General features: G+C 39.9%; 1 protein-coding gene and 1 pseudogene across 1 annotated transcript; both read left to right on the forward strand.

The window, feature by feature from the left end:
• The first annotated feature begins 455 nt into the window (after nucleotides 1-455).
• Nucleotides 456-12,170, forward strand: LOC124416217 (annotated as a pseudogene).
• A 20-nt stretch (nucleotides 12,171-12,190) lies between these two features.
• Nucleotides 12,191-33,306, forward strand: LOC124413997. The gene is made up of 4 exons (XM_046894846.1): nucleotides 12,191-13,134; nucleotides 22,944-24,164; nucleotides 30,516-31,262; nucleotides 31,654-33,306. The coding sequence occupies exons 1-4, from the start codon at nucleotides 12,967-12,969 to the stop codon at nucleotides 32,473-32,475; spliced, it is 2,958 nt and encodes a 985-aa protein (XP_046750802.1). The 5' UTR covers nucleotides 12,191-12,966; the 3' UTR covers nucleotides 32,476-33,306.
• Nucleotides 33,307-52,984: the final 19,678 nt, after the last annotated feature.

Genomic DNA, 52,984 nt, shown 5'->3' on the forward strand with positions numbered 1-52,984 from the left:
AGTCTTTTTGTACAGGCTGCTTTGAAGAACGGTAAAAAACGAAGTAATTGTTCAAACTATTCGAATCAATCGGAGCATCTATCGATTTCTTTTATTGGAACTTGATCGTTTGATCTGACAGTTGAAGGCTTCACAATGAAGATAGCCACTGGTGAATGATACGAGAGTTATACCGCTTTGTTTTCTTTTTTCCCGTCTCTTCTTTTCACGTACGGTATTAAACGCACGTTTCATGAGTTGTCAAAAATCTCAAGTTCTCATCGTAAATGTTGCTTAAATTTCCATTGGAATTTAATTTCTCACGGTATATAGATGAGCTACAGTGATTGAAACTTTCGATATTTTTCTAATAATTACGCTGTCGTAAAATTAATTTTACGCTTATTGCATTATTGACGTTCACGAGACTCGTTCCACGTGGATTTATCGAGGTGCAACATCTACACGTGACCAGAATGACAACGACAAAAGATTTCAGTTGCATTGGTGGCATGGAAAATCAGATAGAGACTTTAAAAGAAACAGTTTTATTCCCGCTGATGTATGGAGAAGTTTACTCCAGGTTTAACATAAAACCACCACGTGGACTTCTGTTCTACGGACCTCCGGATAATTTCAGCTATTGTCAAGTGCACTTATCATTCTTCCATTAAACCGAAGCAATTTCTGCAAATGCGGAACAGCAAGAACTACAGGAGCAATTAATAATCCAACTGTAAGGTCTGTCACTGTCACTCATTTTGATGAAAGACCGGCGGAACTTGTAGATTAATGGAGATTCAAGATTAGGTCGGTATCTCATAACTGTTGCTTGATTTATTAATTCCAAGGTTAACCGCGTTTTGCGTAGGAACTGGAAAAACTCTCATGGCCGGTGCTCTGGCCCTGGAGTGCAGTAGTGCCGGGCGGAAGGTTTCCTTCATCTCAAGAAAGGGTTCGGATTGTCTAAGCAAGTGAATTGGCGAGAGCGAAAAAAAGCTGCAGGATATTTTTCTTCGGGTAACAAAAGTTCGTTTTTTCGGGATTTGAAAATGAGTCAAACAGCTGTTGCGAACAGAATATTGTGAAAACACCGTACAAGTTCGGGTGATCAGCTATAGCGCATCAAAAAAACAAAAATATACGCATAGCAGCATCCGGATCAATGGTAAATGTGTGATTTTGGATGTATCTGATATAAATCTTGATACTTGCATTATTTAGATTCTTTTTGGTCCGGTGGCAACCAAGCGGATCTTAGTGAGTACCACTGGTATAAAAGAACCTAGTAGTGTTTAGACTTGTGAATTTTGAAGCTGTCGAGCAACACTTGAAACATTTATTATGGTCGGGGAAAAAAGAAAAAAAAAAGAAATGGTGGTTACAATAATAAAGTGTTAGCTGTATAATTTATTCATCGTTGAATGAACCGTTCGGTTCGTATGGTTTACGTTTTCAAATGGCGACATTTGAATTATCGTTACGAGATTTCTGTAGGCTTCTGGGTATGAGCGGGCTACTCTTTCCGACTTTGTCTACAGCAACGAGGTGTCCTTAACTATTTGGGATGTATTGAGGTGGGAATACTGGTGTTGGTGTATTGAAAGGTACTAAAATACGAACGGGCACACGTTCTTCGTTACACGTTTAAATGATTGAGCGACAGAGTCGAAGAGCGATGACAGTAGAGTATGATAGAGGTACAACTTAGTTCGTCTGCCTATTCATTTTTTGCAACATTGAGTCGGCACGCCTTTCGGGACTCGGCACATCGGTTGTCTCGTCGACGACTGGCACCTGACAACCCGGGGTCATCGCGCGAGATTGATAACCGAGAGATTGAAATAGTTATTTTAATAGGCAGGATAGGGACGCCTCTTTCCCGATGACCAATTACCTTTAATTAAACAACGACTTTCCCTCGTCTATCGTTCGACCTATCTGATTCGCGTCATGTAATTTACCAGGCAAAACAAACGAAACCCTGTATCATATTCTTCGACGAGATTGATGGATTGGCCCCGGTCAGATCCAGTCGTCAGGACTTCGTTCATACAAGCGTTGTGTGTACCCTCCTCGCCTTGATGGACGGACTGGATAACAACTCGGAGGTCATTGTTATCGGAGCTACCAACAGAATCAAAGATATAGATCGAGCTCTTCGTAGACCAGGAAGATTCGACAAGGAATTGTGCTTTCCATTGCCGTGTTTCAACACTAGGAAACAAATACTGTCGGTATGAATTTTCTTTCTCCCAACAATGCTTGATTTCACGTCCTTGTTCAATTCTAACAGATTCTATTTTACCTCCATGTGTAGTTTGGTCTTAAGATAAGATTCAGAATGATGTCAATTTTCACTGAAACCCTAGAAGACCAGATAGGACGAAAACGTACCTTACCATCCTTTGTTAGTATTACCAAAAGTGATACTTCTTATTTTTGTTTTTACCGTATAGAAATAAAGCCAGTAGATTTATTTCAGCGATGAAAAACGGTATTTATAGATAAATGGACATTCAAAAACCGTGGAAGGTAGGTCAAGATTCGACGATTTTATCCGGTTGGTTGCGGTAAAAACTGCTTCGCGATATCCGGGGTCGAATGTTCTAGGGTCACAGGCGTTTTGGATATATTCTGAGGATTCACGGGTGTCCAAGTGTTAGTCAATGACTAACCTGATGTTAGACTAGCCAACCATAACGAGGATATCGAGGGAAAGTGATAGGAAATTGAATTAGCAAGGAAGCGTTCTCGCAGCAGAACCTCCGTAACACACCGGCCAATCAATGTTGAAAGTTTCTTGCAGCGATGACGTAACGCAGCGCGCAATGCAAAATTCACGTATAATACTGCAACTTCGCGGATATTCGTTTCTGAAATGTAAGCTATGTTATCACAAGCAATCAGAAACGACCTATCGTGAATCTTGCACAACACAATTTTTCAATTACTATAGCATATTGGTCAGTGTAAAGCCGTAGAAATGATCACAAGTTTACATGTAAAGAGACAGATCGATTGACACGATTCCCAAATAAGGTCCTCCCCGTTATGTTGCTAAGTGTGGTTGAAGGAAGACTCGAAGAAGAAGAAAGTTAAAGAAGCCTTGACCATGATTATCAATAACGTTTATTAATTGTAGGTCCATGTCAACAGTTGGAAACAGAAATCAGCCAAGAGATTCCTATCGTGCCTAGCCTCGAAGACAATTGGATTCTGCGGTAGCGATCTTCAAGCTCTATGCGCTGAGGCAGTTATGTGCTGCGTCAGAAGAAATTATCCACAAATTTATACATCGAAAAAAAAATACCGTATAAACGGCAGGTTTCTCGAAGTAAGATTATCATACAAACGAGTGAGTCTTTCATTAATTGACAGTGCGCAGGCAAAGCAAATGCCATCGGGTAGCCGAAGTTAACTCGAAAAGTCTCATGTTACGCGTTGAGAGTCGAGAGTTAAATGAACCAGCCAAACTGATCGCTCGATCCTCAACGCTGCATCTCCCAAACCTGTCTCATACACATGTGTCCTGTCTAACCGTTAGCATAATTAACTTTGGCTTTACTGTACGCCACGATCACAAATATGTTTAATACCATCATATTGTACCTATCTATCGAGCACCTTTTCACATCGCGTGATCAAACCACACATAGAATTCGTACGTACGGGTATCAAAGGTGTGAAACGTGTTGATGAAACGAATTATAAACATGCGTAAAAAAATATTATGTTCCTGATGGAACGTGAATTGGTGAACAAGCAAGACTTTTTGACAGCACATCAGAAAATCATTCCGGCTTCCAATCGGATCGTTGTATCTCCGATGAAATACTTACCTACCAAAAAAAGACCGACCTTTGCTAGAGCAAACACTCTCACTCGTGATGGCTAGACTTAGAGTTCTCTGTCCTTGGGGAATGCTATTTTCCAGTAAAATGTAAGCCATCAATACGACGTACCTACCTAGGCTTGTGTGTAAGCATGTTGTGCTAACGACCCCATTAATCAGCGTCTACGCTCGACTCATCGCAGTCTTCAATCAATTCAATTTAAAAATGGTTTTTTGGGTGATTGTACTCAACTCTTTTTCGTACTTCAGTTACTTTCGCACCACTTTACGGTTAGATAGTACCTCACATACGCATTTGAAGCAGGGAGAAAGTCACCTCGAAGTCTTCCCCTTGTCCAAGACTACTAATCACTGGAAATGGTCATTGTTACACGCAATATCTTGCTCCAGCGATTTTCCACACGTTGGAGCACCTGCCCTATCACGTTCTCGACATTACTACCCTCTACGAGGTGACTGGAAGGGCAGTAGAGGAAGCCATAGTCCGGGTATTTTCTCTCTTCGGACGTTAGTGTGTTATTCTGTTGACATTTGTCAGCCATCAGCTGATTCTTCTCAGTCTTTACTTTTTTTTTCATTCATCTCGTTTTACTTTCAACGTTCACGTTCACGTCGTCTATAAAGCGGATTAAGGAGGCGCGACGCACTCTTCCTTCGTTGCTATACGTCCCAGACATCACGGCGTGGTGGAAACTGGTAGACGAACGAGCACGCGTCGTCTTCACATCTCTTATGCAGGGACTTGACAGAACCGTGACTATACTGATTCTGACAACCGCCAATTGTCCACACGTCGAGCTTCCCGAGAAGGTTAGTAATTATAGTATATCGTAAGACTAGACCCTCTATTACGATCTTCTCAGGATACCAGAGGTTACCGAATTTTTTTCTTTCTCCAGCTGCCACATTAGCCAGTCACGCTGTGTCAAACGCGGGAAATGAAAAAAAAAACATTTATTGTAACAAACGTCATTAATCAATATTCGACGAAAAAGCTCTACCATGAACCTTGACACCATGTAGAATATCTGCTAAAAAAAATTTTCTTCATTTTGTTACACATGGACATTGTAACAGTCGACTTCGTTTACACAAGAACTGCAGTCTCACTCGATTGCAAACAGATTGTTGCTATTTTTTGTTCTTATCGTGATGTAGCCGAAGTTAGCAGCGTTCAGACTATAGCTACTCAACTTCATTATTTTATTCTGGGTCACGAATAACGTTCATAGCTCCACGTGAGCGTAAATTTTTTTCATTCATCCTACAATTAGGGACCAAGGAAGTCCTGAATGAAGTTAAATTGTGTCAAACTTGTAGAGATAGTTGCAGCAAATTGCTTTGGTCATTACACGAGATGATGTTTGGCAGATACAGCAACTGTACAATGAGCACCAAGGCGAAGTGTACGAGGTATCTACGCCGGAAATCACGGAACGAGAAACATTTTTTGAACAACTGTTTTTTTCCTCCGTATCAACAACATCAATCACCGAAAATCAATCAGAGGAGTCGTCTTCCAGCGGTATATATAACATTTTTATCATGTACAGTTCCCCAAAATGTCATCAAGCAAATCACGCTGTCATAGAGAACTATAATACACGGTTCTCCAATTACGCCCATAACCGCCTGAATGAATGCGTTGCATTCTGGGCTTTCAGCGCATAATATTTTATGACGCAGCGATGGGGAGAAAAAAGATAAACACGAACCTGACCCTGCACAGATGTGATTGACCGTGAAGTACGTCGAAGACGGTACCATTTCATGACTCACGATCAGCTATATTTCGAACCTACATCTCTGTGACCGCAATCGATTGCTTTTCATGTACGTTTTGTGATTTTCTGTCTGTTCCTTTCATCCGCTATTGGAAGCAGATGTGATTGAAATAGCACCGGGCAAGAGTGTTTCTGCTGATTGTGAGATCAACTCGAGGGAAAAGCCCAGCAGGGTTCAGTCTGTCCAGTCAACATCACATTCTGGTAAGTCAGTCAAAGGCAAATCATAGTAATCGAAGCTACTGATAAGACACCGTCAACTTACTCGCTGTATTTGTCAGTTGAGAGTAATATAAAAGTGTAGATCTCAAACACTCGCCAAAGGATGAATGTGTTCCATTACTCATGGTCAGTTACACCAGCTCTACCCGGACCGCAGTCACCTGATGGAACATCTACACTCACATTACGCATGTGTACTTGTCTATACGCACTTGACGACATACCACACCCAGACACCAGATCAAATTACAGATCACTAATAACTACACTTTATCATATGGCACCCAGAGACCATTTCGCAGGTCTTCCATCTTGTTTACCATGAGCATAGAAACGACCTAGGAATCAGGATTTCCTGATTGGACAACTGATTTATACCGAAGCTCGGAATCAATGATTTCAATCTTAGAAATTCTAAACAAAACAACGAGTCAAGGCATTCTTTTTGAACTCGACTTACACCAACTTTCAGGAACAGCTTTGAAACGTGAATGCAGTGCAGCCGGTGAGGCTTGCAGAGCATCGAAACGAGCCAGGATAAAATCTGAACCCAGAAGTGTGGATGAAAAAGTGAAGCCAAATGAAGTTTCGGCGAACATGCCGAGCAAACGAACGCTGGAATTATTGCGTAGGACGGTAGCCGTGACTGCGAGATCTAATAGCCAGCAACTCGAAAGCCTCTACGCGCTTCTTGAAAGGGCTATTCAGAATCATAAGAGAGATGTATACACAACCTTCATTGAATGTTTGGACAAGTACAACGGGAGGAGAAAGTTGAAGCGAAGAACCCTCAAGAAAAACGATTACCCTGGGGGTAAATACAGTAAAAAGTTGGCTTCAAATTGACGTGTGCAGTGTAACGCTGATCGTGGAATCTTGTAAGAGACCGGGCATTTCATTGACCAATAAAGCGTATCGAGTTTAACCGTGTATGTATATCTTGCACACGCTGCTTTCAATACTTGTACGTAACACGTCACGAGAAGTTCCTGCGGACAGAGCTGCAGAGGTTCAACTGATATTGACACCGGCTTTGGAGTGTTAAATTCAAGAGTCACCTTTCATTGACTGCGGCAAGTGGCATGGCCAAGTGGGCTGAGTTTTTGTTTGTTGTTATAACAATAATAGTGATTCTCTGCTCCTACGAAGGAATTGACGGTAGTCTATGACAAAGCCAAGCACCCTGCAGGTTTCCGAACGGTCCTTGATAATTATTCGTTTTCCCCACATTTACTAACTTTTAGTTTCATCGTCTAATTTTGTTTTGTTCATATAACTGATTACAGAATATGCGCGATAACAAACAAGAATGAAAACAACGTATAAATTCAAATAATTTATTATTTTTTCACATTTGGTTCATATATATCCTTAATTGTCCATTGACGCTTGAGTTGGAGAACAGAGATGTAGCTGCGTAATGCGAGTGTGAGAAACTTTCGAGCGAAACTCTTCCTTTCTGTCCACTAGTATTGTTAATTCGCCAGTTTTATTACCTTGCTTTATGGATTATGATTCGTGACGAGTCGGCTTGAGTGTTTACTGAAACAGGTGAGTTTAAACAACGATTTATTCTGTCGTAACAGGTTGCTGCAGTGTTGCAACGGTACCGGAGAGTTCAAGCTCGCGAACAATTGACAATGGCTGCTCGATGTCTTCAAGTCTAACTGCCCATTTTGTACCCCTTTGTACTGCATTAAATTTAAAGCCCCGCTTACAGCTATGTGTGAAAGTAAAGAAAAATTAATAATAAATAAAACAGCAGACAGTGACCAAAATCGTGATCATCAAGTTTACTTCCAATTTGTTCGCCTAGGAGCAAACCACATGGGTTACGATGCGGTTTATAATGGCCCCACTATGTCAGAAAATGGAAACGGCGTGGACTGGTGATGCGGTATAACGGGATTAGCTCAACAATGAAATTTCAATTAAATTTTTAACCGCTAACTCTCATGCCGTTCCGGCACCTACGTGTAGCATACAATCAGTTCAAATTAGTATTTGAATTAAAACTGCTCAATTAAACTATCAAAAATTGGATAGCGAAATTTCGGTTAACACAATTCCTTAGTCAATTTACATTTCAAAATGTAAATACGTGTAAATAAGTAATTGTGGTAGTTTTGCCTTGTTGAAGTAAGGAAAAATAAGTTCCTTTTCATTTGTTTGCAATTTCCCGACGACCGATTGAAAATGGGTTGCGTAACCAACGCGTAGTTAATTGATTTTCGAATGATCAAAGGAAAAGTTGTTCGTTAAATTATTCCTTCGCGTAACTACCTCAAAGGTGACCCGAAGTCAAGTAGGAATACAAAGTTTCAAACTTGGTAAGTGGCTTGGTTGGAATGAGAAATAAAGCACTCAAAGGAGAAGAGATGTAAGAAACTGGTTTTCTCAAACTGGTCAGGCTTATGTCGTCAGCTACTTTTAATCACTGCCAAATAAGCTGTATCGTTCTCCGCTAGGAGTGCAGACTTGAAGGTTCGATTGTTTAAACATTAGCGTGCTATTCGCTCTCCCTAACACAGATGGTGTACATGCCGCAAAACTCGGACAATAAGTAAGGCGCGAGTTTGAAAGGTGCGTAAAACGGTACTGGCATGAACCACGCTTGAAATAACATCGCACCGATAACCAGATCGGAAAACGCAAGGACGACTTGCTAACAAACTAACAGTGCCTCAACCAGCGCTACTTTGACATGGTACAGTACGTTTGGCACGCGATAAAAGTAACCGGCGAACACGTAAATACGGTCATTGATTTGCACATTTTGGTATAACATAATGAATGGACGAAACCAGGTACTTAACTCTTCATGAAATTCAGATTCAATCTATTCTAATAGTACACATTTTCTTGCAAGAATTTTTCAAACATTTAGCCACACGTTTTCAAGAACTCCACGCGTACGTGTGTCACGATAATTATGTTTCCTGGAATCAGACTTTTTTGGTACTTTCTGAAATATATTATCAACATGCCTGCAGATTAAACAGATAGTAAATATTTCATAAATCGATAAATCGAAGAATCGATAATCTTCATCATCATAAGATAGGTTGTGATGTAATTATCTTGAATTAGACATGTAAATCTGAAGAACAATTTAAGAATTTGAGTCTGAAATCTAAAAAGGAAATGAACGAGAAGACAAAACACGGTAATAGCAATGAGTCTGTATGTTAAATTCGGAAATTAATTTAATGGACCAATTCTGAGGGAAAAGAGAAATCATTATTTATCATTATCAATTTAATTATTGCTACGATTGAATATCTATTTGACGTTCATTATTCATATTTCCTCAGGACATATCTCATATTATTTGTCAATCAACACGATATATTAGGAATATTCGGTATCAATTATATCATCTTACAAGTGACTATTTCGTTAACTCAATCATTGAAATTCGATACAGTTGAAATTCTATAATTAAAAATTCATTCCTCCCACAATCATACACATTCCAAATGCGCTGGAGTTGAATACAGTTTATCACAGGTCACATAATAAATAATGAAATTCGGAAGATGCTGCAAAAACACACGTCGAGATATCAGATTGTCGTTGATGAAATTATTGAAATTGAAGACACGAGAATAAATAAAAAAGAACTCATCCAGATGGTTAGACTGTAGCAGCAGTTCTGTAATGTAATTTACTTGATGTAGATAGCTTTACAATGAGTCCAATGGATGAGAATGTCTTTATCGAAGGCTCCAGATCTGTTCAGCCGTCGTGCACGTTTGGTTCAACGATGCATCAGGTTAATCGCTTCAATTTGACGTAACTAGTCAAATTGACACTTTGAACCACCGGGGTCAGACAATATTTTTGCGCAAACTATTTAAATTAGGTTGTATCGTCACAATGTATGCAACGCTTGAAATGCATTTTTAAACGATACCGTTAGACTCTTATAGCATAAACATAACGCTGTCCGTTTATAGTTTATAGCCTCTTTGACTGGAATAAACCGTATCCGCGGTTAAACTTGACCAGTCGCCGATGTATTCGTGGAAATTACCTCACTCGAATTACAGGTAGAATAAGCTCAATACCTACAGTTGGTTTTTTTGATAATCGAATCACGATTTTTTGTGGCACAGTTTAGTTTCAGAAGACGTTTAACGCTTCTGATGAATCATGATTTCGCGCCTGAAATTCAGCTCGAGACTACAGACCCATAATTATACACTTCATGAACGATCGTGAATCGATAAACGCTTTACGACACCAAGATTATCTAACGCCTTCGACGAATGTGTAAAGGTACAAATAAGTAATGCCCCCGTTAACTTGCGGCTCAACGTAGGTAAAAGGCACCGTCTATCTGTAAGACAGTTATAAATAAACAAAATCGATGCGGCCAAAAGAAGTGGTCAACGAAAGACCGCAACGAAATCGAAAGTACCATGTAACGCTTTTTGAAGTTGATTCAGTCACCCAATCCCAGCCTAAAGTACTTCTACGTTTCGTTCAACAAACAAAAGCGGCGTATCGTGCATCGAAGTTCGAATTTAAGTTGACGAACGGGAGGATAAAGAAGATTGAACAAAAAGAAAACAATTCCTGTCGTCGACTAAACCAGAATAATCATTCGATTTCTCTTCACGATCAATTGCGGCAACGTGACTTCCACTCCACAGGTTACACGATTCGAACGTTCGTTCTTATACGTTACACTGTCTTCTGCGAGGATCACGAGAAATTTAAGATTCACGACAGTTACAACGGCGACAGAGGCACCACGCTACATTTTACGGTACACGGGAATCGTCTACACGCATCAAAAAAATTCCTTTCAGTCATCGACACGGTTCTAAAGTTTGCGCTGAATTCTTTATCGAATTTCAATATTCTAATCTGGAGAATGGGATGAGACCGATAGACACTTAAGAAGATCTAAGGTACTGAACTTATAAAGCGTACACATTTTCAATGCTTCATTGCACTCGTCGTCCTCATTCAAAGGCAGTCTTATAGAAGTAGCACAGCTTTAAGGGGTTCCTTGGTCGACGTCGACGTTGACATCTCCAGATAAGTCCACGTATCTCAAATCGCGAAAAAGGGCTTAACAGCCTTATTCTACATGCAATCCTGAAGACAAAAACTACAATTATGCATTTTTGTTTAACGCAGGAATAAAGAAATCGCACGGATTCTACAAAATCGCAATAGTAAATTCGTAGAATTCATGCCATTTTTTTATTTCTTCGGCAAATGGAAATGCATTATTGTAGTCTTTTTGTTGAGAATTGCGTATAGAGTAAGGCTGTTTAGCTGTTTTCCGCATTCGAGATGTGTGGACTTCGATATTTAGAGTTATATACGTCAATATCGAAATCGACCAGGGCACCCCCTTAAGTGGTGCTCAACTGACTTCACTGATGGATATCAAGTTAGGAAAGAATGAAAACATAAGTTAAAATATAGCCAATTTGTATTTTTGCACAAAAATGATACACAGTTCGTAAAAATAAGTTCTATACTGTTAATACAAAATTGCGTAACTAAACTGAAAATGTTGAGTTTTCCAAAATGTCGTATATACACTTTGTGGAGAAGTGATACAAACGGTAACTGCAGAATCTGTGCAGTTACATATATCTTCGGAACGTTTCTGTGTCACGCAATAATAGTCGAAGACTTTTTTCTTGCTTCGTATTTTCTCCCGAAGCAAATTCGTATAACACTCCTCGTCTTGATATAGCGCACCTATATGGTTAGCGAACATCTATAAAAGGATAAAAAAAAGCAATAAGTTGACTGTTAGGAAATATTCAAGTTTATCAAGTCACGAGAATTGAGGAAATAAGAGTAAAAATCAATCGCGAAAAAGGTACTCGGAGAGAAAGTACTTGGCTGGGATAACTGTTACTTATTTCTCTTAGTAAAATTTCGAAATAAAATAGGTCAAAGCGAGTATATCTCATCACGTCGAAAAAATGTCATCTAATTATAAAATAAGCAAACAGATAAATAACTTCCGTAGATATAGAGTGTCGCGTGATTCTACTAAATTCAGCCGTAAATTAGTATTCGGTGAGTTCAACAAGTCCTTGTTCCGCATGTATGTATTGTCATGGCGAGAAAACGGGCAGATACTATCGCGGATGAAGTGTGGAGGGGATACCAAACGAGCTTCGAAACTTCACAAGTGGTGTGATAGCTCGGTAGAGGAGGAGTTGAAATCAAGCGACACAGGGAAACAGCCAAACCAAAGGTCCGGTTCTGCTTTCCGTATGTGGCGGCCGCGATGCGGCATCGAGAAAGAGGCACCGGGCATAGAGAACAACAACAAATCACCGTGGAGGTAATAGGTACGTATCGCACGTGAGATACACCAACTCCAGTAGTGGTGAGTGGCGGTGGAGAGGGGGCCCGATATGGGAGGAGTTCTTTTTGTGTTTCCGAGAGAGGCTGCAAAGAGTAGAGGAGGACTGCTGCTCACCTGAGGTAGGTACACTCAGGTGGCAGTTGCCCTGTCGCGAGGCATACCGTGTTGGCGGCTCTTCGGGACTTCAATCCCCAGCTCACCGCTCCGTTCTGAACACTCCTCTCTACCCGATGTGTGTGTACCACGTGCGCGATGTCCTTTTCAAGTGCCGCAACCCTTATGGCTGGACGAGTTACTGTCCATAGATTAACGTGAAGGGACGACTGAACCGGAAAGTAGAATAACTTAAACTGTATCGAGGAATGACAAGCGATTCTTTACATTTGTCAAAATACCACTGCGGCTCGATTGAACTTTTCAGATTAGCTATAGTGATGGTGTTGTCTATGTTGATACTGTAATCGAAGTCAACTTGACAGTGGCTGTGTTAATGGGAACTAGAAGCAGTGCTCAGCTGTGTATTTAGTTTTTTTGTTTTTTTATTTTATCATCCTCAGCTTCTGGAAGTTACTGTTTTTTCAAAGTGAGCTATATACATCACAATTAGAAATTACAGTCTGGAACGTTCGAACCGAAGAACGGATTTAAAATGACTTTGAACCGGCCACCGTCTGGCCTCATCCACGATACCCAGCCACCTTCACTCATCGACAGATTCCTGTCAGCTGGATTAAATCATAACTAGTGTTCAAGCGTTGTACACGACCCGTGTAACAATGATGGGGGAACTAATTCGCGTGTCCGGAAGAGCTCCAGACGTCGCTGAATTCCTTCGGGAAGCTATGGTGTCCCAAAGATTTGCCGATGTTGCCCTCTGCTGTCCGGGTGGTCAGAGATTTCTAGCCCACCGCCTTGTACTTTCGGCTGCCAGCCCCTACCTTCAAGTGAGTTCTTCGTTCACAACATCTTACACATACCACCATGGTGCCATAGTTACAACGTTTTTATCATACGCTGCGCCAAATATAGTTTTTCTACTCCAATTTCAACGATCCTCAATCAAATTACACACGGAGAAATTCGTGAGTTGCGCCGATGGTTTGAGAAGAAGGTTTTGAACATGTGTAACTTATGTAAACCGGGAAGTCAGTTAAGCTGGTCACGTTTTTTTATTTACGCCGAATCTTTCCTGAGATGTCACCAAATCAAGTAGCTTGACTGATATACCAAACATTTTAGACGCGCAGCAACGTGGAACGAATAAGTTGACTCAACTCATTTGGTATTCGAGTACAACATTTTGCATAATTCAGGGCGTTCGACTGCTGCTGCAAGTATATCGGGTGATTGGACACATCTCGTTGAGCAGCAAATCAGTTTGAGACAAGTACAAGCTGTTTTGAATTCACATCAATCAATTCTGGATACCATCAGTTTCATGTGAGTGCTGAGGGTCCACCTTCTTCCAAACTCTAAATGCCACTGCGTTTGGACTTGTAGTTCTCCAAGACTCTCCATCGCTCTTTTTCTTTCTCTTTCATTACCCGTTCTGGCCAGTACACCACCTGATAGAATCTAGTTCCCTGAGGTGTCTAGTTATTGATACGTGACGTCTTCGCCAAACGTTATAGAAATTCGTTAGAAATCAATGTCAAGAGCTTGTAAGAATTCCGCATACATGACCACAGTGATTAAATTTCGATATTAACACTTCATCTGACGTCTAGTCAGAATATGAACCTACACATTTGACAGATCGATCATTTCACCTTCGTGTAAGAGATTAGCTTATACAACCGGTATCCAAGAGATCCGGAATAAAACAGTAAAAAATAGTGTTGAACATATCTGAACATCAGATATGTTCTTTCACTTCACCGCTTCTCGACTCGTTTTCCGGACCAATGTGCAAAGTCCAACGAAAAATCTTAGCACCTGACAGCAGCTTGGGATCTGATGACCTTAGGATTATCCGAAACAATACTCACTATTAGCCACACCTTAGTTCACCGCCAAAGGTGACGAACATTCCGTTCATATCAATTGCGCAGAACACTCTTATTGTTAGACGTCGACCGCATGAACCGGCTGTAAAACGGTTAATCGATGGATGACCACCGGGCCCCCATAAAGCGGTCCGTTTTATGGGGACGCAGCTTGACTCGACCACGTGCGACTTCATTCTTCACTGGTACTGACAATGAGCCCACAGTGGTCATCTCCATTCTGCACAGTTTTGACATTCAAGCCCATCACTCTATAGATTTTCACTATCATTTTCACTATACTCTGGCTATCAATGAAAATTGATAAGCGGTAATATATCGCGTGCTAAGTCTAAAAGGCGTATAAACCCTTTACTAGCTCAGCGATATCTTAATTCATCACCAGCTACCTCGCGTTTGAATACTGAATGAAAAAGTGCCAGTCACGTAGAGATGAGACTGCAGGTATAAAGCCGTGTTGATCCAAGCAATCATCTCATTCGCAACCGAATTTACGCACAGGCCTACAATCTGTGTATCAGTTTGAAAGAGCATAAAGTTCAGGAATGAATACTCCAACAGTACTATATTTATGTCAATTTGATAACTGGTTACAACCACCAATTAATACTTGCGTTCAATCGTCTGATTTGTTAGGCATTCTGTCAAACAGTCGTAACGGTAATTCTATCTGGAGAAAACTCTCTTCGCCCACTCAGAGTACAAATTATTATACACCTGCGTCATAGGTATAATAATATAAGGCGTATGCTTCACTTATCAGATGGGTCGAAACTTAAACAAAACTTGTGTTTAATAATCAGATACGAATATTTTTCACACTGTTTGTCACATGCTTCGTTCATTTTCATTCTTCTTTTTTTTCTAAATCTTATACACGGAGAAAATTTTACAGGGAAGTTTTCCGTACTGTATAGTAGTCATACGGTATACCTGCACTACGAGGATCTATACTTTGCCTGTACTCAGTGCGTGTAAAAAGTGTGATAGAAAAAATCTCCACAGTTCAGGTATAATATTTCGCGACTGCTATGAAGCATATATGATCCTCCCGTGTAAATGAATTTTCTCTGTGTATTAAGGCAATCGATAACCTGTCAGAAAACTATTCAAGTTCAGCAGTTAAAAATGGAAGATATTTTTTAATTAACAAGAATGTTCTACTCGCAATGGCTGCACCTCGTGCGGTCGTTAAATCGTTTTCCGATCGAGGAGTTCGATTTGGACGCCGATAAATTGAGTGAAGTTTCATTTATAGGCACGTTCTGTACACATACGGGTCTCACCTTTTGGAAGGATTAGTGTAACCGTTAATCGTGCTTCGAAATATTTCCAACCGAAGACCGAACAAAAAAGTGAGATCGATAGCATAAATCTTCCATACGTGGCTCACATTGTGATCGGTTGCTAAATGAACGCGGAACACAGTGAGCATGTGATGTGCCTATCGCATATTCGTGCAAGTCTCTCTCCAAAACTCGCAAGTCATTAGAACGCCTCTCCAGTTTTGGGGTCAGGTTGGGCAGTGGATATTGCTAGTTCGACATTGATGGGCTATGACTTACGAGGTACGTTACGAGACAGCATTTCAAAATTAATCACCAATAAATGGTACCCGAGTCTCAAATCAAGTTGCGGACGTTAGCGGTCAATTCGCCTAGACTTAGCCGATACCTAATTAACTGTAATCGTATTCATCAAACATTCATATGATACAATTAGGACAGCTTATGGTACAATTTTATTTTCATTCAGTCATAATTTGAATAATACATCATGCATGTGACTCGAAGTGTTGTTTGGGACTGTGCAGGTGTGCTCGAGCTAGAAGTCAATGAATGGACACGAAAGATTAGGATAGAAAGAAAAGAGAAATGATTGATTCGTTTATAGTCAAGATACAATGAAGTTCAAGTTGATATCATTCACCAACGAACCGTCTACTGAGAAAAAAAACATTAATTTGCATATTTGCAATAAATTTGAAGATACTTAATCGCTGAAATTTGGGCAATGGTTTCATCACAGTGTACTGAATTTCATATAATCGTAAATTTTTCATACCATGGATTTAACCAGGTGTGAAACAGTACTTGTCATCTGATGTCAATGACCACTCAATAACCTGTAGACGATAGCCAGCGCGGGATATTTATACGTATATTACTATACGTAGGCAAAGGATAAAAAGACAACAAAAAACCAATGCCAATGAAACTGGACAGAGCACCGTTAAACGGTCATATGTGCAATAACTTATCGTTCGAAATCAGCTACCAGCATCGAACTGTTCGCCACAGTCCATGTAACATTGACGGTCGTGCAAGGTTCAATGAACTTTATCAAAGAAAAGATCACGCGTGATATCTGGATACTTTCATTGTCAGCACGATATTGCCAATGACATATTTATATCTGCTTCAAAAGAGGGGATGATACCGCAAAATATAAATACTCGTGAAAGGCTGGTTAATTTATAGAGATCGTGTGACATATTCAATTAATGCAAATGCTAATTTTCGTCATGTGAAAGTAAAATCGACGAAGACCCAGCTGAAACGGTAAAAAATTGCAAATCACATGGTTAGTGAACACGTGTGTATTTATTCATAAACAAGGTCAGCATTTAACATTGTTTGTGTTTCGTGCAAAGTTGACAATAGGCTAAGAAACAGCTGTAAAAAATTTCACAGTCCACTGACACTTGATGTCACCGCGCATCACGATGGAATCGCCAATGTATAATTTACACTTCAAATCAAAACGATTATCCCGGTTTGTTGGGACACTTGGTTGCGTCTTCGTCGTAGAGGCCAGAAAAACGCCTGCAAACGATGACTGTGATTCATATTTATCTTATTCACCACGGAAAATTGTGAAAGTCAACAGAATAAAAAGCTTATGCCATATGCGTGATTCGATACGATGACTAATTAATTTTGGTGTCTACCGCACCTTATTTCATCAGATATAAATTGATTGCTTCCGTTTACCAAATACGCTATGCGTTTGTATGTGCAGTGAAAAAAAAAAATGCTTTCTATAATTACATGTCATTTTACTTGATTTCCCTAATTTTTTTAGTTGATTTATTATTTAATAATTTTACTATAATCAATGCAATGGTTGTTTGGTTTCCGAAATCCCGAAAATATTTAATTGGTTCAAATAATAACTTTTGAATTTGGGTAAATTTTAGTCGAACCAAGTGATTATTTCAGCGATTCAAAATACCTAAAATTATGTGAATACTCCTTAGAAGATATTTACGTGGTGTTAGAAAAGAAAAATCGAATCAAACAAACTTTGCATTGATCTTGGTAAATTTATTACATTTAGTCAGTCTTGTTTGAACTCAGAATTCGTTTTCCAGTGTATAATTCAAGCTAGACCACCAAGCTTGTGTCACCGAACGCCATTAATTATCCTCGCGTCGCTTATCGTGCACCTCTTTGTTATGCTCCGATGCATCCATACGGTAGTACTCGAGGGTGTTCGTTATTAAAGTAATTATTGTATCCTTGGACGGCTATCCCAAAGTCTGCGTGATACGGAATCAGAACAATGTTTGGCCAGTGCAGGTCGTTGCTATTATAGTGATGGCGATACCGTTTCAAAAACGATGCTTTGAACATCACGATATTCAATATCCAAATAATATTCAGGGCACAGTTTGATGTCCCATTTTAGAACTCATCGATCGAATCTAAGGTTGATTAATAGTCAATACGACGGACCCTGCGGCAAGAAACAAGATGAGCTTATTCAATGAAGACACGACGGTTATAGTAAAGAGCAGTTAAACGGTAATGAACTATGTGGTTTTATCAAACCATTTCAATAAGCCCATGCAATTTGCTACAGAGTGATTGAAAAAAGAATATTGTTTATAGACCGCTATTTAACTTACACGAACAGCTTTGGTGTGTTCACCTAGTATCATATACATATACATATATACCGAAACGTAGTCATCTTATTCAGATGGTGAGTTGTACAGGTACTCAAGTCTCACTCCAAATGTTTTAAAAACCCAAAATTTTCACTAACTTGATCAAATCTCATCTCATTTATATCAATTTTAACTTGAATACATGTCCGAGCGTCGATTACTAATCGAAAATTTTTATGGAGTAGTTTGACATTGGAGGTAATATCGAGCCGCTCAAGGGCTCGAAAGTATGTAATTTCGAAGTGATGATAAGAAGGTGAAAATTTACTGCACTCGTACTTACGATCTACTGTTCCAAAATTGTAGGTTATCATGCAACAGAAATCAGATTGAAAAAAAACGAAGTCGAGACTTTTATTTTAGAAATCTATCAGGCACACTAGCACCAAACCGAATGGTTTTCAATTTGCCAAGGTCAGGAATGACCGATAATTTATCTATACGCAGACGTTTGGTGGCTGCTTTCGAAATCAACGAACTTGTCCTTCAAGTTCGGACCGTCTGTTCTGGACGTTAGAGCAAAAACGGAGCACCTGAGAATCTCCCGCTGGGCTACCTTATGTTTTCAAATGGCTTCGGGGTGTTGCGTGAAATTATCCAATTTCAATTCACAGTTGGTTCTGGAACGTAGCGCACACATATTGGTCGAACCTATGAGGAATCGGTTTCATTTTAATGGGCGAACTGACAATGAGAATAAATATGGCATCTCCCCGCCTCTCGTGTCTAACATAACGTAACGTAAGCAAGTAAAGAATTGGTGTAACGGTTCCCTTTTCTCTGCGCTATTACAGCTATGTCACGTGGAGTGACGGGCGCGTTTAGTTGCCTTCGCCTATGATCACGCGAATAAAATTGATGAATGCAGAGGTTAACCGTACGAGCATTACGTAGGTATGGTTCCTAACCTACAGAAGGAAAAATACTTTCTACGGAAGTTTATTAAGAGCGCTGATTTTGTTTAATTTCTCGTTGTATATTTTACTGAGTTATCGTATGTGCGCATCGCTGACATTTGCTGGATCGTAAAAGTAGATTCGGATGAATACTAGCCTTTTGTATTCGAGTAACCCTTCGCCCCTGCTTTCGGATCCAGAGACCCCTGACCTCCATTTAGAAAGAATTCGATGGGAATAACGAAGCTGAGTTGCTGTAGTTTTGCCGACACGAAGGCAAGCCTAATATATCCGTCAAGCCAGTTTCCTCTGTAAAAGAAATACAGCAAAGAATAAAAATAAAAATACGATGAGACGACGATGAGAGAGAAGAAAAGAAACACCATGAGAAGTAAATACCCTGCTGTGAGCTACTTCATTATGATCGTGTAGCATGGTCCAAAGGCACGTACTATTGATGTGTATAATTAAATCGCCATATTTCTGTGCAGCGTTCGAATGCTTGCTCAGACACACTTGGTTCGCTTCTTTTTATTTTCTCATTGTTTATTTGTTGCTCTGTCGGTTAGCGCCTATACAAACTTGTATAAAAGGTGTAAAGTTACGCAACAAATGGCCGATGATCATGTACTGGGCTTTGCACATCACGGGCATGGATCCATACACTGTAGTAAGTATCATCGTACGTACGTACGTATGCACGTCAATAGACGTAAAACGCCACATCGTGACCGGACTATCATGCCCGTTGCTCTACGCAGAAGTCAGGTCTCAATAATATAATCTCCTGCATAATTCAGGAAAGTTGCAGCAATACGGTTATATCTCAGTCCCAGCATCTTTCCCACACGAGAATCTCTGCTCTCCGGTTCACCGTCTACAAGAACTATAACTGTATCCAGGCAATTCAGCGCGTTATTGACGTCGTTGTTAATGTGCCATTACTATGTTAGAACTCGGACGTTCGCCCAGCTATCACGATTCGAGTTTTCTTTCTTGCCTTTTTTTTCATCAAGTTGTCACATTTTACCACCACCAAATTTAACCCAGACCTCTTTAACGTCTCTACAACGCCGTAGTCTAAGATGGTATAAGCATGTGAGCAAAAAATGGTGTTATCCAAATATTTCGATGGTGGGCATAAAAAAATACGCAACCAAAAACGCATTAGTGTATGCTCAGGACGTCGTTAGGATCCATAAATCTTTCAAAGGCAAAACCCGCATCGTTACGTAGCGATTTCACAGTTTTTATGATGACCTTATTTCGTTTTTTCCTTTCCTCTTCCTTTTTTTCGCGGATTGACAATGAGAACCACGCGTTAGTGGCGAGCAGCGAGCTTATTAATGCATAGACACGCAATGCCAGATTGGTAAAAGTAAACATTAGGAGTAAGGTGAAGCATAACTAATCTGACTGTAATGTTTGCGTTATTTCACTACTCACATAAACTTGCATTTATTATTGGGGACTTACTCATGTTCTAATATCACCGTATACATTTCTGAAAGTTCGAAAATGCAAAATACTGTGTCCAAGGAATGACGATAACATTGCCGGCAGGATATGGTGAACGGTGACTTTTTACAAACGAATGATTGATAGATCAGGTTCATAAATCTCGGCTAAAGGATAGGGTCAAACCCTACCACCGTGGCAAACATGTAATCATCCACCATATCTAGCCTTAAGATTCGTGAAAAATTTGACAAACATCATGATATATACGGATTACAGGTAGGTGTAACGTGAGATTAAAATGGGTGTAACAAAAATAATCGCTGGGAGATAAATTAGAAGCTTGTCTGACATGCTGGCTTCAATTATAATACAGCTATAAGTTCCAGCAAAGACTGAGATGTCGTACTTCCTCGGGGCAAGTACTACAGCACATGGCACAAAACGCTAGCCAGATTTCAAGAGATCTATCAGTTTCACATTTAATGAGTTTAATAAGCATCCAAGAAGGAGAACGCCGGTCGGGGAAACGCAACCATTGAGCTTTGCGATTTACGGTAACTTATGGTCACCGTGGCAATGACCTGGCCTTTTACGATCATCGTCTCCCAACGGCAGTCTCGCTGATCTTCCGCAAGAAATTTGCTGCTCACAGAAGTTATTTATACATCGAAGATCGCTCATGATCATGTCGCTTCTTCATTGATCTAAAAGGCGAGATTTTCCGTATTTCTTACGGACATTTTCGAAAAGTAATTCTGCTCTCAGACCTGGCTTGTGGAAGAAATAAAACGAATTCCGTTTAGATCATTACTTTTTAACATCCCAAGACTGTGATTCTGATAAAACGTATGAAACGCTATATTAAAACATGAAATCGATCTCCATTTTTTTATATGCCGGTTGCTAGAGTTATATGATGATGAATGAATTCTTCCCGTACATTTCAATGCATGTTAAAACTGAGGACATCACTCGACCAGTTTCTGACGATTTATCTAAGGTAACGAAAGGTTTTTGACTGACAATTTAACTCGTGTTCTGTACAGGTAACCAAGTCTTTCAACGTGGGTTGAAGAACTAATAAATTGCCAACACCAATTGAATAAATCTTTGGTTAGATCGTGGTAGCCAGAATCTTTTGGCCCAATTTGTGGAAGTGTAAATGATGCCAGAAGAGCGTGGTATCCCCTAATTGAGCAGCCTGCAGTAGAGTTTACAGCGTCATATCGTTTCTATCAGGCTCTTTTTCCCGCATAAACAACACTCTTAATTATTTGAACCGTTGATTACCGTACGCGCACTTCCGTATATCATTAGGGTTCAAATCTCACCTTCAATAGCGGTCTTGGAACGAGTCACGCTCTGAACGATACACTATCTACAAATATATTACAATGTGGGACTTGTGTTTCTCTCTGGTGAAAATGATCTCTGTTTCTACTCTTTGACGACGGAACATCGATAACTAACAGAAATATCTCCTCAGTCCTCGCAGCTGGGGACACGGAAACTTTTGTCCCACATTTCCACGCTCACTTGGGTTGAGTAATCAGTACCTTCAGAGATGTTGTTCTCATTTGACAACAAAGTGCAAAGAATCAACCTAACTTGCATTTTTTCGTTCACACTACGTCTAGAGCCTCATCTTCTGCGGCGACAGCAAATTATCCTTTTTTTCGGAGTGAAGCAACGACATTATTGAATCATCCTTCAGAGCCTCCATGTATTGGCAGATGTAACCGATTTGTAAATGTACCGGTCCAGACCTAGCGTAACCGAATTCGATTTAACGGATCCCTGATCCTCGTAATACGAAAAAGGAATGTCCATTGCCTGGACTCAAGGGTTCTTTATCCTTAACTCTTCAACAGGCCAGCATGGAACCACAGTACAAAAGCCGTTGGGTATGCCAAAAGCGAAACGAGAAAACGATATACATGTAAGTTTGTCGTGTCCTCGGATTTATAGTTCGAGATATAATCTGTGAGCATGCGGTGACTGCATCGCATACAGATGTTAAATCTAGTACATTTTTCTCACGAGAAATGTACATGCGCATCTGAGAAGATGGAAACAAAAACAATAACTGAAAGATAAAAAATTATAATTCAACATCAAAGACGGTAGCGTTTGCTGCAAGAACGACGCACCTCCCGCCGCGCCGATCTATTCGCAGACTCTAATTGTAAATAGCTCGAGACATTTCTTCCCGGAACAATTTTTCATTCTTTCGAGCACCTTCCGCTGCTTTATTAGATTAAAGACTGTAGACTATATCGTGCCAAAAAATCGGTCGCTACTTTTTTATTACCATAAACCATGCAGCAATGCAATATGCATGCTTGTATGTTGTTCGTTCGATCGATCGGCAACATCGGGCTGATTTATAATGCATTAAAAAAACGATGTGTGATTTAACATCGCATTCTCTGTTTCAGGAGGTCTTGCTAGCGCACAGCAAATCGGCAGGATTGTGCGAGCCAATAACAGTAATACTGGCCGAAGTGGAAGGACCTGAATTGGCGGCAATTTTGGGTCTGATCTACACGGGAAACGCGGCCATAGCGAGACCGAGATTAGACGCGTTTTTGAGGGCGGCGCAAACGCTTCGCGTCAACCTCCCTCCGCTGCCGGAAATGATGACGTGCACGGATGACTGTAAACCGGAAGATATAAAAGACGTGAAGTTGAACACGACTTATCTTCAATGTCATCAATACCCTCTGCTTTCGTACAGAGACTGGTTTCAGCAACACGAAACGAATATCCACTCGTACAACTCCTTATACGATGCGGGGCGTCACCGCTACGTCAAGTCCCACGAGGTTTCGGAAAACCCGAAAATCTACCCTCCTCAAGATTCCAAGATAGAAACAAACCACCCAAAAAGTCCAGACGTTCGCAGTGAAAACTTCGCATCGAAACGACCGGACAAACCAGACGCGCAACTCGATACGAGATACGGCTTGGACCCGAAGCTCGACCTTGAGTCAATTCAGAAAAGGAACGGGCAATCCGAAGTAGAGAAGATGTCACCCGCCATGACAGGCTCGCCGAAAGGACATCCGGAAGCCGTTGTCAGGCCGGCGGACGGCTGTCCAGCAGAAGCGACTGCCATGAACCTGTGCAAGATATCGAGGAACACTGATGTGCACCAAGTCCTAACTGAAGTTGACGATAATGTCCGAGCTTCCAGGTTTGGAGAACGACTTACGGGTGTTGAAAACGTGGCGAATTGTTCGACCAATTATACGACGGCAAAAGGATCCTTCACGACAACTGACCGGCAGGTGACACGCTCAACGCAATTGACTGACACGAGGAGAGTTTCGTTGCACGGTGAAAAAGATAGACCATCGTTCCCGATGTCAGGTGAAAAAAGTCACGGATCTCCGAGTAAAAATTTGGAGAGCTTGTTCGATCTCAGGGTCCCTTCGTTGCATGAATCCGGACATGCGGAGTCTCCGACCATCGGGAAGTTTGGCTACGTTCCAGGTGAACAAGGCACCGTATGCAGAGATGCCTGTTGCAAGTGGAGACCACCCAGGAAACACGTGGCTAATCACGTCACGGCTTCCCCGTGGCGGCAACTGACAAGACCCCATCATTCCCCGAAGATACAACCGATAGTGATGGTTCAGAATCATACTGGCAATTGTGTAAGTTTATATTACATGCTTTCTTTGTATATGCTATTCAATTTTTCATGCTTCAGGCATTTCTATGCTCGTAAATCCATGGAAGCGTTCAACGTAATTTTAGCAATTTTCAGTAAAATTGAATATCCCTGCACGAGGTAATAAACTTTGCCAATGTTGTTTTTTACTGCTCTTGAAAAGTTCGTTTCTTTTGTTAACTGTTTGCGATGGGGAGATACATAGCTAGTATAGATCGTTAGATACTGGTGAGAACAGACGCTCTACGTAGTAGGTACTACTGGTACAATTCATTGTGAAGTTTAGGGACACGCTAAAGGTTTCCCATGCCTGAAATAATGATGCAGGGACGCAAGACGAAAGGATTCATCGGCGTTATCTGAGACGATCCCTACATTCGTTTCTATTTTGTTATAATTAACTTATTTTGTAGGTACTGTAGTTTCACATATTTCGTTTGACACGCAGGTCTCGAATTAATCCCTTATAACCTTAGCTAACCAATTTCGATACTTCCATAGTTGTCGTACACACTTAATTCTCATGTATTCATCGGCTTCGGATTTCAATATCGTGATGTGAAAAAGTCAAACGGTCGGTAAACCACTGTGTGTTTCTTGAAAAGGTATCCAAGGAGCTCAAATTGGAAACAAGCGTAAAATCGGTTCCAGCCATACGATAAAATTATCAATTATCTATTAGCCACGGCCTTTGCTCTGACCAATGAAATTCACGATAGAAATAAGAGACTGCAAGTTAAAACTTATAAGAGACATCATCAAAGTTCATCTCGCAGTTTCCTTCAACAAAAAAGTAGGTATACAATCGTTCAGCACGAAATCTGTAATTCTTAGTGCGATCGTACGAATGTTGAAATCTATTCTTGCTGATGTTTCTAGGCGGTGAGCGCGAGGTTAACCAAAAAACGATAATCCGCCACTGTAAAACCAAACATGAATGTGTATGGAATATTAATAAGTATTAAATACTGTGCCCATTGTATCATTGTCGTTCGAGAAATAATTGGAATTCAGTAGCTAATATAAAAAGAAGTAGTAGGAAAAAGAAGAAGAAAAAAACACATTGATCAATGACAATGAAATGGTGGCTACTAAATTCGTTTGAATAATAACCATTTGTCATATGCTAGATTGTATATAACTCTGTTCGCGAAAGACAGAGAATCGCCGCGTGACTCGTACGCATGCATCACTCGGTGTGCGAGTACCGACCATGATGAAGTGCACAGCCAGTCAGCTATTGTGTGCCATGGGCAATGAATAAATTACAATAATTCATGCGAGTCAATTAAGTGCGCACAGAGCCAAGCGTCTGGTGCAACAAGATATGACGTATACCCACACAGTGCGTTGCGTTCTTCCGTTTTTACTTGTTAGGAATTACACTACCAGACCGTATAACGTTATATGTGACTTCAGGGATAATTTGTTGGAATGAGCATTAAAATTACGTGAGATTGATTTGCGTTAACGAGGCGGAGATATGTAATACCTTAATTCTTGGTAATCAGTTATAATCCGTACAAACGGCTTTCCTTTTATTACTTTCGCCAAGGCAATAATTTTCAAAGACTCCAAAAAGTAGTCAATTCACTGGAAGGGAATCCATCAACCGAAATACTGAATCCTGGCTTGTTATGAGGTTTTTTTTTATCAACGATGGTGAATTCACGTCGATGGTTAATGGAGTAATTACATCACTCTTGCTGGTTTGTCGCCATACCTTTAGACTACTTGGCATTTCCCTTATGAAATGCGCATGCAAACTACAATAATTTTCAGTAGCTCGACTGATCGCGTATAAGCAGTAAAATACACAGACGTAAGGTTTGTGGTAAATTAATGTGCAAATTTGGAAAATTTGCTAAACTTCACACATAAATTTTATTCGAATCGTTAAAATCACATCATTATTCATACAAGTTAACGATGTAATCTCTTAACCCGATTTAATAATTGGGTTAAACATATACTTGCACTAGAAATGTGTGCAGTAATTTGAGCAACGTTTTCTACGGTTCACGTTTAAAACATCATTTTGCAAGCGGTAGTAATTTCTGTTGTTTCCAGTTATATTGATAAATCAAGGCGTGTTTGTCTTTCTCTCTAATAGTAACTATTCCCACGTGTAAAAGTATTAAACTAAATGCGGTCACAGGCATTTAAAAACTATGTATATATGGTTTCTGCACTTGTACAAAACGTTTGAAAATTGACGATTTAAATACGCTTATACCTGCGGGTATTTTATCGGTTTTGGAAATGACGTGATAGATTGACTTGTAAGTACTTTCTGTGTAAAAAAAAAAAATTGGGCTCTCACAGAACCATATTTGCGATCAATTCGCATCGGCTAAAGTGAATAATAATCCTTTCTGGAAAGATGGCCATAAAAAAATGGAATAGAACTTTTAAAAAAGCATTAAACCAATATAATCCGAAGCTGAAAACTATTCTAGACACTTTTGAATCATGTCAGGCTGTCTATATACCTTTACAACTTTGCAAGCACTGACTATCATTTTTGTAACTTCAGTGCGGCTGTAGTGTGTATTTATGGGGGTTTTCTCACTTTCGAATTATGAAACGCTTGCGGTTACCGAAAAACTTGGTTACTCTACGATTATCGGTTTGCAACCAGAGAAGCGTGGCTACAAGTTTTTACAGCTTCATCGTCAACACCTCTTCAGCTGTTATACACGACCATTTCAAGTAGTCGATGGTAAACAAACGTCTTGTCAGATTCCTTATTGAACGCGAAATTGTAAAATGCAAATTTAAACATGCGATGAAGAGAGTGGTTATCAGTTGTAAATGAAATTGATACGGCTTGAAGAGTCGGTGGCATGAAGTCTTCTCACAGAATATATGGCACTGGTACAACCATCAAACTTATGCTGCGTTATAGACATGTTCTTTTACATAAAAATCCATGCGAGCATTATACACATCGTGTTATTCATACCGAAGTACAAGACAAAATGAAAGTCGTGTATTAAATACAGCATAAATGTTGTCTACGCAAAAAGTGATAACGGTATCAAAACGAGATATACGGTATGGTTGTAAAACAGCTTTAGAAATGAAATACTCTCTGGCGAAACCAGAATCGTCGACTTAAATTATTTTATATATTTGAAATTCCAATGAGCTACACCGCTATCCTGAAAATTATCATTAATATGCATTCCCACAATTTAAGTGCTCAATATTCGTATATGGTCTTAAAATATGTCAACGATTAAGAGTTCACCCCGAGTTCTGAAAAGAGTTAAAAATCAGACGCTGCTGGCAACCTGGTAGGTCGAGCTCGATCCAACCAAAGTTATGATTAAGTTATCAACATACGGTCAAAGTGATGATTGAAATTCACTAAATATAGCACCTAAGTTATTTCTCCTGCAAGAGGCATTAAATCTAACCCAGGTAACAGGTTACCATACACCTGTTCCCGATCAGGCGGGTCACCTACGAGTGGCTTGGTGAGAAAGACCACGCAGGTTGGATAACTGATTGTGAGTTAACCTAACCGTTAGGGCGACCCTGAGGAACTTGTCTTGGTGCAATTCACGCGATTAAGAAAGGTACGGAGTCGCCTCCAGCGAAAACTAGAATACGACATACGAAGAAGAGCTGCTCCCCAGTTCCGTGCATGCTCGTATAAACGGTTACCCATGTTTCTAAGGTCAGCAGTCATTCGTACTTGCAGTAGTTCAACCGGAGTAAAAAGGGGATTCGAAGCTCAAGCGAAGCTGGTAGCTGAACTTCCAGGAATGAGTAAACGGTACATACTTTGAGAGATATTTGCAGACTGTAGTAAGAGGTATGTAGAGTCGTCGTTAATGACTTCCAAATGTGATTAATTTCCGAATTCTTCAAACATTCGAGGAGTACTCTCGAGGTGTGGCGATGTAAATATCACGTGCCTATACCGCAGGGCATCAGACTCGGACTCCCGCATGGTAAGTATCAAAGTATATTGCCGTGGTCTAAGCTGTTTGACTAGTAGATAGGTAACATCGTTGATTATTTGGCTGTAATATATGGTTCACGGTCAGTGCCAAGAAGACGAAGTCACATTAGCTCATGACCTTATTACAGGTTATGCACAGTGAACGGATAGAATAGTGACTAGGTAAATTAGATGAAGTTTTGAGGTAGTCACGCGAGGAATTATCGGGCGCCACAATCTGAACGCCAGGGGCTGAATCAGATAACGTATGACCATGCCTCTGACAGCAGATATTCATAAAAGTAATCCACGTGGAACACAGACGCTGCTGTGTGGACCGGTAAAGATAGAACGCTACTCGCGATCATCGTACGCAAGTAAGATAAAAATGTAACTATCGGCCGATGACTTTTATGTTATTTTGAAAATCAGAAGATTTTAATACTGACGAAACTTTAAAAACCTTTTGGTGGATTACCGTTCGTTGACATTGTTTTCCAAAGCAGCTTTCTAATGCGAAACATGTTAACACACAGATCTGACCGTTTAGTTCGGTACTGAAAGAATCCAATTAAAGTACCGGGACGATATACAGTCGTCACCAAATATAATTTTCATTTTTGTAAAAAAATTCTTTTCATCCGTCCACAAGTTACCAAGAGTCTGTCGCGATCTTGTGATCGACTTTCATATCCTTGAGGTCTGATAAAGAAAAAAACGTTCGAGACGTATAAAAACGATTCCCGCTTCGAAAGATGAAATGTAATGGGTTGTCAGGTCTTGGTAAAGTGCTGTCGAATGATAATTAAGAATCTAGCTGATGGATGGTAACTGTTTTAGTTGACTATGCAAAATCGTTGGGCGTTGGTTGACTGTAACGTTTCATCTGGCATCGATTATACCTAGTTATTATCGAATAATTAGCAGGAAGTAGTTTCGAAATGACTTGTAGTCTCATTAGAATCACTATGCCACTGATTCTTCCTTAACCCTGTACGGATCATATATTTTTCCATGGCACCCAGGCTTTTACGGTTCGTTTTCCTCCTGCCGCTTAAATCTCACGTATTTGGGGAGAAAAAAATCTGAAAAAATTCTGAAATACCCTACATTGATTCTACTTTAAGGTTTCATAGTTGTTATAGTCGTCACATTGGTTTTATTTTTTAATAAAACGTTTTAAACAGCAAGGTTTTCGAATACAATACTTTACATTGGGTCGAAAAGACCCATATGATCCGCGTAGGGTTAAGAGTATAAATGGACTCAAAAAAAAACTCGTTTGATGATTCGGAAATAAAATCAACTATCATAATTAGAATTTGCGCGTGACGTTACATGATTTGTAATAACTAAATTAGTCGGTTAGTCAAGTAAACCAATGAAAATGTTACCGATGATTTGTGGCTCCATCTTAACGTTAATTTTTTCTGACCACCCAGTTTTTATATTCCGTTATTTGAATCGCAGAGAGTATAACATCCGCCCACGATATATTTCAGATACCTACTTGATGACCACCTGAGTAGGTTGACGTAATTCAGACTTCGGAATAACAAAGTATTATACCCATTATGGTTCAGCGCCGTGGCTAATCATTGAATAATCACCTCCCGCATCATGGTAACGCTTATTCATAAATCTCGTTTGTCCTAGAAAATGCTATCATCAATGCTACTATAAAAATTCCAAGGTGCTAATCAGATTCACTGTGATCAGTGTTTATCAAGGTGTGCTTTATACCGCGTGCCCCTGCTTACTTGTAGCAATTACCATTAGACTCACACTTCTCTCAGAGCTGGTTAACGCATTCACGTTAATTAATAATCGAAATTTCTGAAGACCTCGAAATGCGAAAAGGATTTCTTTGATAGAGATGTTTGGGAGATTGAAACGTAAACAATTACTTATGCCTACAAAGTAGTATACATATACGATAGATGTAGTAACCGACCATATAAGTAAGCAAGCATTTGGGTTAACACAGTGAAAACCTGTGTAGGTTTGCATAAGTGTTATAGGTTATAGGCCTGTATAAGAGGTATAATTGAGTGCTCTTCAACGAAAACTGAACTGCAGTGCTTGGCACAGTTGTGAGTGCACAACATTCATTCATGGAATTTTTCAGTATGAAAACGGAGGAAGAAAAAACAGTTAGTTCGACGAAAGAGGCACGCTAGACCGGTTAGGTCAAAGAGAAGACCTGGGCGGTGAAAAACTATGCCTAATCTCTACGCATCAATTCTATTCAAACGGTTAACGGTACTTGTCTTACGGGAGATCCTCTGCACTGTAAATTCGGAACCAGTAGTAGTGTTCTGAGTATTTTGTTTCTCGGCGTCTCTCCTTTCTACTATCAATTATGGTAATGTCATGTTTTAGGAGCCAAATGGAAGATTGCAGCGGCTCTTGTCGTCGGAGGTAACCCGAATAGAACCAGCAATACCTCCAGGATGTCAGCCCGTCGTAAACGATCAGTACCCTAGGCCGGTTGAGAGCACCAACGGGTTTCCAGCTTTTGAGGTTCCTAACACTACGAATATCCCGTATCCGAACGAAATCGAGCTGCTGCGATTGAAAGAGAGGAAATTGGAGGAATTCTACAGAGCGCAAATGCTCTTCCCTGGCCCTCAGCCAATCAGACCGTCTCCGGTCAGTTTCGGGGTCAACCCGACTTACTACCAGAATCAAAACTCTCCATCTACGCTGCCGCCTCCATGTGTTCCCATACATCCCACCCCAGTGCCAGGTCTCACAGCCGGGATTCCCATCACCCTACCAACCGTCCAACCCCGTCCAACCGTCGAAGTTAGTCAAACTTCTCTACCACCCAACGGTAAACCGGAACTATCTCATCCGGTCAGCCGGCTTTGCGATTCCATGAGGGACAACGAACCGCAAACTAATCACTCCACAAATTTAACCATGAGCGTTGAAGAGGAACCACGAACCTTCTGCACTCTGGGAGAAAAGATCAGCAATTCGATTGATCAAAGTGACTCGAATAATAACAATCCCTCGGTCGCTGACGGAGGACAAGGTCGCGGTATTACGGAATCCCAGCTTACCGTCGACGATCACCGCTGCGAACAGTGCGGAAAAACCTTTGTCACGAGAGCCTCTTTGAAAGTGAGTTTGATAAATTGATAAAGTGAACCCATATGCACGGGCAGCAGTCAATGGTAGTAGCTCTTGTTGTCAGTCGCGTATTCAGCCTTCGGAAGGCGAATCGAATCCATTCAATTATGAAAATATGAATTTGTCGATAGTTAAGGGTATACGAGGTGTGTCGACTGCTATGCTAAGTAAGAGCGCAATTCTTTTATAGCCGCTTGAAATGTTTACCGACGGGACACATATTTTCTGCTGTTTCTAAGACGTCTATCATCTGAGTATACACACCGTACGTGGTGAAATTTTCAACGATTCTCTCTCTGTCCATTATTCCCCCATCTGACGAACAAAGCACTTGTGTGTTATCGCGTGATGACTATAGGAGCCTGCTCATTGCCTGTTTCAGGTTCACGCACGTACCCACTCCGGCGAGAAACCTTTCCAGTGTTCGGACTGCGGCAAGCAGTTCTCCCAGCTGCGCAACTATAAATATCATCGTAGCGTCCACGAGGGCACCAGAGAGTTCGCAGCAACTTGCCCCGAGTGCGGAAAGTACTTTAACGATAGAGGATACTTGAGTTCGCATATGAAAATCCATAGGAATCGTAAGGAGTACGCGTGCGGTGAATGCGGGAAGAGCTTCAATCAGAGAGTGGCGTACAACATGCACGTGAGGATTCACACGGGCGTGAAGCCACACCAATGTGAGCAGTGTGGCAAAGCCTTCTCGAGGAAAATGCTATTGAAACAACACTTGCGCACTCACTCCGGGGAGAGACCGTACCAGTGTCAAGTTTGTCACAAGGCCTTCGCCGACAGGTCCAACATGACCTTGCACACCAGATTGCACTCCGGACTGAAGCCTTACCAATGCACCCTGTGCTCCAAAGCGTTCACCAAGAAGCATCACCTCAAAACTCACCTGAATTACCACACCGGTACCAAACCGTATTCATGTCCGAACTGCGGCCTCAGGTTTTCGCAGAGCAGCAACATGCGGACGCACTTCAAAAAGTGCGCGGTAAATAATCCGAATTCTAATCAAGTCAGTCCCACCGCCGACGGAGGTGCTGGTCAAAGTTCACGGGAAATCAAATCAGCTCTCACTACCTTAAATGGCGTCGATCCAAGAACGCCATCAGCCGATCTTACACCGCCTAACTCTGACCAAGAATCTAGCGTCCTAACACCGTTATCCTCTAGGAGCTTACCGTTAGAGATTACTTAAACGTAGTGATTTTTGAAAACGGTGATTGATCTTACATCGTGGTTTACGGTACTCCTTTGAAATCCGCAATCCAGTTTCAACATCCGTCCTAAATCATTTTATAGGTATACTTGTTTGAAAATAATAGGAATTGTATGTATATGTAACATACAAAAATTAGGTAGATATTTCATTATCATGACCGCGAGTAATCCTACTACATGTACGAGCGGGACAATGAAGAGATCGAAATTCGAGAATCACCTTCGATTTCAAATTACCGTAAGGAAGGTCATGAGTCATAAATTTCGTCTCAGTGTCGCCTTCTCAACACGATGCTCGCGTTTCTCGATAACTCACTTTCTCACAGTTCGTATGGTAAGATATCACGATAAACTCACGCCTGCAAGCTGTGAGCATGATCCGATTGATGCAATATTCTTTTCTTTGATGTGTCTTCGAAAGTCAGATTCACAAAGTCAAAATTAACTTTACCTAGAGATACGTTACAAATTTAACTATATCTTCAGAGTATGATTCACGGGTTGCGAAAAATTTACCCGATTCCTGCAACATAGGAGGCTATTTATTATGTATGTCACGTTACTGGGAATCACAAAACGTAACGATAATTACACAGACATGTTCGGCACATCGTTTCGAATCAACGATATGACGATTATTTAAATTATAGATATATACTAATATATATATATATTACCATGTACAGTCCGTGTATAAGTATAGCTGTAAGATGTATGAATTGTGCAAATTATGTAATATATTATATTCCAAGCAAATTTTAATATATTTCAATCAAACCATCCACACAGACGTTTCATACGCAACGTTGATAATAAAAAAAAGTTTATTTCAAAAAAGATAATCAAACAATATACATCCACAAACGGAGATTCCCGTTCATCCCGATCCTCAAGATTGTAGGTTAATCTAATAGTTTTTTTTTTATATCATAAATAATTGTACAAGTCAAGGTAAGAGAAACGTAAATATAAGTTAGTAATCAATTTCGAGAAGGTTTAGAACGGAGTACCAACAAGATGAGATCATGTTACAGTACCCTGCACAATCCAGACATTATTTCTTCACTTTTAACTCGCAGCACGTCGCACGGGGAATAAAAACACCACAAACAGTAAACTGTGGACGATCGTAGCAATGTTTATATCTTGCTGAAGAAATGTTACCGCTGCACATACACATATACAGATGGATATAAAGTAATAAGAATGGTACCGAGAAGGTGTCGAGGATGCTGCCAGTGACGACGATAATGACGATGATGATGATAATGATAGGGCAGAGAGTCGTTCGTAGCAAATGAAATACATACATAATAATAAATCGTAGATACACGAGGCCTCGATTTCAATCCGGAATCTAAACAGCATCTCGAGTCGGAATGGTGGGCAGGTATAATAAGATACAAATAGAATTGAACGTGGAATACACCAGAGTAACGTAGGATTCCTGCTTTACTGCAGACGAAGCGTAACGTGCAGACGTTTCCAGGTGTATCAGATTACGGTAGCGAGTATGGTCCATAAGATGAGTACGATGCGACGGTGAAAACTATCACCACCACAGGTAAAGTGCATCCAGCATCGGAGCTCACAACTGAACTGCCGGAGTATTTATTGTCGGGAGTTAAGGAAGTGTACGCGTAACGTGTCTACGTGGGCATAATCTATGCAGGGGCATTGCTAATGTTAAATGGCGCAATTCATACCTCAAACCGGAATCAAAAACCACATCGTGTAAATCGGTGACCGCTTGTCCATCACCTCGGGAACTGAGAGTACCAATCCTTGGCAATTCAGACTCTCGGATATGACATGGCTTGGTACTTGACAGCGTCACAATACAATTACGGTAATTATCGTATGGCACTTGAAGCGTGTGGCGCGGGAATGAGTAGACATTTGCATGTATCGTGCATGTATGCTGCTATAGCCACGAATGCGTGTAGGTAAAGAATGCTGTACCTTAATCCGTACGCACAGTGTCTACGCCCACCAACGATATTCGTTGGAATACTTGGGTGGACGGACGCCATTAGTAACAAGACTGCTGTTAGAAGAACTGCCGGATTAATATTTCGAATGCTGCACTTTTACCGACGCGGCATGACGTTTAGATAGATCGGATAGCCGCGGGATAGAACGATCATGAAATCGTTATCGTCGCAAATGAACAACTTGATCGTTGAGAGTGAATATGAAAAAAGGCGAAGACCAGCAGAAAGATAAATCTAAAGTCGAGATACGGAAGACACGAAGACCAAAAACTCGAACCTCGTAGAAAAAAAACGATACATTCAAACTCACGGGTCTATTCTGATAGAGGCAATTGTACTGTGACAGTCGAAATGTGATGATAATACCGTAGCAGAGAGGTGATAAGATCCTTCTAGCAAGTAATAAACCAGTGCCTACAGCATCATCGGCGAGCAAACTATTACCATGAAGAAAGAAACGAACAAACAAACATCCTGCACTTAGAATCGAGACAGAGATGTTGAAAGAATGATCGGCGATCAACCAAATCACGGGTACCTAAGGCAGGAAAGTCAGGTTATATGTCAGTCGCTAATTGGCAAAAAGCGTGTATATAATTATATATCTCTTATCAAATGAATTCAGTGTAAGCTATTTACATGGGTTATTACTTGATAAATTGGGACGAGGTACCATCTCGCACAGTATTCCCAAGGCATTAGCCGCGGCCTGCGAATATCCTAATAATATAAATTAAGGTCGATACAACTTTCGAGTTGAACGCGATTCGCGACTCCCTGACAAGGCGAGGATACCGATAGGCAATTGGAGTAAATTGCAATATAGCTGGCTATAGCGATTCAGTTTGCGCATGCAATTGATTATTGCGATTATGGGAACAAATCGTTGCACGGAAAACCCGGACACCTGATCCTACATTAGAGATTCAAATCTTGCGTGGCAGCTGCGGCCCTTACGGCTGCAAATAGAACTTGCGGCATGACTATCTTTCACTTAGACCACATTGCACTGCAGTTGCCCCCTTCGCTATTTCGTTCACGATAACGCGTTCACCCGGATCATAGATAAGAGACGTTACATACGCGCGGGCAATAATTCTGCGTATGAGACTCGAGGCTTGCTTCGTCAGAAATATCAAGTAACAATTCGTGTCAAGTCTCAGACGTTGATAAATTCAAGGGAATCTTGATTCGACCGCGTATATCTACTGCACCTTCACATAATTATACTCTCTCTTTCTCATGTACCTACGCATTCGCAAAGGACCAGTCACCAGACAACCCCGTCCACTTTGATCAGTGATCAATCTTCGAAAACAACTCAAACAACATTTGACTACTGTGACATTTAGTTGCCAGACACACGCGCTGCAATCAATACCGCTTCAGTTTGATCCGTCAAACAGATCACGGATTTATTCGACCCACATGATGCAGGCATAAACACAGACTCTGGCACATTGTATACTGTCCTGGAATGCAGTTATGCCAATTTATGCAGTGGGCAAATGTTCCTGCCTATATCGCTATCTTTGGCACGGATCGAGGTGCAGGATAGGTAAACAAGCACCTACAACGTACTCAAATTTCGCCTCGAACGTCAAGTTTTTGCATCAGTCCGGGGTCGTCGATGCGATTTAATCTAAACGCTAGTCTGGTTCCAGTCGTATGTGACTTTTGTTCCATTGTCCTGTTTGTTCCTGAATCTATATTGGAGCGGATATAAAGAGTTCGCGGATCCAAGAAGCAATTATAAGCATCTGGATTAAGAAGTCGCGTAATGTTAAAGCGGCGGCTCTTTGATTAATTATGGTGATTGTGAATTAATGGCATTGCCGCTTTTATACGCCGGAGATAGCCTTTGCGGATACCTCAATTGTCAGGCCGTAAGGCTTATCGTGTGTTGACCGAATATGCTAATATGTGTCAAGGGAGAGTTACCCGCGTCCTGTCGCAGCTGTCTCACGTCTCCTGTTGCAGCCCAGTGTCGCTATATCGATGCAAATTTATTTATATGCCACTATTAATTTAGATGTGTAAGAGAGATACAAAGGTAGACCAACTCTCTGCCACGGGGTTTCATAACCAAAATGTTGTAATTATTCCTCCCTATCATCTCCCTCAGTAACTCAGGACATAAAACAAATCTAGAGAAGAAATAAAACAAAAAATCGCAAAGAAACAACTTCCGGATTGAACAAAAAACAAATTGTTTACAATGAGTAGGTATAAAATTCTAGAAACTGTCGAGACTAATCGACACACATGTATGTTAATAATTCACACACGATTTGATCAAGATGTTGATTCCGAAACAACCAAGAGATCGATCAATTATCGTGCTGGCAATTGCCGATCAAATTGCGTAATATCGATTCGCTTTATGGCCTAAAAATTTTCGAACGGTTACAAAAGTTGACTTTCCAAGCGAAAGAGTTGTTCTACCTTCTCCCACCGGTCCGTGGGATACGATGGTGGAGCCATACATCTCGACATCTTGTACAATTTCTGCCTGAAGTAATTAATTGTTACAAACTACCAAATTATTCTCTTACGATGTAATGAGTAAATTCTTATTTCATAAAATGGGCTTCGCGCCCAAGCAATTACTATATGCTAAAAATCATGTTTATTAAAAAAAAATATGTTACAATTCTTTCTAGTACAATTTTTCTACAATAACGTATAGATTGCCTCGTATTTTTGCACAGATCAGTTTCTACAACCCATAAAATACAAGTTTTTGTTTTTTTATTTTTCAATTATTTAAAAAATTATTCTTGCGTTGTAATTTGTAGAAAAAGAAACATTGTCCCAATTTGATTTGAATAAAATCAAGAAGCCTGGAATAAACAAGACAATTCATTATGTAATTCCAATTCCAGATATGTAATTCGTTTGCATAAATCGTATTGTTGATTGTTTGTAAAATATGTATATCACATGATAACACAGGTATACAATATCTGTAGACTTCATTGCAAATAGCCAAGCAAAACGTTTGTATGCATATATAGGCAAACTTATCAGTAGATCTACACGACGGCGACATCAATAACGACCGCAATGTACAAGGTGTATCCCGATCGACTGCTAGATATTCCAATCTATATCTACGTAACGATATACGACCAAACTCTGTTTACGTTAAAGGTCGCGGTCATGTGTGTTTTACAGGTAGGTGAGAAAGCGATAGATAAAAAGAAACGGCCACTAATGCGACACTAATGCCAGGGTTACGGTGTTAATATGCAGAGTATTTGATCGATGACAGATGTAAGTATATAGCTATCGCCTATTAAATTTAACCCGCTATTATGCAACTGTCCAAAAACTGTGTATCTACTATGACTAACCGTGACATAATTTGTCAGCGGACGGAATCGATCAAACATATGGAGAACCTCGATTTCATTGAGTTGCAAAAAGTCTGGATCAAAGTTTAGATTTATTAAATGTAAATCCATGCACGTGTTTTTTTTGCGGTTATGGTATAGCAAAGTGATAGTCGTGCGAGCAATAAAGTTATGGAATCAGTGTCATTAGAACAGAGAAATATAAATCGTGAGATGAGTGCGTTGTGATGCATAGCTCTGAACTACGAGGTTCAGTTTCTCACAGCTATGTATTATTCAACCATAAAACTCGCAATATCGGCTCGAACGCTTCGACATTGTAACAATTAATCGGAAAGATAAATAATTCAAAAATGCATATGTAGGCCATGCATTGATCTGCAATAAATAATAAATTATTGCACGTTGGATCCGCAGATACAGCTGTAGTACTTACGCGCTGTTTACAGCAGTGAAATGATCGAATCACTATAATCATTAGAACAGGTTATTCTAGTATTACGTCAAGCGTACTAATCGGCGAGAGATGCGTACATTAATTGTACGGATCTCGGTTTAATACTTGTGCACTTTACTGTGTCATGCCGATGATCAATCGCTACAATTCCTTGCTGCAATCTTGACGTTTCCAAGAATAGTTGGCTAATTGAACGCAAAAACTTGTAGTGCTATACAAAAATGGTGGTATAAACAGTATAGAGATAAAAATTGGATGTTCAGTGACTGGATATCATCTGTATACTGTTAAAATCTGCCTCTGTTAGACTCTGGAAATATTCATTGTTTCGTTTGATCCCTCAACTAGGGCCAAAGATGGTATTCTTCATGAACTCAAAAGCAACCATACCAGGTCAAAATTGAGTAGATTCAGTGAAACATTTGAAAGAAAATCAGTCTTGCCTTAAAGTTACATTGAGGACGTTATGAATATTTTTGTTCGCTGAGTGAGGTTTAATTATCGAGAAGCGCGTCGAAGGATGAACATCTTGGGAAACTTTTTCTCAAAGCGTGACTGATTTGCAATAATTCATACTTACGTTTGCATGTTCCGATTGCAGTTGCAGCGAGCAGCAATTTCTTGTTCAATGACGCGTTAAGCCGCAATTATGTAAGTTGCAGATGCAGAATCCAACATGTGTGACACTTCGTCGAGGCAAATTAAGCCTTATGCCTCGTATGAACGATGCGGATTTGCTAAGCTTGTAGAAGTATTGATGGGGACGAAAGTTATTGATCTCATACACCAATAACTGCAGCACTGCGAACTCGCTGTTCTATTTTCTGACTCCTGCGAAGAAGCCAACCACTGCAACTGGTCCGTTTACGACATGTAAGTGCGGCTACTGCGAGCATCAATTTCGACTTGAAGCTTTTAATCCTTGCAAATGATTATCTTTCCGTGAATTCGTGTGTAATACGCCGACGGTTTGATCTTGAGACATGTTAATTCAAGCGATTGGGACCAGAAGTAATTAATGTTCCGTATTATTGATAATTCGATAGGCGTGACTGCTGAGCAAAACGAAAAAAAGTCGTATTCATGACTTTCGGATTGATCGCGCCTGAGTAAATATCGTTTCAACGAAATTGTATAACTTTGCCATTCGCTACGATTCCTGAAAAATGAACAAAAAGAATACTGAAATATGGGCAGAAAGTGAAACTAAATTTTGTAACGTTAAGATCGGGGCGGGGCTGAATACCGCGCTTGCGTATCTCTCGGATCAGACGTTTAACAAATAATATAAATATATTTGATTGACTGCAGCGACGAGACATCCTGAATTCTTCAATGAAAAAAAAAAAAAAATAGACAATATAGAAACTAAATAACACACGTACAATTGATCGCACGGAGAAAGGATTCAAAATGCACTTTCATCCTGTTCGCTTAGGTATGATATACTGGATAACTCCTGACGACGTCGTGAGTTGCGTATGTCGTGAATTGCTATTCATTCTTCAAATTGAAACTTGAGACTGTTCAGATGGCAAGTGATTGATTTCGACTTTCGCAGATACCATCAAGAATATCAGCAATGCTGTCACGGCCAATAAACAGTTTCGTATGTAATGTTTTTGGAATAATTGAAATATCGCATCTCGTATTACTGTGATTCGGAAGTGCGAATAATTCTTGAATGGCGTCGAATTCAAATTTTGATATAACCAGTACCTCGATCAAAAATAAATTTAATTAACAATTATCATAAATGTATTATATGATACAGATCAGTGAGCAGGAGGTAAAAGCATATTTTCACGGACACATCAATCGTTTGTCCGACAGCTTAATTACATATATCAACGATATAGTCTAGGCTATAACATATGAATATCGCTGTATAACTACCCGATATTAAAAATAATATTAGCTAATCTTGCCGACAAGCATGTTATATCGGAGCATGTAATCAGCGCTAGGAGAAAAAAAAATTGCTGGTATTCGTTCCAGGAATTCATCGTCTGCCCCTTCAAGGTCGATGGGTAAAATCAAAAAGAGAAAATACGTGGCTTGATCAAGTGACTGAACAAACAAAAACTTTACGACCTTGCATGGCCACGTATGGGATTACATGAGATCGGCAAACAAAAAAAAAAAAAAATATCCCAAATGAACGTAAATTTCCAACCGTAAAGCACGTGTGAGGATATTTGAATTGAATTATAAATTCAGCTCTTCCAATGTTTATAAAATACAGTTCAACCACAAATTTCGGAAGTCATACTCTAGCTACTTGCTTTTTCAAGACGCAAGTTCCTGGGCTCGTTCTTGGCTCGAATTTGCTCAATGGATCATCAGAAGTTACCAGTAACGCCTGCAGCGAGTCAATTGATTGCAAGGAAAATGCTGGGGTATTATACTGGAGTAAATGTAGCATATCGAGGAAGCGAGGCAACAATTTAAAGGCGCAACAAGTGCCGAGTGTGGTTTTCCCCCTGGTCGTTACGAATATCTAGGGAGTTAATTATACGGACGGAAACGCGGGCCGATGTTGAGACTCCGCAAAAGATAAAGCCACTCTGTCAAGGTGGTAAACGCTTCCTGAACAGCACACCTATCCTCGAGTCGAGAAAGAAACGAAAAGAAATTACGCTTTAACAGGCTCATCGAGAGAATTGCTTCCGACAATGTAAATCTACTACCTACAGGTTCTCCCCGGGTATTTCTGCTCTTCTGCATCCTCGGTTGACTGGCACCGGCCATTAACGGGGTTAACGGTCACCACTTCAACCGGTAGGTAAACTGGACAGTAATAGAATATTACTAGAAATATTCAGCGTGTATTACCGGTGAAACCAATGATCGTACGTGAGCATAGAATGCCAAAACTATTAAAAAAAAAAAAAAAAATGTAGAATAGTCTGTAGAATTTTTGAAAGCAGGAAGTTTCTTCTACTCTGGTTTGAATTCGTCATATGCAAGCATTTATTCTATAAATCAGGACAAAAAATAAATAAGATACAGCCAATCCGCAAGTGTACGTGATAAATCACCGTGAAAAATTAATCATCGAATGTTCGGATTCGAAAAGCAAAAGACAAAGTAGATAAATACCCCGCGTTCACGGCACGCCCAGATTTGCTAGTATAAACTGATGGATCATCGTTGCAAAAAGAGAAATAGAAAGAACGTACTACGCGAGTAGCCACGAAATCCAAGCCACATGATAATAAGTCGAGAAAAAAATATATCGTCGAAAAAAGTGTTTCATAAGTCGCTGGTTTATCTCGAGGTGACAACTTTTGAAGGCAATGAATCACATCAAAATTAATGGATTACGTTTTGAAAATTCCGTGAAGTATACGTATCGCAAAATACTATACACCAAGAGTCATTACTGATATATCCACATTAACACTTCGCTGTACGTATTTCTGATGTCCACTTGACTTTTACGACGCGGCCCACTATAAAGCTACGTTTCGACAAGCTAAATGCACATCGTTAATCGATCAATTCGGATATAACGATGTGTCGTCTGGAGCAAACTGCGATCCAAGGTAAGATGTGTGAAGGCTTGATACCGGAGAGAAGGTCAACCCGTGTTGAAATTAATTAAAAAAGTAATGAATAGTTGGAGCAGCGAGCAAAAATAATTAGAAATTAAATTAACTCGTTAACTTATTTGCTTCAAGTTTTATGGTCCCAACCTGAAAGTGAAGTTGACATAGTCCATGAGTACATGTCGTATGCCTGTATTTATTTTCACAAAGTGATGCAAAAAAGTAAATGAATAAAAAAAAATCATAATCCCAATACCTTTTAAGTTGAGACCTACGTAACGAATTCAAGCAGGTTACGAACTTCGCGAATGTTGTTCATTTGATTGTGGAAAACAAGCTGGTTGACACGTACCCCAATATGTTACTATAAATCGTATATGAGACAGTTCTGTAATTCAAAATTTGGATTCTTACCAAGTGGATGTCACGGAAACACAAATTTCGTGGATCTGTATCATACTGACGTCAATATGTGCTGGAATATGTGCTGAATATGAAATCCTTCGAAAAAAGTCGAAAGTGACGAAGAACCGAAACAAGAACTAAAAGCATGATCTGTAGGTATCACCGAAGACAAACTGCATTCAACAAGTCGACAAGAGACCCCCGGGGCGTTGGCTGGACCAAATATTATGCTCGCGTAACATTCGGAAGGCTGATTCCAGTTTTCGAACTGATTTATGCCGTGCGAAACTTTCGCTCTCGTTGCGTTTTGGCAACGCCCAATTATTTGTGCCCTGCAGCACAAAAGTAACGAACAACTCGTCTTTTGCAAAGAATTATATCCTATGCGTACATTCCTATTCATCCATCAGAATAACCAGAGACTCGCAGTAATAATCTTAGGAATGGATCTGGGTCATAGCGCGTCTACTTCTTCGTGGCTTTTGAAACGAATGTCTGCGAAAGTTTGATATGGGAACGTTTCATCATTGCGAACTTAGAGCCGGTTGACTGTATCACGTGGCAACTGATCAAACGGTTTGATGGACTCTAATTTACCCCGATTAATGTCTTTTTTAAGCTGCGTAATATAAGGCGTAAGTAAGTGCGTAACGAATCGACGAATTGTCTTTGATAGAGGAGACAGTAGATGAAGGACGTGACGTCACTCAATATTCCTTTACACTTGAGCAAGTTATAAATCATGTAAAACAGGTGTTAAGCTTTCAATCGCCTCGCCCAGTTATAACACTTCATTAGTTAATCACACGAAGTTTGCTAAACGAAATCAACTAAACGAGACGGCAGAAAACAAAACTTGCTTCAAATTAGTCAGACCAGTTCTGAGCGTCATATTAGACCCCCTTTAAATTTTAGGAACGTGAACACACCCACGCGCTCCAAAACTGTGTTCTCTTAAATTATTTATGTGCTACCAGAAATGGTTTCATACATTATGCCTGTCTATAGGTACGCGAGAATCAGTTGGCAAATGATGTGATATAGACATCCATGGGAATAAGAATTAGTTAAATTTTTTACGGTTGTACGTTACGTATACTAATATACACCAAGTATTTTCTGATAAATCTGATGGCGAGAATCTTTCTTCCTCGTCAACTTCTTCCGCTTTTTAATTTTTTTTTTTGGTTTGTTATTTTATTTTTAGTTCTCATTTTTCTTCTTCTTCTTCTAATTTACAACGAAGTTGAGGTGAGCTTCTTTACCGAATGGATCCCATAACTCGGCGCTCATTACCCGGTAACTAACCTGAACTCGGCCCTTTTTACGCGCCACTTGACATTCCCTCGACATTTTTTTACAGCTAGAACAGGTTCACGCTCTCGGAACTATAACCTGCGTAGGTAACTACGTTGTACGTTAACATACGTGTGCGTAAAGACGATACGTACGGACGGAAAGGACGCGCGCTTTGCCCGCTGGGATGCAGAGAGTCTGATATGCTGCAGTGCAGGAAGATGGTGCACACCAGAGGCGTTGCAACGTGCCTCGATGCCCCGGCATCTTGGACGAGAGGATAAGAGATAATAATCGGGTCCGCGAGCTCTCCTTCTCCACTCGGCATTACACTTGTTTTTCATTCCCTTCTTCTTCTTCTTCTTCCTCTTCTTCATCCTCTTTTCTTGCTCCTTTCGTCGTCCCTGGGCGATCTCAGAGGCCACCTTGGGCTAAATTACAAGACCGAAGGCAACGTAAAATGCTGTCTATATGTTGTATTATAATGTGAGAAACCTGAAAGCCAACTTGCATCGAGTTTACCGTCGTTTCTCATCTCGAAGGATTCCTCATAAGCATATATATTATCATACTTGCAGATAGCTTTGACGATCGAGCCGTGCGCCATCAGTCATCGAATCATTATATAGTCCATTGCCAATGCCGATGATTCGTGAAAACCGACAAGAAAACAAGAAGGAATCCCAGTCGATGCGACTATCCGTTATATATGTATAATGTGTATACATATTAAGGTCGGTGTTTAATTATCCAATTTATCGCTATATGTTGAGGTTTTTGTTGCTGTTGTTGTTAATTCTTCCTTTTCTCCAGTTTTAACTTAAAATCCATCACTCCTTGACATTATGCATTATGTATTTAATATTTGACGAACAAGAGTTTCACAGATCGCGATCTCGCTCTTCCGCATTGACTACGCAATCACTGAACGCACATTGTATTAAAGAAATCTATCGGAGAAATGTATTACAGAAAAAAGATATCGCAAGATGATTAATTCCTTATTCGGTCAGTATGGACAAGAGGATATAAATTCCGGCAGAAAACATATAAATATTTTTGTAAAAATACGTGAGCATAGGTCATTCTCACGCTTCAGATATAATCTCGTTAATGAAACATGTTCATTTCATCTCTATGTTCTCATTTTCGGTTATTTATGTTTTTGTTTCTGGTATTTCACCTTCGTGCCAATTCCAAAGGAATCCTTGTAAGTGGGTGTAACCCGTTTTGAAGATTTTTTTTTTAACATTCCGGGTCGACCATGAAACGACCATTGCTGCATGGCAAGTGGGAGGTGCAGAGATCGGCATTGAGACTTTGATTTTATGCTAATAGTATAATCAACGAAGCAAAGAAAAAAAGGGAAACAGGCGTCCGATACGCTATAATGCCATTGAGATCGTTAACATTTGGCAGAAGTCTGGGGATCTTGCGAGTGAATTATTGCTACAAAGTCTTATGGATGATACGTGTGCTTGGTACCGATCATCATTAGCATGACCAGTTCACGAGTGAGAACCTGAGCGAAATTTTAATATACATACATCCCAATAAAATGATAATGAGTATAAACGAAGCGGTAAGTATGAGGTATAACCACGAGGTCTGGGAGTACGAGCCGTTACGGAGGAGCTAATCCCGTTTGATTAGAAAATAAGTCGGAGATTTTTACTTTTAATGGGCCCAACCGATGTAGGCACGCGGGTCGGACGAGCCACGCAATGTGAGAGGTTCAAGTTGACGATTTCGTTCCGCGAGTCCGTGACACCTCGAGGAGAGATGAACAAGATCCCGAGATGCTGAGAAGCTAATTAAAAAGCTAATTTATATCCCCAGAGCGAGCAGTCGGAATAAGGTTGTGGCTCGGTCGTGTGACAGTTGGTCCAGGGTCCGGGGACCATGCCAGAGACCAAAGACCGAGGATCAAAGAATCCAGCAAACCTTAACGGACGGACACCTTTTCCCATGCTCCTTGCGGAGAGTCCTCTCGTTTATAAGCTTAATAAAACACCGGGCTTAATTGTCGCAACAATTAACTCAAGAAAATGGTCCGGGAAGCTGACGAGTGTCGTACTCTGTGTACAGAAGAATGCTGTGCAGGACACGGAAGATTGTCGCATTCATCAGCCACAGCACGGTTGTTGCTCAGGAGCAAAAACGGATTGGTATATACATGCCCGTTAATGTGTGCACTTGGGGCTCACCGTAGGTGCTCTTCTCCTCCGCGTTACGCCTCTGGCGTATCCTAGGTCAAGCCGTGATATCGCCTACCATCATCGCGTCCCTACGTGTATCCACATTTCTATGAAATGGTCGATTTTCAACGCGAGATCACGAATCATACGATCTCTGCAAGTCGTGCCGTATAGTTTAAGGATGAATAGACTCGAGAGTCTAGATCCAGAGAAAATAGAGAAGAATCGTTCGAAATATCTTTAGCAATGTTATTTGATCCAATTATGGTGAACATGGATGAGGCGATATTCCTACTTTGCGGTAAGAATGAAGTCGAGGAAATTCGAATAAGACGAGCAAACGATAGATTGAGAATTTGAGAAAATGATTTGTGTTTGGAAGATTTAAAGTGATTAAAGTCATTTCACTTGTGTGAATTTCCACGAATAACCATGTTTAAAAAAAATACTTGAAAAATCATTGGTTTTTTCAATTTACTAGCGATTTTATAGCTTCTATAAATCAACATAAACGACCTAAGATTCCGTGGGATTCAGGAGTCGAGAAATATTCCGCATGCAGATAGGTGCTTCAAACAACTAATCGAGGCTCCGTTTCTGTTGAAATTTGTAAATTTCATGAGTGCTGAATCTTCATGATCGCCAATAAAAGTACGCTACCAATAATTTTCGATACATCAAAACTAAGTGGCACAGGCAATTGACTGTAATACACAAACGTGATACTCGGACGCTTAACTGGAACAAGTTAGCATCAAAATGCCCGTACAAAAAATATCAAAATTCCGTTAAAAAATATAGAGGCGACCTGAATCCTCGCAAAAATATATTCGAGACGATATCATATTTACAGCTATAACTGCAGATTGCTGTTCAACTCTAGTCTTAACTGTTTCGATATTTCATAACCTGCGGGGAAGAGAAATGAATAAAATAAATTATTTGACGCGACTGAATTATTATAATTCGTCTCGTGACCTAACAACATTTATATAATGCATCCAAATTTCGGTTCATGCAACTAAGATGAAGACCACTGTACCCGAATCAAATGAATATTTAGCAAATAGAAAGAAAATTGCTGATATATTTTTTGCCTGAGCATGTATCGGCGCTAAAACATAATTATACTTCTTCATACTCAGCGACAGTTCCGTTTTAGGGTTAAATTACGTTTATTATATGCCCTGAAAACCGTAAATTACACACTCCTTTAGTTACCTTAGAGGATTGTGGTGTTACGTAAGATGAAAATGGGCTCGTCCCAATTCATGTACCTTGGAGTAGAACATTAACGTCCGCGGGTATTCGCGGTAAAATAAAATAGCTACAAAATGTGACCTGATGAAACAAGCGGGCTTGACTTTCAAGATGAATTATTCAAAATATAAATCACTCGACCCACGCAGAAGCTGCTCGAGAGACTATGAAACGAGCTACAGATCCGCGTGCATTTTACGACTTCGTCACGAGCCTTGCATTCAGTGCATGCTTTTTTAAAGTAGAAGAATTTAAAAATGGTCCACGATTCAAATTATTATTCGCTGCTTCTGAAAATATTTCTTTAAACTTGCACGAAATTTTGGGATAAACATTCAAGTACTGATTGTATGAAAAATATCGCGTTTCGAATGGGATAAGGACGTACGTGATAAAAAGTCAAATTTGGTGCGATTTGTTTTTCGCGGCATTAGCTACAAAAGCATTCAAAACGCAAAAAAATTAAGATAAAATGATTTATATCTGGTGGTTAGGCACTTTCAACACCGAAATATATTTTCATTTGTTACATTTATAAATGGTATAAGATCGCAGCCGACGTTTTTTACCATTCGACACGTAATATTTCATAGCAATAAGAAGTGAACAATTCTTCAAATAGAAGATTTAACCGAATTTTCGTGTTTCAGCGAAATCTTTTTTCCACTTCCTTCGCGGTTTGTACTTGACGATTTTAAGGAAGATTACTTCAGTTGTTTTCTTAAGCGCGTTGTAGAAATGATGGGAGAATATAACGTTTACTTCAGCCATCGCTCGGTTGTAAACATGTATACATGCGTGTGTCTGCGTGTTCAGTTTTGCCCAAGTGACGCAAGAAATGTAATAAATGCACAACTGGTAATACAAATTTTCTCGGTTTACGCAACCAAGACTAACTTCATACGATTATATTTATATATGCGTAAGAATATAATAACTATTGGTTTCCAACACGTAGTGAGAAATGAATAAGATATAATACGATACACTTTAATAAGACTACTGGACGTTCACAGGCTCGATGTATCGCGTTTACAATACGATATGCGGTAATCACGCAAGGCCCGGGTTTTCTCAGGGATTCACGGTATAATTTCAATCAAGGCTTATTCCACCTGCATGTGTGTAGAGATACTACCCGACCATAAATTCATTTGAAACGATCAAATCAGTGATTATAAACTCAATTGCAAGAAGGATAAGAGATTGTTTCTTTCAAATCTGATTTACTGCTCGGTTAAAGTTGATTTTAAAAATTAAGAAAACAATTAAAACGTAAACGGTCGGGTAATTCCATTTAATCGATTCACCTTACAGAGCGTGTCATCTTTGGCCGACAACATCTACTTGAATCAATGCGTTTTCAATTCGATTTCAGCCCGCATTTTGTTTGGATCTTCTTTCTGTTGTACATAAATTTTTTTATTTAAATCATTTTCATTCTTTATTTGGTTTTCTACGTAAAGTATGATGTTTGGAACCAGAAAATGCAGTTTCCAGTTTCTTAAGTCTGTATTATATAGACTGAATATTTTATAATTTTTAATGTATATTTATTCGGGCACCACACATAATTACCATTCAAGACATTTTGGAAGAACGGTAATAAAAAATTCAGACAACACGTACCTTCTACTCGTGTAATAAAAAAATGGATAAAGTCTCGCAGGAATTATTTTTAACAGCACTATGTTTGAGTACATTACATTTATACTGTATATATGTATACTTATGGAGAAAAGATGTGTAGAAAATAATTTACGTACATAGTAATATTGCTCTGAGCAAGTTTTTCAAGGACGGTAATTACATGCCCGTTTTATTGCGATGACTTTTATCGATTTTGTGCAGTGTAATATACGCACACAAACATACGTAAGATCGTGTCCTCTGGTACCAGGATTACGGGCTCTCGATCCGATCGTTCGAAACTCCTCAAAACCGTTGTTGTCAATTAATTAATTACATTACCACCGTTGGGTGTAGGTACATAAAATACAATAATATGCTACATTGTGGCATGAAATGTGCGTAAAGAGGCCTTTCACTGACAGAGCACCTTGACATTTCGAGTGTATTACATATATATGTATTATACCAGGCCCATGAAGAGGCGGGGATGAACAGACCAACGAGTAGCCAGACGGCTGCATCAGCACCATCTGCAAGCTCATGCGTGATCCTGTCTCGGCGATTATAAATTATAATGAATTATGAACGAGACGAAACGAATTCCTCATATTTGTTACACGTGCTGGCGCGTTATAACGAGAGCAAGGAAGAGATGAACGACGAATCGAATACCATAGATGCAGAGAAAATGGAGCGAAAGAAGGCGAAAGAAAAACGTGGGCATCAGCTACGCCCATTTTCTGTCCACTGATCAGGAACAATGAGCCTGCTACGGGTTTCGGAATCTCTCGGTTTCGAATTAAAATTCATTAATTCGTTTGTCGTTTCTGAAAGGGTGCGGCCGGTGCTACCTGCGGCATCGCAAGCCATATCAGTGGGTAGGTGCCATCAGCAGAGAATAAACATGAATGCTGCTTACCATAGAATAACGTAACCTGCCTTCTATATTATAATTTCAAGCTGTAATTTCTGGGGATTATTATTAATCATTGCGCCTCTTGGTCGATAATTTCAACGGCATTATCGCGTTACGTTGCTCCGCTCGAGTCGGAAACGCTGCGCGAGATATACCGTATGTTCATGAGGAAAGTGCGCAACTTATGCGCATGCGTCAAGTTGTTCAAATTTTATTGGCCGTCAGTTACCACGTGATTCAATAGCCTACGTAACACCAATTGCGAATGTCAGAAAATGTCCCTAGGAGCCTAACGTTAGCTGTGGGCGTCTAGGGACATCTTCTGACAGTCGCGATTGGTATTGTGTCGTCTGCTCAATCGGATAGTAACTTTCAGCCAATAAAATTTGAACGACTTAACGCGCGCGCATAAGGTTGCCACTTTTTTCCTGGACTCAGGGTATATTGAATATGCATATGAATGTTCCCGACTTTGCAGAACAGGTGTGGAATTTAGATTTCGAATGACACCCTGACCGGAGATGTTTCGAGTCCGAATTTACTATCGTTAAAATTTTTGGAACTAATTCTGGCGAGAACTTTTCAGGAAAGGTCGACTCTCGAAGATATTGCTCGTCCGTCTTGCCAGGCGATAATTTTCGCAACTTTGAATGTTTGTACAGTAGTTTAGGTGTGCAATCAGCTAAAGGTCAGAATCTGTGATGCACGTCGCCTACTCATGCAATTCAACGTCGAGTCAAAGTAAAAGTGCTTGTTGCACCAATAAATGACGCTGCACGACCAACAACAACAGTTTATTGCGGTCCTTTAAAATTCGGTGGGAGTATTTTGGAATTGCAAATAATTAATTTCAACCCAAGTGGAATCGAAGATTATATTCTCGTATTTTCAACAGTAAAGTTTGTACAGTCTACCGAAAAAAGGAAAGGTCGAGATACGATATCATACTGTCAAATAAGGAACGGGGATGAAATCGAAGCACAATGATTTATAGTTTAATCCAAAGTTACTTGGGGTCATGAAATATCTTTAAAAAAATTTCAGAGATCTTGATTTTAGCCTGATTTTGAAAGCTTCAGAGAACTTTCGCAGGAGTAAAACTAAAGAATAAGTGTAATAGATTGAAGTAGAGTAAAACTAAACACGATATTTTTTAATAGAGTTACTTTCTTGACTTGTACGATTCAACGAATGGATTCACATGTTCACCACCTTCTCGAGAAAGTCAAGATGTAGTTTAGGATACCACAGTGATACTGCATGAATAGTGAGTTGGTTACGTGAGCAACGGATGAAATGCATGCGGTGTAATTTGGCCAGAATAAACGCCGGTAGTATAAATGCTACAATGCAAGTGCAGTAGCTCAGATAAACAAGAAGAAGAGAAGACCAACGTGACGTAAGATCGTGTGAAATCAGGCAGAAACGTAGTTTACTTTCGAAAACTAATCTGTAACTCGAGACACATTGAAAATTGACTGATTTTCACATGGAAGTGCTACCCTCGGTAGAAGCATACGATCCTCGAAATTATCCTTACATGAGACGATGCGAAACTGCTGGAAAATTGTATTTTCACCGTGAACACTTTAAACGTCAGAGAATTTCTGTAAGTTTCTGAAATTTAAAGTTTACGTAAGCGTACCTGAATATAATTATCCCGAAAATTAATAGTCCAACTTGAAAGTAGTTGAAAACCTTGCGAAAACAATTGTATCCCAAGGATTATGGTCGGGTGATAATTTCGAGGTTGTCGACAACTTGTACGAATCAAGATCGGCGGTCGCGATCGCGCCAATTCATTAAAAACAGTGTCATCGACACGCGCGATGATAACCTCCCCGGCGAAAATATTATCACATATCTCTCTCCTCTCTTGGTGAAATTTTACGTTCGACAAGGTTCATAGGTTTATTAATTTTTAGACCTTTGAATCAAGTCCCATATTAATACGATCGATTCATGGAGAGCCGAAATATATCAGTTGTAAGACTTTCAATATTGTAGAAATCGTCGTTTCGATCAAGAATTTTCGATCTTTAATTCTCAAGAATGGATACCAGTAATGTGAAATTCTTTGATGATTCTTGAAAAATCGATCATTGTGGCGTTAGATTCGTCGATCGTTATTCGATTTTTCAAACTTTCTTTCGATTCTGTTTCTATACGAATCGATTAGCTCTGACTAATGAGTCATTGAAGAAGAATCTAGATTGTATTTTAAATCGAGATAATATTCTAATAAATAACGACCATCTCTCGTAATTCATTAAACAAAGTAATTTACTGTCTCTTGTAAGACGCAGAACAGCCTGCTTCATGGAATACATAATTTCGTTCCATCAGTCACGAAATAATATGCAATGCGACAGCGATAAGAGGTAAGATGAGTACTAAAATATGAATTATTATTGATATATTATTAGTTTCCATACGAACGACTTCAACGAAGACTGTGCTGACACACCTAATAGAATAAAAGCTGCAGGGCCAGATGAAAATATTCTAATTCTTAAACGTGAGTGTGTAAAATTCGACAGCTTCCTCGCACTGTAGTTTTAATAACGTGTTCAACCTCATTGACATTAGTTTTAAAAAAGCGTGTCAAATGTACCGAATATGACCACTCTAGTATGATATTGACGATAAGGTAATCAGATATGTATATCATGTGGCGAATGTATTTCGCTGCCTGACTGTCGTTTGGTATGGTTGTGAAATCTAAGTTGGTGAAGAGAGTGCTGCTTGGAAGACAGTATTCAATTTCTGTTCATTCATTTATCATCGTGTGAGTTGGAAACTTTTGTGCTATGCAATGCAAGCTACAAGATTGGCAAATAATTACTTGAACACTATCAATGGTTTCATATATGACTTCTTGAAGTCATTACTTTGAGTATAAGCATGTATGAAATTTATAGTACTCTGACATAATCTATTTTTCTGCCTATCCCGACATTGAAACATTCTTTTTTTATTTTAGACACTGAAAGTTCGACTGAATCAGAATTTGTGCGACGCGACGTGCGCATGGACAGATAGTTTTTCAAATACGAATAACCAAACGCAGGATGAAACACCAGCATCGAGAGCCTATTTACTTGAGGAATTAGTTGGAAATCACTGGAAATCACTGGAGTTCGAGCTGTATTTTAATGTTGAAAATCAATTGGAAATCAAGCAATATGCCGAAGATCTTCAAACGTTTAGGAACCACTTGGAGATTTGTGAAATTCTAATTACACACTTCTTAATATAGGAAATCACCAAGAAATCACTTGCGAATCGCTGATGATTTCAAAGCGAGTGGCCCCTTAGATTATTATCCTCAAATCTGTCGACAAATCTCTTCGTAATACTTTATGATACATCATTTACTCTTGATGTTGTGTAACTTTCAATGATCAATCAAGTCTTGTGC

Source organism: Diprion similis, chromosome 2, assembly GCF_021155765.1.
Source record: "Diprion similis isolate iyDipSimi1 chromosome 2, iyDipSimi1.1, whole genome shotgun sequence".
Taxonomy (NCBI): domain Eukaryota; kingdom Metazoa; phylum Arthropoda; class Insecta; order Hymenoptera; family Diprionidae; genus Diprion; species Diprion similis.

Excerpts from the sequence above, each read along its gene's own strand:
- LOC124413997 (XM_046894846.1), top strand. The coding sequence starts at position 12,967 with ATGATGGGGGAACTAATTCGCGTGTCCGGAAGAGCTCCAGACGTCGCT. Across the intron at positions 24,165-30,515 it reads AGAATCATACTGGCAATTGT|GAGCCAAATGGAAGATTGCA; the intron begins GTAAGTTTATAT and ends GTCATGTTTTAG. Across the intron at positions 31,263-31,653 it reads TCACGAGAGCCTCTTTGAAA|GTTCACGCACGTACCCACTC; the intron begins GTGAGTTTGATA and ends TGCCTGTTTCAG.